The sequence below is a fragment of the Chenopodium album genome, chromosome 19 (assembly GCF_948465745.1).
Source record: "Chenopodium album chromosome 19, dcCheAlbu1.1, whole genome shotgun sequence".
Classification (NCBI taxonomy): Eukaryota; Viridiplantae; Streptophyta; class Magnoliopsida; order Caryophyllales; family Amaranthaceae; genus Chenopodium; species Chenopodium album.
Window position 1 is genome coordinate 39,799,176 of NC_137852.1, and position 72,089 is coordinate 39,871,264.

Below are 72,089 nucleotides of genomic sequence, written 5' to 3' on the forward strand. Positions count from 1 at the left end.
CCACTACACCCCTGCGGACTCCCCAGCCACGGAGCCCACCTATCTCTCCCTCCAGCCCAACTACTCCCATACACCAATTTGGGCCTCACTCTCCCATTGCAAATCCAAATCCCAATCAACCCAATGCTCACCCCCAGCCATCTGCTATTCCTACTCACTCTATGCGCACAAGAGCAATGCATGGCATCTTTAAACCTAAGGTTCCTTTTAATCTGTCCACTCAGGCTATCTCACCTATTCCTAAAAATCCAAAATTGGCCATGCTTGACCCGAATTGGAATGCCGCCATGACTGAGGAATTTAATGCTCTCAATGAACAACATACTTGGGACCTTGTTCCCCGGCCAAGTGGGGTCAATATCATTCGGTGCATGTGGTTGTTTAAACATAAATACAGGGATAATGGAGATTTGGAGAGGTACAAGGCTCGCCTTGTTGTCAATGGCAAGTCTCAACTGGTCGGGGTTGATTGTGATGAGACATTTAGCCCGGTTGTAAAACCGGCCACTATACGATCTGTTTTGAGCATTGCCTTGGGGAAAGATTGGCCCATTCACCAACTTGATGTTAAAAATGCGTTCCTTCATGGTACTCTCAAGGAAACTGTCTACATACATCAACCTCCGGGGTTTGTTGATCCTAAAGCTCCTACTCATGTTTGTCGGCTAAACAAGGCTTTATATGGTTTAAAACAGGCTCCGAGAGCATGGTACCAACGATTTGCTACTTATCTTTTGCACATTGGCTTTGTGTGTAGCAAAAGTGACAATTCTTTGTTCATCTTTCGTCGGGGTACTACTACGGCTTATCTACTTTTGTATGTAGACGACATTGTGCTCACCGCGTCGACCGAAGCTCTTAAGTCCGAGATTATTGGCCTCCTAAAATCCGAATTTGCAATGTCGGACCTTGGGAAGCTAAATTATTTTTTGGGCATTTCCGTGACTAGGACACCTACTGCCATGTTTTTAACTCAACAAAAATATGCTGAGGACATTATTTTAAGAGCTAATATGGGAAGTTGCAAGCCCGTCTCCACTCCAGTGGACTCCAAGTCTAAGTTGAGTGCTCTTGATGGCAAACCCATGGCTGATCCTTCCTTATATCGTAGCCTCGCAGGAGCTTTGCAATACCTCACATTTACACGGCCGGACATTGCATATGCCGTTCAACAAATTTGTTTGTTTATGCATGACCCTCGTGAGCCACACTACAATGCTCTCAAACGTATAATTCGGTACATCAAGGGTACCGCTGATCATGGCCTTCACTTATATCGGTCTCCACCTCGCAGCCTTATCTCTTACACGGACGCCGATTGGGGCGGCTGTCCGGATACACGGCGGTCGACTTCTGGGTATTGCGTTTTTCTCGGCGATAATCTTATATCTTGGTCAGCCAAACGGCAACCTACATTGTCCAAGTCAAGTGCCGAAGCAGAGTACCGTGCCGTCGCTAATGTGGTTGCGGAAACTTGTTGGCTTCGCAACCTACTTTTGGAGCTGCACAATCCTATTATGCGTGCCACTCTTGTCTACTGTGACAATGTCTCAGCGGTCTATTTGTCTAGTAACCCCGTACAACATCAAAGAACAAAACATATAGAAATGGACATCCATTTTGTTCGTGAGAAAGTTGCCACGGGTCAAGTCCGAGTTCTTCATGTTCCTTCATCATACCAATACGCTGACATTTTCACCAAGGGATTGCCACGGCAGCTCTTCTTGGACTTCAGAAACAGTCTAAGCGTTCGGCCACCTCCCGCTACGACTCCGGGGGTGTGTTAGTGAATATAATTGCTACTCCTTCTGTATTCTGCCATTCCCTTTGTATTCCATATTTATTGTAACTCTTGGTATACTTGAGAATAGGTTGTACATGATCACCTATATATTTTACCATAATGAGAATACAGAGAGAGAGGGGAATTATACAATCTTACACTCTACATAGGGTTACAAATCCTACTTGGAAGGAAACCATAAAAATTCTAATAATTGTCCATACATGGATGGATGGAAACCCGACCTCATCAAACTTGACCCGAGCACCCGAATTGACACCTCTAAGATCTACTATAATACTAATGAATACCACATGACTTCACATTAACAAAATAATAATAATAATAATAATAATAATAATAATGATAATGATAATGATAATGATAATGATAATGATAATGATAATAATAATGCTACATTCGTTTTTTCTAAAATCTACTCACTTTTACTTTATTCATTTTATGTTAACATGTTTTTCAAATTTCTACTATCATCTATTACTCTCTCTATTGTATTAAATAAATAAATCTTTTAATCTATTTTTTTCTACAATTAGCAAACGCATTCACATGCATGGTCCTAATTTTCAGTTTTCTTTGATTTATGTACGTGTAAATAATGAATACAGAGTAGAACGAACCCAAGAAAATAAAGGGTGTAAATAATACTTTGTACTCCATAAAAAAATAAAAAAAAATTACTCCCTTCATTTTTTATATGTGCTTCTCTTTCCTTTTTCGGCCTTAAGCTCTTTACTTAATAAGTGATCCATTACTAATTTTGAAAAATTTTAACAATATTTTACTCCCTCGGTCTTATTATTAAGCGATTGTTTTCCTAATTAGGTGTTCCAAAATTAAGTAAACATATATTAAATTGTAATTTCCTCATCATTATAATAAGTGATACATTTTTTGGTATTTTTTTTATAATATATACTCACATAGAATATTGTAATTCATGAGAAGTTAATTATTCCCTTACTAATTACTCCATATAGTGTGGCTAGCCACACATAAAAATCCCCCATATTTTTCAAGTGAGACATACACCAAATAAAGAATCACTTCTATTGTACTGCACACTCGTCGTCTCATATGAAAATTATGCAAGTTTCAATAGGAAAAGCATATTTTTTTTTTTTTTTATTGGAACATTGTGATTTTGAAATGAAAAAGAAGTTATGATATCTATAGAAACTACCTAATGAATTTTTCTACGGATTTTCCTCGTTTAAGGCTGATAAACTAAACTGAAGATGCATAAATCATGTGTGTGAGTCGAAAGTTACAGATTAAAGACCAATTTCCAAAAAATAATTTAGGGCCCGTTCACATTTACTTAATTTCACTTCAATTCAGCTCCAATCAGTTCAGTTCAATTCAGCTCCAATCAGTTCAATTCAGCTTCTAATTTCCTTCTCTCATAAAGTATTCATTTCAGCTTAGTTCAGTTCAGTTCAGCTCTAATCAGTTTAGGGCCTGTTCACATTTACTTAATTTCAGTTTAGTTCAGTTCAGTTCAGCTCCAATCAGTTCAATTCAGTTCAGTTCAGTTCAGTTCAGCTCTTAATTTCCCTCTCAGATAAAATATTCATTTCAGCTCAATTCAGTTCAATTCAGTTCAGTTCAGTTCAGTTCAGTTCAGTTCAGTTCAGCTCCAATCAGTTCAGTTCAGTTCAGCTCAGTTCAGTAAATATGAACAGGCCCTTAGTTCAGTTCATTCAATTCAATTCAGCTCAGTTCAGTAAATGTGAACAGACCCTTAGTTGGCTATGCCTTAGCATTTATAAGTTGGTGGTTCTTGGTAGGGGTGAGCAAAAACTCAGGGTACCCTGAATCGGAATTGAAACCTGTTTGGAACCGCAGGTTCCGGAACCTGTACAAGAGGTTCCGATTCCGGGTAGCAAATTGGAGAGCCTGTTGTAACAGGTTCCGGTTCAGGTTCTCAATTTGTTGGAACCGGAAACTGTAGGGTACCCCGTAGCTGATAAAAGTATCACTTAATTTCAAATTATAAACTAATTCTCAATCAAAATTTAAATAATAAATATTAAATTTGTAAGACAACTACTATTAGTTTGTCTTATTTGCAAGTTGTAAACATTATAAATTAGTAACCAACCAGTTTTTTTATTAAAAAATCCGCGAAAAAGTTAGTGATATGTTATAATAGAGGGAACTCTGAATCGAAATCGAAACCTCTAGGTTTCGGTTCCCATTTTGAGGAACCTGTTGCAACAGGTTCCGGTTCCTGGAATTTTTAAAGGGTACCCTGTTATGCTTACCCCCAGTTCTTGATTGCATCTAGTCCAAGAGATGTGTTAAGCTTAACTTCTTTTAAATTCTTATAGCTAAAATTTTTAAAAAATAAAATAATAAAATAAAAAAAATATTATTTCAAACAAATTAAGTTTGAATCATATTTAGTATTTAGTCCTCTAGACCTCTATATAAAAATGCTAAAGGTCACAATTAGTATTTAGTATGATATCCCCTTTATTTTCAATTGTTCTTTTACATATTTGCACCAAAAAGTAAGAAAATCGAGTTTCAAGAATGCAATAACATTTTTAAAGAAAACTTTTACCCCTAATAATGGAGTTAATTAGATGTGGTTCATATCCAATTAATCAGAGTTAAGCAGACTTTGAATTATCGAGCCAACTTCAATCCCTCAAAATAAATATTTATAGAAACCGATCTACTCTCGAATTATTATGTGTAAGGGACATTATATATAGAGGACGAACAATACAAGCAAGTGTAATATGCATTCATATATAGGAATCAAAGCGACTTTAGAAAGCATTTTAAGACGGGCATTTTCCCATCTTGAATGAACTGAAGGACGATGTTATGTCCGAGCTTGAGGCCGTTTGCAATTTGGAAAGCTTTCCATCCTTGACCAATGTATGATTGACCATTGCTTTTCTTGTACTTTAGCATCACTTTCCAAGCCTTTCCTTTCCCATCTATGAGCTTCATATAACATTGTCTATTTGATAGACCACTTGATTTTACGAAGCCCTTCGGAAGATACTACATTTAGAAACATTTGTATGTAAATGGTACAAAATCGATCAAAGTAGGAAGAACAATATGTAGTAGGGGGTGTATTTGTACGTAAATGTGGCTAAATGTTTCATTATTATTAAGTAATTACTGAATGATTTCCCTTAATATTGTTGAAATTGATATAAATTCCCATTATGCTTCGTTTTAAACAAATTCCCAAAGTAATGTCCACGTCGGATTGGTTTTCGGTTCAATTTAAAACCGCTAAGAGTATTAGTGGTTTTGCAATTTTTTTTAAATTAAGCCAAAGAGACCTGTTTTTATTGAAAGGGGGTCTCTTTGAACTTATCAGTATAATTGTCACTAAGAATTAACAAGGACGCGAAGAGACCTGTTTTATTGAAAGGCGATCTCTTTGAAATTATCTTCCTGAATTAACCAAGGATGCAAAGAGACCTGTTATTGTTAGAGGAGGGGTCTTTTTAAAAACCGCTAATGATAATAGCGGCTTTTAAACTACAACTGCTATTACCATTAGCAGTTTTAAGTTAAACCAAAACCAAAAAATTAAAGCCCAACATCGATCCTACGTGAACACTGCATAGAGAATTTATTTTTAAATCAATGTATTATGGGAGTTGATTTTTATTTCAACCATGTTATGGAAAATCGTTCGTAATTACTCGTATGTATGTATCATCCCAATATCCTCTAATGTGGGATTTTGAACATTATGTTTTAACAAGGTTGTCGTGTTGGTATTTTCAAAATCTTATTATGTTGGTACAATATGATACTAACGGTTCTATTTTGGGGCCAGTATTTACGAGCCAAGCATACCTCAAGAATTTAATAAGTTAAGAAGCTTACCAAGTGAGCTAACATGTATAATGTTTGCTATCGGGGTCGATGTTTACGATGCTCAATATATACGAAAGCGTAAATGGACTTACCGCTTGACCTCTTTTAATGACAGTAGGAGTGAGAGTGACATTGTAGGTTGGATATTTGGATTCAGCTGATGGTACATGTGCCATTGCAGCATCATCTTCTTCCATTGTGTTTCCTCTCTTTTTTGTCCCTAACACATTAATAATGTTGTTATAATTTACTGACAATAAATATGTACTGTACGTAATAATATTGTAATTCCACGATCCTCAATTTCCTCACCTCTTAATTACCGCAGTAATTTAATTTTACTCTGTATGAAAGTTTGAAAACAACAATAATGCCTAATTAAATGGTTTGATCTTCATGAACACCAATCAAGATTAAAACTTCTTTTAGTGAAGCATCTACAGATGATTCTATAATCGTATTAAGCATTATAATGACGACAATTTAATTACTTACGTACCTTCGTCTCAATTAACTTGCCTCAATCCCTCATATAAGTTGTTCCAATGTACTCAATTCATTTCTTTCTTAAGAAAATTTTCTTATCTACTTTTTTTCAAGTCGGGTCTCGGTGTCTCACACTCATTCATACATCGATGTGTAAATATGATGTGCAAATATTTGTTGACATTTTACCATTAAAAGTCAAATGCAACCGAAGGTAGTAAATCCCTTCATTAAGAACACCTATTTAAAAGTCAATTGGTATTACTTTTAATTACAATAGTAAAAATCAATTTCAATTAACACATAAATTGGAGTAAATTAGTTGTCAATTTTAGATTCAAAATATAGGTACTTTAAAATAGTTCTTCCTTGCTTGATGCTTCCAAAGTTAAATAAATAAAAAGCACATAAAAATCACCAAAGACTTCAATTTATCATGGGTTTGATTAATCAGAAATACCTTTTTTTTTTCTTTTTTTTTCTTTTTTTTTTTGAACGGGATTAATCAGAAATACTTTTATCTTAAAAATAACACAATAATAATTTGACATTATGACAAAATAAATATTTTTTTAAAAAAAAGGGGTAAATACCGTTACTAAATTGGCGCGAACAGGCAGTAGTAGGATCATACACTGTAACGTTGAAGATGAATTTAGAAATATGTGTAAATACCAAAAAATCACCAACACCCAACTCATTGTGCTCACAAAATTCCTTCCAACCATCCCCAAAACGACGGCCGCCTTCGAGTTTTACGGCCCAATGGTGGTCATCGTCCGTCACTAGCGCCATGCCCTCCGGTTGATGACCGTCTAGCTCCATCTCTATACGCTCCATAAATGATATTGGAATTGACTGCATGCAAACCAAAAGTGATGTAACGAACTTTTGAAGAATTTTGAGTAATAGATAAAATACATAAACAGTCGATAAATGTCAGCTAGCTTAGCTAGTACACAAGACGTGGGATAAAATAGAGGGAGGGACGACGTACAAAGGTGTTGAGGAAACCAGGGATGAGGGGCCGCATGAATTTAGCACCATTGGTAGAATTTGCTTGTTTTGAGATTTTTGTAGTGTTCATTTTAGCAGTTTAATTTCTTCTTTGTTCAAATTTGGGAGCTTTTTTTTATTTTATTTGGAGAAATAAATGTTTTTTTTGTATTGAAGAGGCATTATTGGTAACTGTTGATTGATTATAATACTCATTATTACTGTACATAAATGGGTATGTGTGGTCAAGGCAATGTTGAATTTTTGAAATTATTGGCATATGACAAGTCAACTTCTTCGATTTTACTTTAATTCACAATTCCTTCACCAAATTTTACCAATTTCAAAGAGAAAAATATGAATTGAAGTTAGGAGAGTGTTTTTAAAGAGAAAAAATCGGGAAAAAAATCAGTCAAAAGAGTCAAAATAAGCGTTAGGTGGGGCCCACAAATGGAAAATCCACCGAATTTTTAAAATGGGTGATAATTTGAGCATTATTTAATTTAAGAGGTGATAATTTAAAATAAAAAAATTAAACGGATGGTTAGTTCGAAAATAGTTACATTTTTTGTGGTAATTTAAAATTTTCCTTAGTTTTACTATAGAGTATAAAACTTGCACAGTTGTACTTGGGTGTACATTAAAAAAATAATAAAAATAAATAAAAATAAAAAAACTATACTCATTAGACGAAGGGAACTTTACCAAACAAACTTTACTTCTATTGATAATTTCTCATCACAAGCACAAACCTTCTACATATTTAGACATATATTATGATTTAGGCAACCCTCATATTGAGCTACAAGATTAATTATATACCCCTATGGGCCTATGGTGGAGTCAGACGTGGTTCAAATCCAAATTAATCAGAGTTTAGTAGGCTTTGAATTAACGAGCCAACTTCAATCCCTCAAAAAAATATTTATAGAAACCGATCTACTCTCAAATTATTATGTGTAAGCGTTGTTTTGACATTAACATTACAAGGAAGTGTAATATGCATTCATAGGAATTAAGGTGACTTTGGAAAGCATTTTAAGACAGGCATTTTCCCATCCTTAAGGAACTGAAGGACGATGTTATGTCCGCGCTTGAGGCCGTATGCAATTTGAAAAGCTTTCCATCCTTGACCAATGTATGATTGACCATTGCTTTTCTTGTAGTTTAGCATCACTTTCCAAGCCTTTCCTTTCCCATCTATGAGCTTCATGTAACATTGTCTATTTAATAGACCGCTTGATTTTACAAAGCCCTTCGGAAGATACTACATTTAGAAACACTTGTGTGTAAATGATGGTACAAAATCGATCAAAGTAGGAAGAACAATATGAAGTAGGGGGTGTATTTGTACGTAAATGAGGCTAAATGCTTCATTGTTATTAAGTAATTACTCGTATGTATGTATTATCTCAATAACCTCTAATGTGGGATTTTGAACGTTATGTTTTAACAAGGTTGTCTTGTTGGTATTTTAAAATCTTATGTTGGTACAATATGATACATAAGGTGTAAAGTATGTTACCTATGGATACATGTTATTGTCATTAGTGAGGACTTCCTCGTGTTTTAACTCCTTCTCTTAGCTCAATCAATGTGTCATCGGTCATCCTCACTCGAGCTACGTGGATAACTCCACACATTTAATTTGCTTCTGATATTATCCAATTTACACAATGGTGGTTACAACTTTTGGTGTCATTACAAAGTCGGAGCTAATGGGTTTTTTTTAATGGGTGAGGACTAAAGAGTACCCTAAACTTGACCTCATCCTTTCACGATTTTTTTTGGTCCAGTATCTACGAGCTATATACTTGGAAATATTTTTAAATACTCCCACTTGGTAGGAACTGAATCCTAGACAACCTCAAAATTTTAAGTTAAAAAACTTACCAAGTGAGCTAACATGTACATTGCTCGCTATATGGCCGATGTTTACGATGCTCAATATACGAATGATGTACGAAAGCGTAAATAGACTTACCGCTTGACCCATCTTAATGGTACTAGGACTGAGAGTGACATTGTAGGTCGGATATTTGGATTCAGCTGATGGTACATGTGCCGTTGCAGCATCATCTTCTTCCATTGGGTTTCCTCTCTTTTTTGTCCCTAACACATAAATAATGCTGTTAATAATTTACTACTCCCTCCGTCCCAAAAAAAACGATCCATTTGGCCAAAACTTTGTCCCAAAAAGAATGACCCATTTACATTAAGGGCCTGTTCTCATTGACTGAACTCAGCTGAACTGAACTGAAATGAATATTTTATAAGAGAAGGAAATTAGGAGCTGAACTGAATTGAGCTGAACTGAACTGAACTGAACTGAACTGAACTCAGCTGAACTGAACTGAACTGAACTGAAATGAATTTCAACGTAAGAGAACAGGCCCTAAATACCCACCAATTTGCTCCAACATTTGTGCAAATTTAGCTTCCCCATATAAAAATTTGATTTTCCATGTTATTTTATTACTTTCTCTCTCTATTTTTTTACAAACCCCATGTAAATTTATCTTTCCAATATACTTTTACTTCTTTTTACTTAACTTCCTTAATACCCGCGTAATCAACCCAAATGGGTCGTTCTTTTTGGAACGGAGGGAGTACTAGACAACATTTTTATGTAATTCCACAATCCTAAATTTCCTTACCTCTAAATTACCACCAATAATTTAAATTTACTCTGTATGAAAGATTGAAATTAACAACAAACAATGTCTTAAATTGTTTGATATTCATGAATACACTACTCCCTCCGTCTCTTTATTAGATGTTTATTTCTATCATTTATTACTCACATAATAAAAAGAAGTAGTTATTTAATTAAGCGACGAGGGGACTACTTGTATACATCTCTTCATACCTTACAAATTCTGTATAAAAGTCAAGGCTATATAAATGATTCTTTTCGTTGTATTAAACATTATAATTTTGACAATTTAGTTACTTATGTCGGTATCAATTTCTTTTATTGAATGTTTCAATTTACTCACTTTATTTCTTTCTTTAAAAAAGGGGTAGAAAATTATCTTTTCTCTTGAGTAACTCACTCTCGTTCACAAAATGACACATTCATAGGTAAAACCGTATAATATCTTGTGCAAATGTTTTAGTTACAGTAGTAAAAATCAATTATAAAGTTATAATTAACACATAAATTGAAGTATTTTTATTGTCAATATTAGAATCGAAATATAGATACTTTAAAGATGCTACTCCTTGATGATTTCCAAAATTAAATAAGTAAAATTTCTTAAGCACAAAAAAAGTTCACTAAAGACTTCAATTTCTCATTGATTTGATTAAATTAGAAAAACTTTAATTTAATAAATAACATAATATAAAAAAAAAAGAAAATACCGTTACTAAATTGGCGCGCACAGGCAGTAGTAGGATCATACACAGTAACGCTGAAGATCAATTTAGAAATATGTGTAAATACCAAAAAATCACCAACACTCAACTCATTCTGCTCACAAAATTCCCTCCAACCATCCCCGAAACGGCGGCCGCCTTCGAGTTTTACGGCCCAATGGTGGTTATTATCGTCCGTGACTAGGACCACGCCCTCCGGTTGATGACCGTCTAGCTCCATCTCTATACGCTCCATAAATGACACCGGAATTGACTGCATTGCATGCAAATCAAAAGTGTAAACAAGAAACGGTCAATAATGTCAACTAGCTTAGCTGGTAAAAAAGACGTGGGATTAAATCAAGGGAGGGACGACGTAACGTACAAAAGTGTTGAGGAAACCCGGGATGAGGGGCTGCATGAATTTAGCACCATTGTTAAAGTTTGATTCTTCTGGGATTTTTGTAGTGTGCATTTTAGCAGTTTTAATTTCTTCTTTGTTCAAATTTGGGTGCTATTTTTTGGAGAAATGAACGTTTCTTCTATTATTGTAGAGGTATTTTTGGTAACTGTTGATTGATTATTACTGTGCATAAATGGGTATGTGTGGTCAAAGCACTGTTGAATTTTTTACAGAAATGAACGTTTCTTCTATTATTGGTATGTGACAAGTCAAAAACTTCAAAATTTTTACCTCAAATAATTGTACCAGCAACTCATCATGGCATGAGGCCTGATAAGCTTTGGAGATCGATTCCATCGCCTTTTGACTCAAAAGATAAGGCAATGGAAGTGAAATTCATCAATATGGAATACTCCAACAGTCTCATAAGGTTTAGACAATTTAATACCAACGGACGTTATTAGCCATTGAATCCGTCACTAAGAGAGAGTTCAAGGAGGTTTCATCCCATCCATAAGGCAATAGAAATAGTAGTATAGCTTATTTCTTACGAAGTATCTTTTATCAATGTAAGACATTTACATGTGTTGTTTGATAAGGTTATCAACCTATGTCTTTACACTTTCCCTCACTTGTAAAGTCTCTTTTAAATCCAGTCACATGTGATGTTTCAAGGGGGACAGAGTGCATTTTCACATATATGTTTACTCTGTAATATAAAACTTGCATTTGAGCTTATAGAAGACACATTAGAAGAGGGGAACTTTACCAAACAAACTTTACTTCTATTGATAATTTCTCACACAAACACAAACCTTCTACATATTAAGACATATATTATGATTTAGGCAACCCTCATATTGAGCTACAAGATTAAATATATATAGTCACACCAATATGCATGCATGCATTCTCTAATTAACATATCACAATTTGATCCACTTCATTAGTATTCTTCCACACAAACCATTTAGCAGCCAATACATATATAACCAAATCCAAAGCACAAAACCCAGCCAAAACCCAGTAAAACTCATCAAGATGAGCGCGATTAAGATCATTAACCAACCATTCTTCCCCCCACTTCTTGCTCATCTCTTGTACAGCAACTATAATCGCGCTACTCATGAAAGCACCAACACCTATTGCACCATTAGTTAAGGCTGAACCCATGCTTCTCATGTCCTCTGGCATTTGATCATAGAATAGCTCTTGCATTCCAACATATGCAAACATATCACTTAGTCCCATCACTACAAATTGAGGGACTAACCATCCCACACTCATTGGGACTATAGCCTTTGGATCGCTGGTGAGTCCGTGCTTACTTGCTACACTAACCCGCATGTTTTCTACTAGGGCTGCTATCGCGATGGTCAAGATGGAAAGTCCCAAGCCAATGCCGATCCTATGGAGTGAGCTTATTCCTGGAAGAAACTTTTCTAGATAGTTATACATCCATTAAACATAATACAATAATCCATATAAATTATTTTTCCCGAATTGTACAAATACTAGTACGCGTGTAGAAATATGCTAACATTTGCGAATACTAGTACTTGTTCCCCTGCAAATAAAGAGCATAGTAGTGCAGCTTATAACGCGTTACTTGCCTTTATGTTACTAGAAACACCGCCTCGTGTAGTTATTTTCATTTTATTTTTCTAATTGTAGGACTAAAAATCATAAGATCTCCTTTAAGAACCAACAAACAAAAATGTACTTTTAGCTATTATTTGCACACATAATAAAAAAAATTATGAACAGAACAAGCTTTTTACAAACTTTAAAGTTTCTATCAAGCTTTTTATTTTCAAAAAAAGACAAGTTTGCTAACAGAATAGAACTACAGAAGCAATTTTGTCCAAACAAAAAGGTGTTTTATTCATAAGACACTACATAAAGTTGATTCCTCATAATTTATACTGTTATAGAAAAGTAACATAAACAATATTGAATTTATTGTATACATAGGTTATTCTCATATTTATCCGCATCTTATAACTTGAAATTTACCCAATTTTAATGTTCGTATTCTCTTATAATAATCGGAAGTAATCAATCCGTGACACATATTATTAAGGCATCTTTTAAAATTACTTGGTTACAAGAACAATTAAGATTTTTCTCAACTAGTCTTTACATAGCTAACAGTGGCGGAGCCAGGTTTTAAAGGCGAGTGTCATTATAACATCCATGGGGTGTAAATAAAGTTGATATTAATCGAAAAGTTTAAGGATTTAAAAGTCGTACCTGAGGGGATTTTAGTGATATTTCTCATAGAAGGAACGAAGAGTTTGTCATAGATTGGAACACAAATTAAGATAGTAATCCCGGGGATGACTTGCAGAGATGCAGGTGGGATTGAAACCTTAGAGCCAAGTGATCGTTGCATGGTGCTAGCTTGCTTGATGAAGAAGGTATGGACTTGTGCAACAATTATTGCGTATGCAAAGGTGCATACCCAAATTGGGATTAAACGAACTATGAGCTTCACTTCTTCCACTTGATTAACGGAGCATAGCCTCCATGGGTTTCTGGATTTCATCAATGAATCTCTCTCGTCGATGATCATTGCCTTGTCGAGGCATCTGCAAGAGTTCCATTGTTAAGGTACAATGCCAAACTCAGTATATGCGCCATGCAAGCCATGCATGTCTATTATACACCCGGATATACTCATTTTGTAATTCAATTGAATCAATTTTATTTTTTTGATTTAAAACGACTCTTATTAATTAGACCACAATCCACAATTTTTTTTTTATTATTATTATTTTAGTCTAGTATTTAACTTACGAGTTAGACACTTAGAAGTGATATAAAAGGGTAAGAATCCGATATCAAGTACATACATGCTATGCAATTTTTTGTAATTAGAATATACATACCCATAAATAATTAAATTAGACGTAGTATGTATAATAATGAGTGTGTAATATTGAATGCCACAAAGAAATACGGAGTACATTGATAACAACAAATCAACCATTCTCAATTACTTGTATAATTAGATAGTTGCTTGTATAATTAGACACTGGCTAGAACTAATACTCCACGCTTTATCACTTTGCTATTGCTACATATGTCACACTTAAACAACAAAAATATTGCTTTAGTTGGACAAGAGTATTGTGCCTAATTTGTGTGTAAAATTAAGCATTATAATTAGTACTATAGAAACTTCTTTGGCAAAAAAGAAATCAACTGTTATTAGCAAATTGAGAATTATACAAAGCTAGAAGTTTGATTGACGTAAGAAAAATGAGAAAAGTACTAGCTAAAATAGGGATGAATCATATCATGAACGGATTATACACATATGTTTACAGCTAGTAAGTGTATCTTTAGTCTAGTATTAGAGTATTTCTAAGTAGTTTTTATGGCGTTTTGAGAGATTGACACCTTCTCAAGCTAACTTAGGCAGATATAAAATGAGAAAAGTACTACAAGATAAATCGTGAATGAATGATACACCATTTGTTTATAACTAGTAATGGTGCTTTTTTAGTCTATATATAGTATTAGAGTATTTCTACGTAGTTTCTAAGACGTCTAATATGTTTTCAAAGCTAATTTAGGGAGATATTATTGAAACTAACTATTTAAAAGTCCAGTCTCATCTTATACAAGTACCATATTTAAAAGATTTCAATTCTCATAAAGTAATACAAGTCAAACTTATTGAGTGATCAGTTAAGTAAAGATAAGAGGACTTAGACTCGCCCCGGCCATATGCATGTACATACCAGTAATATATAATATCCAAGGGTTTACTTTGAAAAAAATAGGTTGACGTTAGCAAAATGTGAAAAGTATGGAAGAAAAAGCAAAAAACATGCAAGTCAAAACACAATAAAAACACAATCAAGTAGCAAAATGCAGGAAAACGAAGACATGTTCTCATCTGCCAATAAGTAGAGAGATGAGAAAGATGGTGGTGAACAAAGTTAAGTGAATTCAACTTCAAAATTACAGGGTTTGCCTTTACGTCTTGTCAATCACATGCATCTTATATTTGTTGCTCTATTTCATTTCCTCAGGTGTTTTCACATACATGCACTTTCTAAATTATTCCAGAAAATTCAATCATAATGGAGTATAGTTGTATACAGCAGGGGTGAGTCTGAATAGGGTGATCGATCGTACAGGGTCCCTAAGTGAAACTATAATAAAAAGGGCCTCGGTTTTTTAATTTAGTAACATATTTTTCCTCAAAAAAATGATTTTGGAGCCTAATTTAACAAATTTGCATCGGGGCCACTTTCAATGTTAACATTTATAGCCCCGCCTTTGGTTTAGAGTAACTTTTTTTAATTAATATGTTTTGATTTTTAACACTATTTACAAAATATACTTTAACTAGATTTTGTGATATATGTATATTTTCATAGTATAAACTTTTTATAGTTTTTAACTTTTTACTTATTGGTATCTAAAGATATAAATCATTAAACTTAAATTATAGCAAGCATGATACGATTTGAACAAATGTGTTAACAAAAAATAATAATAAAATATAAAATTATTATGATATCATGTCAAATATGGATCTGGTAGTTAGTATGGAAAACAGCATCATCTGCATTTCTACTTCCAATCCACATGCATCCTCTAGGGAAATAGGGAGTAAATATGGTGGATTTCACATTCATTAGTATATGGAAATTTTTAATATATTGTTCTCACAAATGAAGAAAAATAAAATATTTATATTTTTTTTTTTTAATATGATGTTAAGGAAAAGGATCCTGATCATACCTCAACCCTCCCAGTTTTATTGGTCTAATATTTGCAGGTTAGACACTTGATAGTGAGGGGAAAATAGTAAGGGATCCCCACCCTCAAAGTGTCTCTAGTTAATGGGGATTAAATTAAACCCCCAACTTCAAGGAAGGTACGTACAATCTTTCCTACTAGACCAAACTTAACTTGGTAAAAAAAAGCATTCTATATGGTTATATCCACTCTGATTAATACAAACAATTTTAATTATTAGTGACTTGTATGACTTCTTTAAACAACAATTCTTAGCTCTATTGATAGTTACATCTCGAGTCTAATTTAAGATATATACTTGTAAGTTGTAATGTTACACACTCGATAACCAATTTAGTACCCTTGGGGCCGGGGCTCACACATCATATCATATCATATCATATTCTCCGTACTTGGACAATTGAACAAAACAAGTTTACCCATTCAGATTGGCCAAAGGAAGAATCATGTTTTACTTAGCTAGTGGAATGATGCTTAGCTTGAAGCTCAAAACTTATGGCCAAGTTTTAGAAACTATAAAGGTGCATGCACTTATTCAAAATTAGTGGGTTTCTATATTTAGGTTTTGAGTGTAATGATATACATGCATATAACTGAAACAATGAACCGTACCAAACAACTAAGAGTAGTGTGGAATATGCATTAGTGGTAACCTTATCTTTACTGTTAAATGTTCCCTTCAATTAGAAAGGTATGTTTAGTAGAAGTATCAACCTTTACGAAAAAACAAAAAGGTTCAGAATTTTAGTAAGATGAATATTTTCAGGTGTTAAGCACTTGAGCATATATAGTAAGATGAGTAACAATGAAGTTTCTCAAAATAAAAAGTTCTATTGCCTAAAAACGATAGTATAGAAAACTGCTTTTTATACGTTTATACTCCATTTATCTCATTATAGTTAACTACATAATTTAACATAAATATCAAATGTGGTTTTCTAAAACTCAATTAAAAAAGAAGAAAAAGTATTTGTTATTCTTTAAAAAAAAAATTAAAAAACCATTTGGATGTTTATTAAGTTTTGTGGTAAGCTTTATGAGGGAGTAGTAGATCATTAGATCAAGGTTACAAGGCACTTATAATGGACAAGGAGAGAGTGAGGGATAGCTCAAGTGGTTAGAGCTTTCCTCCCGATTCCAGGAGATCCTGGGATCGATTCTCACCCCTGCCCTTGTGGCTCTAAAAAAAAAAAAAAAAAAAAAAAGGCCAAGGACTTTAATGGGCATGGCCCTTATTGGACAAGATCAATAAAGGGCTAAAATATTTGCCCAATTTTAATTATAAGAAAAGGGAATAGAAAACATAATAAAATAAATGTAACCTTCACTTCTTAACCCTAACTCGACCCTCCCAACTGGGTCTATGAGGAAGTACCCAAAACTACGATTGAATCTACATTTTTGTGCTTTGTACTTCTTTATATGTCAAGATATATATAGTGTTTTCTAGAAGGAAAATAAGGGTTTCATTTTTAAGTATCTTATTTATACTATAAAAAATTCACATTAGTCAATACCGTAGAAAAATTACATTCTACTCTATGTTACAACTGTTATAGATTTGGTGATTTTTTAACGGTACATAGAATCTTATTGAAAATAGCATCGTACGAATAACAAATGATGGTTCAAAATTAAATGGACTTGTTCATGATGTGTTGAAAGATTAGTGCAATTGTTAGGGGGAAAAGGTGATTTAATGTGTAAAATTGACAAAGTTATGGTTCAATTTTGCCCGGAAATGTCTTCTCATTAGGTTTGTCATTATCATATTAGATATGCTTTTTTTGTGATCAAAAAAAGTTTAATAGTACAAGCCATCACCAAATAATGGTCCAAATCTTGTGGAGCATAATCTTAAAGAAATTTTGTATTGATTTTACCCAACTTTGGTCTCTCTACCTTTATTATGATATGAAAGTGGCCCTATACTATTTGTTGCCTTAGTCTTAGGTTGATCCTCAATAAATGATGTTGGTCGGACTATTTGACCATTTTTGTGACCCATAAAAGAGGCTAGTAGCCTAGTAGTACAATGTACAACCCGGCAAAAACAAAAGCTAAGGATCTTAAGCTAGAATGCTAGAACAACTAACTATAAGACCCAATTTGTCATATATTTCACTAAATTGAATTCTTATTGGCCAAAGAATGAAATTTGTCTTCCAAAAAAGAAATACGGAGTACTTATTCTTAACCACAAAGGTGCAAAACACATTCTTGGCCTCTAATGTAGTCTAAACAGTCATATATACACTATATATATAGTAAATGATTTTTTTTAGATAGCGGACAATAAATGTTATATTCATGTTGTATTGAATTTGTCTCATTACTTTAATGGTTAGTAAAATTTTTGTTAAATGAATAAATTATTGAAAAAGCAAACTGATTGAAGAATATGGGACAATCTCAATGGGACAGAGAGAATATGTTTTAAGTTAAATAAAATAAATAAAATAAAAATAAAACTCTTGACTTTACAATGACCATTTGCAATAAGCCAATGACTTATAGAGTTATAGGTCAAAAGAACACATGATTTGTCTTCCTACCTAACATCTATCTTTCAAAAAACAATGGGTAGGTTTTTTTTTTTTTTTTTTTTTTTTGGTATTTGGTTTGATTCATGCCATATAGATTTGATTGTGAATCTATTGTCAATCAAGTAGTTAGGATAAACTAGATAATATTAGTCGCATTAACTTTTGGGTCACTACTTACTTTGAATCTAATCAAATATTTTCTTCATGTCAAAATCAAATCATGTAATTTAAGATAAATTTTGACATCTATCGAGTATTCAGAAATAGGTTGACTTTGTCGGGTATACTTTCACTTTATACTGTAATATTGGTAACTCTAAGAAATGGCAAATAAGAAAAGGCACACTATCAATTCACTAATCAATATCTCTAAAGATAAGTATTAAGAATTTGGGGGTAAAAAGCCAAAAAAAAAATATATATATATAATAATATCCATGCAACTGCTTAGTGGAGCTTAATATTATGAACTAATTGATGAGTATTTTGCATTGCGTTGTTAATTTTGACTAATTGATGATGACGGCCATCCCTCGAGTTACTTTTCTAATTTTTTAATGGGGTAAAAAAAATAAAGAGTATTATGGGCTGACTTTTAGTAGAAGTTGGGTCCCTTGAGAAACCAAAGCATGGAACTGAAAAAGTATCTTATTGGCTACGTATTTACGGATAGATTAACCTAACATTTGTCTGATTACTACATGTATTTGTGAATAAATTATGTGGGCCAAGTAAACAAAGCATACACCTTTGACAATATTAAAGACCTAACCTCCAAAAAAGAAGATATTTTCATTTTAATTAGTCAAAAAATCTTATGCATAAAACAATTGAAACAAAAAAATCGGTATAAATTAGTTTTAATTAGTAAAAATATGTAATTCGGATCGGAATTAAAGTAAAAATAATGTTTATTAATCACTAAAATTAAAGTATACTCGGCAAAAAAACAAGTAAAAATCATTAAATCTAGTGACAATAGCCATTTGTAAGAAATAATACATTGTTGCCTTGTTGGATTTATTGTAGAACAATTCCATAAAATTAATTTCTCTATATAATGTATTACACACTTACACTACTACTTCCTCGGTCTTAATTAAAATATCGACTACTAGAATACCGGATTTTTTTTTTCATTCGTAGATTTTAACATTTTTATTTCTTACCTCAATCTAGAAAAATCCAATAATCAATGTATGCTTTCATAAAAGAAAGAGGGCAAAGAGCATCCATTCCCCAATTCTACTAGACTAAAAATGAGACAAAAGGTAATGGGAAGAATGTTTTCCACAAAGAAACAAATGCAAAGCATAGAACAAAAACTTTGTATGTTTTTTGTCGTTACTCTCATTTACTATCCCTTCTTTGCTATATTTTGTCGTTATATGACTATTGTTAGATGCTAATTAATGAGATTGTTGTAAAGTTTAAAGTAAGTAGTAATGTGATGCACCAACAAGGAATATAATATAGACCATAATCTTTACCCGAATCATCCATATTATTTTAATTAATTATCTTATAATGACTTATGAGGTAATCTGTTTTCAAAAAAAAAAAAAAAAAAAAAAAAAAAAAAAAAAAAAAAAAAACTTATGAGGTAATCTTAATTTACTAATGACTTAGCTTGGTGTATTTTGAGTCAAGTTTGATTTTTGTTTTTATATGAATAAGATGAAAGAATTAGGAAAAAATCCGACCTGCAAAAGATGAGACTCGATCCAAGAACCCTAAAGTTGAAGGTACGGTGATAAACCGATACCCAATCCCTAGACTTAACTGGCCACTGGCCACTGGCCACTGCCCCTTTTCTTGGACTTGAATATTTTGTGATGATGCATGATACTTTATACTACGTAGATGAGTTTACTAAACATATAACAACCTTCAGTATGGAATCTACTTTATTTCATGTGATGTCCATTATTATACGGAAAATTTGCCATGAATAATATCACCTTTCACCGGTCTTCCAATAATAGAACCACCTTTGGATTATCTCAAAATAACACGACCTTTGACATACATCTTCTATAAATAGAACAAAAAACCGGTAACCTGTTTTATAGGTTACATTAGACACGTGTCGCGTTGTAATTTGTTATTTTTTTTAATAAAAAAACCTAACATTTAAATTTAAAAAAAAAACATCTTCCTGTTCAGCAGCCCCCCCACCTCCACTTCCCCTTCCCCCTTCCCCCTCCCCCGGCCTCCCCGTTCAAACCCTCCCCTGTCAGCCTACCATTCACCGAGAACAACCCCGGCCCCCTCCACAGCCTCACCCTCAAAACTGCCCTCCCTTCCACCCCCACACTCGAACAGCCACGTATCCCCACCCACGCCCTCGAAACCGCCTCAAAGCCACCGCTTCGCCCTTAAAACCACCTCAAAATCACCGATCTGCCCTTGAAAACGCCTCAAAACCACCGCTCTGCCCTTGAAATCGCCTCCAAAACCATTTCCCTCACTTGCTGGAAAATTGAGAGAGATCAAAAACTTTTCCCCCAACCGCCGGAAAAGAGAGAGAGATCAAAACCCTATCCCCTACCAACTGAAAAAGAAAGAGAAAGCTTGCGTGAAGGGGAGGGGGTGTCGAAATCTGGGTAGGGAAGGGAGGGGGTTCAGAATCGGGGACGGGGTAGGGAAGGGGGACCGAAATCGGGGACGGTGTAGGGAGACCGGAATCGAGGACGGGGAGGGGGGCCAAAAAACGCGAATGAGGACGAGACGGGGGAAGAGAGGGGCCCCACACTGGTGGTTTCCGATTAGGGGGCTTTTTAAAAAAAATGAAAATTGATAAAAAAAAAAATAGACTAATCACATTGTGACACGTGTCACAAGTAACCTATTAAACAGGTTACCAACAGGTCACGTTCTATTTATAGAAGATGTGTGTCAAAGGTCATGTTATTTTGAGATAATCTAAAGGTGGTTCCATTATTGGAAGACCGGTGAAAGGTGGTATTATTCTTGGCAAATTTTCCTTATTATACTATATGTGCAACAAAGAAGATCTCAATTCTTCTATTAGTACTATATTTGGTTTTTAGTGTACTCAGCAGTGTCAGCACTAGCCTTTGTGATTAGAAAGAGTCAACTTTTAATACAAGTTTTATTAATTTAGTAATCAAAGATATTAAGGATTAATTAAACATTTTATAAAAAGCAATGTTGCTTTCTAATTGAAACATAGTATGTAGTATTACATTGAGTCATCCAACTTTCAGTAGAATTGCTAGATATATAAATGATGATACAAAATATGACGATATCATGTTAAATATTATAATAAAAAGATGAGAATTGGAGGAAAAGAGCTCGAGAAAATCTTATTCCGTCAAGAGTTGTTATCAAGTGGATTTGCTAATAAAAACGTGCTTTTAAATCTACATCAAATCATCACACACAACAAAAAGAAATGAAAATAATTTCAATCAAAGTTTGCTTATTTTACTTAGTGGAATGACCAGCACTACTTAAAGTCTTAAACTAATAGTCTAATCCTAGACTTACCGACTAATTTCGTGATGAACTATACCAGACTGGCCGACTAATCCCAAATAAATGTCAAATTATATCCAAAATAATCTATAATTAATTAGGTAATTAATTATTTGTTGCATCAATTTCGTAATTAATTAATTGTCGAATTTGAATTACATGGTCCCAGCAGTTGACCTACATGTTACGTTAATACTTTATGATCCAAGTGAGCATTTTTTTTTCTAGCAACTAGTAGTAGTATGATAATGTTTCCCATTATTTTTATTTCTATTTTTATGTCCAAATTAAATACAAATTGCAAATTAATTACTCCGTAATACATGTGAAGTGAATAATAAGTGTTCTTTTACCTTAAATTTTATTATTGAGGAGAACAAGATAGGTAAAATCATGGCTAGAATTGCTTAGTAGTCATATTGAAAAGGGTTATGGGCCTACAGACGTATAAGCTATGATAATATTTACCGAATAAAAAGAGTTATAATTAAACATTAACTGGTATTTAATCAAGTAGAATAAAAATATAACGTAAAAGTTGTCATGAAAACATTACCTGAATTGGTTAGTACGAGCCAATTTACGAGCATCCAATCCACGACTAACATCATCATCGTAACACAACCCTCGCCCATTGCTAGTCTCAACCACGTGCCTCTTTCTAGCGGCGGCAACAATCACTTGCGCCACTTTTGTAAACGGACTCCCCACGGGCCGCTCCATCCGATAAGTTGAACATCCGGCAATAAAAACCGCTAAAGCCAACCCTACGGCGATAGTAGGAATGGAAAAACCGACGGTCCAACTAACGTTGTCCTCCACATAAACAATTACAACCACAGCAATTGTTGCACCAGTAACAATTCCAAGGTACCACCAGTTAAAAAAAGAGCTCTTGGCCTTTCTTTGTTCAGGGGTATTTTCGTTAAATTGATCAGCAGCAAAGGTTTGGACACATGGTTTATGACCACCTTCACCCAAAGCCGTTATGTAAAGAGCCGAGAAAAACAAGGGTGTACGAATGTTTAGTGGGATTTTAGTGGCTGTTGATGTTGTCAACATAATTAATCCCTGTTGATTAAAAATGGAACATAATAAATCAGCTAGTCCCATGAGAATTATGAGAGAATCATAAACTTTTAGACTTTCAAGTTGCAACATTACAATGACATGCATTTTTCGATTTTTGTTGTTGATTATACTTTTACCAGTGAATTTTTAGTATACGTAAGTAAACTAAGCTACGAGTACTTGTTAAATTCTGAAAGGTAAAGATTGATTTGAATAATCGAACTTTTGACTATCACTATAAATTTATAAATCAGTAATTTTTTGAATTAATTTAGCATATCATAGCTTTGAAAAGATCTCGGATTATTATGGAAAAACAATCTTAAGTTCTTGACCTCTTCAAAAGTTCCAGGGAATTAATCGAAGAAAGTCAATAGAGAATCTTTTTTTCCCCTAAATTGGAAATTTTCCTAACTAATTCGCGTTTCTTTTAGGGAGAGTAGAACATATTTACATATATAGTAACACACTAACACTTCTACTTTAGAAGTAATAATCGCATACTCTTTCATTACAAGCAATTAATTATTTTCATAAAGTTTCTATGTATAAATAAGCATGATTTTAATATTTAAATAAGCATGATTTTAACAAATCTTAAGTTTCTATGTATTGAATTTTGTTAAGGCACCAACTCAGCATCAGTTACATGACTTACACCACTAATAAAGGTAAGGTGTAAAATTATGTCATAAACATTTCAAATGTATATATGGACACAATCCGTAAAAAATACAATATGAGACACACACATCATACTTTTTATAAATTCCGTGATACCACATTGACACATTACCATCTGTACGTATACTCTTATAACTCCATAATATCACAATTGATGCATTTTAAATACATTTTATACGAAATTTATACTCATATTATTAGCTCTACCACTAAACTTATTAAATTTTATGTACGGACCAACTAGTGACGTCATCTTCATTAAATGACATGAGTATGACTTGATTTTCATCCCCCTCTAGTATCATGAGCATTTCATGATAGAGAGAGCAGTATGACCTGGATAGACTAGTTGAATGGCACTGACAGATAATCACGTACTAATTATTTTAAGTAACTTTTAGCACCCCAAAAACATAAAGTAAAAAATTAAAATAAAATTTCATTCATTACACACTTTTTTTTGGCATTATTCATTAAATTTCCTAAAGGGAAAGGGAAACAAATAAGGTGTTAACAAGTTCAAAACTTTTTCCCCAAGTGAGGTCCAAGGCAGTTATAGACAAAATTTGATCTCAAGCCATAAATGACTATCGTAATCTTTAATTTTTGTTTGTTTTGACGGAAATTTACGAAATATAAATTTTCAACGGAATACACTGTTGTAAAAACGGCTCTTCTCTGTCTGTTTCCTCACTAGAAAACCTATAGAGGAAGAAAAATAACGAGGGTGCGTGGAAGGGACAAGATCAATAGAAGGAGAGAAAAACGAGGTAAGTAGGGTGAAAAATGTGACATCCCTCCATTCAAAATTAACTTTCAGGAACCCTTTACAAACCAAAATAAAATGTTTCCGTCAAAACAAACAGAGCCTTGTTAAAAGCGAAAGTGGATACTATTCCATAAGTATAGGAAAAGGAATTGGAAAAGGGAAACTTACCATGAGAAAAACGGAGGAGGAAAGGAGAGTAGTCTTAAAGCGACCAAGATAAGAATCAGCAAAGAAAGCACCAATAAAGAGAGCAAGAGATGAAACACCATTCCATGAATTCACATTTTTAGCAGCAGTTGCAAGGGGTATTCCCATCTGTGTTGTTAAGTACATGATTAAATTCCCTGCTATTCCATAATACGCAAATCTTTCTGCCATTTCCACAACTTCATTTTTTTCATTTTTTTTTTTTTTTGTATATATATTAAAACCCCACCAAAAAAAAAAAGAAAAAAAAAACATTTAGTTAGTAAAAAAAAATGGGAATTTATTTTATTTCAATAAAATGTAAAAAAAATGAATAGAGATATCTTACAGATGATGAAGATGGCAGATTTCCATCCACCTTTAGAAGGATTAATGTTAGAATTATCCATGAGAATGAGGAAAGGGGTAAGAAGAGTACAAGATGAAGATGACTAGAATTTATTCTTTAAACTTGAAAGCTTGGAGTTTGGACACGTAAATATATATAGAAAAATACAAAATTAAAGGGGTTTTTTTTATTTTTTAATTTTTTTTGTATGTATATCAGGTTGTGTTGAGAGGGGAGAGGTGGTTGGGGACTTGGGGGTTTATTTGCTCTGTTTTTTTTTTTTTTTTTCTTGGTTTGTTCTGTTTTTGGTTGAGTACTAGATAGATATTTATAGTGGAATTTTTTTATTTTTGAGGAGAGGGGAAAATGGAAAATAAACGTTAAAGTTGTGGATGTTGATGGAAAGGTATCACCGCCAAAAAAATAAAAATGAAGAGAGTATGTTAGTGGGTGTTTACTAAATTACAAATTCTCCAAAAAGGATGTTGTACGTTAATTAAATTGACCATTTCACAATAAAATTAATGTACGTCCGCCTTACACAAGACTTATTGTTACTAAATAGGTTAATCTATAGGATCGGTAATATTTTACTCAGTTAATAATGAACCACATTGAATTTGTGACAACTTTGTAAAGAGTTTTTTTTTTTTTTTTTTTTTTTTTTTTTTTTTTTTTTTTTTTTTTCTCCACCCATTTTACCCTTAAGTTCTGAGTGGTTAGGTTCTAGTCCCTCCCAATTGTTATTGCGAGGGATTGAACACAAGTCCTCCCTACCAAGTGTAGTCTCAATCACCACTACATTAACATCCAATTGGTTAAGTAAAGAGTTAATAGCATGGCTTAATTATTATTCAAGAATAGGTACGGTAGAGAATTGATATTTATACAAACTTAAGATTTATAAAATAGGAAACAATCTTCCTAAAAAATATACGACCATAACCACAAATCCTATAGGTATATTCACTAATAATATTTTAACGTAAATAATCCTAATTATATTATTCACCTATTAATATCAATATAAAAAATATATCACACAAATATTTTTTGATATTGATAATATTTCAATTTCAAACACCCTCGTCCCTCCCACAAGACCACAATCACAATGCCAGTAACACGAAGAAATAACCAGCCATTATATGCGCCCCCGAGTCGTAAAGGTGGCCGGACTCAAACAATATGCGGTGACATCTTTTTTTTTTTTTATTAAGTAATGGTAATTTAACATATTCGAAAAAATGGATGCATGGTCACTTTTAAATAAGGTGTTTTAAGGGGTTTTTATTCACAATATTTCCTAATTATCACTAGTTTAGGGCCTAAGCGATGTCCGTGTTGATACATACTCTTCATTTGCTATTATCAATTGTCATTTATTACATTTTGTTTTGATAAAGAATCATGTAATGTTATATAGATTGGTGGATAAGTCGATTGTTGTTGAATTTATATTTTTTCTATGTCAAAATCTTTTTTTTTTATGAAACATCTATGTCAAAATCTTAAAATAACAATTTTTCTGATTCAGTACTCTTAAAATAGTTTTTTTTTAACCAAACTTCTCTCATTTTCTGATTTCTGGTTTGCATTTAGATAATGGGGTATTTGCTAGGGATAAATCATTCTATTAGATAATGGGGTATTAGTAAAATAATGTACTACGAGTCTACGTAGGTTAAAGAAATTTTCAATAAGATACTAGTAGCGCACTATTGCAAAACTTGATATTCATACACCAAACTACGAGTAGTTGATAAATTTGGGCCAATTATAGACCTGGTGCAAACTGGCTTACTTGGCCCAATAACATTGTCCAACTCTTAAAGGCTTACATGCAAATCCTTGTAGACTTATAGTAGTCCGCAATTTTTAAGATGCACCATGGTGCACCTAGAAATAGGTGCACCACGCCTACACTTTTGAACATTTAGTATAAAAATCTGAACAACTGCAAATTTTGAACATGTTGTAAAAACATCTTAACATCGCAAATTTTGAACATTTAGTTAAATATTTTGAACAATTGCAATAAATCACGCGTAGACTTTTGAACATTTAGTATAAAAATCTGAACAATTGCAAATTTTGAACATGTAGTAACAACATCTGAACATCGCAAATTTTGAACATTTAGTTAAAAAATTTGAACAATTACAATAAATCACGCCTAGACTTTTGAACATTTAGTAAAAAAAAATCTGAACAATCGTGAATTTTGAACATTTAGTAAAAAAATCTGAACATCGCAACTTTTGAACATTTAGAACAAAAATCTGAACAATCGCAATGCACCACGCCTATATTTTTGAACATTTAATTATAAAATATGAACAATAACAAAATTTGAACATTTAGTAAAAACATCTGAACAATCGCAAATTTTGAATTATTACGAGTCAAACAAATTATAAAAGAAGTTTGTCTGACCCGTAATAATTTAATAATTTTGTAATATAATTTGAACATTAACTATATACAAAATGAACATTTCTTTATAAAATATGAACATAAAAATTGCATGTTTATGTTCAGTTTTTGTGACGTGTTCATATTTTTTTACTAAATGTTCATTTTTTGTAAAATGTTCAATTTTTTTTATTAAATGTTCAAAAGTACAGACATGGTGCACCTATTTCTAGGTGCACCATGGTGCACATAATACTAATTGGTAGTAGTCCACATGATAAAGTCCCGGTTTACATGCTTTGTGCTTTGTCCAATATATATATTTATTTATTATTTTCTTTTTGACATAAATTTCTTTAGTAAATTGATCTCCATTTCTTAATTATTTTTGTTCAACCGCGTTTGAAAAATAGCGGATACCTTTTGAAAAATTTTATTTACTTTATTATAAACTAATTTTGGCCATTTATAGTAATAAAATTTATTAATTAATAATAATAATAGTCAATTAAAATAGAGTTTATTTGAAACTAAATGACTTATGTAACACTATATCATTTTTTATTTTGAATTATGAATTTATATAATATCTACACTTAAAATTTTTATGTGTTGCATATATGTAAAAAAAATTATTAAAAGAATTTAATTTTAAAAAATAATAATAAGTAGCATTTTGGTTGTTCGGAAATTTTTTTCACAAAATTCTGCCAAGTGTCCAATTCGGAGATTACTTTAGTATATGTATAGATAGATACTATGCATGTATTTTTACTATATTTTAATATTTCAACCGCTATTTTTGCCCAACACTACTAGTAACTCCGTTTTTATTTAGTTGACACGTTTTGACTTTAACACTATTCACACACCTCCCATTGACCATGTTTTGTGCTTTATACGTATTGAAAAATATAGTCATGTGGGATCTTGTTAGATTCATCACGTTATATACTTTCAAAATATCAACTTTTCATAATTTTTGTTTATCGATAATTAAAGATATTAATGATTGAATAAGGGCATTGGGAAACGTGACTAAAGAAACGTGTCAACTAAAAAGAAACGGAGGAAGTATTATTTACCGCTACCTTGACAACTAACCTCTACCCACTACTAATTGACAGCTACTCTCGCTACTAGACCGCTAAAAGCCACCCGCTATAGCTTGCTAAACAATACCTTCCTATAGTCCATGATAATAATGTGGAACAATTGCATAAGTTTTTTTGTGATTGCTTTGTTGCTATTATTAGAGTCCCGATTTACATGTTTTATTAGAGTCTCATAGGTTTGGGTGGTGACAGCAGCAACGGAGGAAGAGAAGCGATGGGATTGGATTGAACCTAATGTCTTAAACTTTAATTGATTCCCCAAATTCCTAAAAACACATGTATTCATGGATTCACTTTTGTTCAACAATAGAGAGAACTTTAGCCTTATAATTATTATCTAAACTAGGGGAGCCTACGCACGCGTTGCGTGCGATATATTTGATGTTTATGGTCGAGTTGTAATAGACTAATAGCTTGTCATGACACCAAAAATTTGCCGGCTAGGCTTTTGAATGCATAAACTAAGAAATAAATTGTTGACAATTATATCCTTGCGTCGGTACGGAAATGTAAACTTGAAAATATATATGCACTATTCACTTTTTAGTTGTAAGCTTTTTATGGTGCAATATGGCTTTTGTTGTGAATTATAATATACATCATTCGTCACTTTTAGTTGCAACGCTTGAAAATATATATATATTTTTCATTTTTTTTATAATTGATCTTTATTTTTTTTGCCTTTTTTGTTGGGCATAATATTCATGTGGGATTTTATTAGGTTCATCTCGATCTTTGTATATGTTTTAAATATTTAATCTTTAGAGTTTTTTACATGTCTATAATCTGAGATACAAAACATTGAAGTTATGTATTGACAAGCGTGAAAGTTAAAATGTTACAACTAAATGCTAACGGAGAAAGTTTCAAAGAAAATGTCTAATTAGGAGATGAGGTAATTAAATTCGGTGGGTTTGTGTGTGTATTTTTTTTCTTATTTCTTTTTAATGAAAATACTAACAAAGTGGTTTATATCCAACCTATTCCCCCACCCCTTGAAGAGGACTATTATCAGGTTAAATAAGTTTGCCTTCTAACATTAGATAGAAGAAAAATAACTTTAAGCGTTGGAAGAAGGATGACTAAAGAAGCTAAGAGAAATAAATAAGGGAAGCATAATAGTTAACATGAAATAAATGGGTATATGGGTAAATAAACATTTTTAGGGATAAAAAAGTCATCACACTATTTATAAGAGTTCTTTTGTACTTTTTATAAGGTAGGGATATAGATATAACAAAATGCTTATTCATTCAAATGCTGACAATGCAAGGATTATCTAATGCTGTAAAACTTAATTGCTCCTCTAGACTACTTTAGCTTAATCAAAACTGTTCCCAAATATTTTGGCACAATGCTATGATTTATGATGATTTATTTTAAAAATCAACCCTATTAACAATAAAAATTTCCAGTCTTCTATATCTATTTCAATAATTGTTCTCGAAGATCGATCTTAATCCTTGACCTCATTTTTAAAGCATGTCAAACTTGGGGGATGTTCCAAGTCACAAATCATGGAATTTCAAAGCAATCACTCGATCAAGTCGAGTTTCAAGCCAAAAGTGTATTTGACAAATAAAGGGAAGAGAGAAGAGAGAATAGAATGGTTTTTGTATTGTTTGATTATTATTCATCAATAGGTTGAGTATTTATACAAAACCTAACCTCATAAGATAGGAAACAATATTCCTAGAAGATATATCATATATCCTAATGATATATTCTCAAAATAATATCTTAACATAAATATTTATCCTAAATATATTATTCTCTTAAATGATATATACGGTAAATATATCACACATATATTTTCCGATATCTCTAACACCCTCCCGCAATCGTAACGGCAGTAACACGAACGTTGCGATTGGAAATTCTTCACTTTGTTGAAGCCGAGATGCACACTCTTGTGATGTCGCCTTCAATTTTTGTCTCGTCTTTTCAACGATGAGAACGTTCATCTTTTCGAATTCATCAGTCATCAATCAACCAGGAACGTCATTCTTTCCGAACCTGCAAATATAACAATTTTTGGTTTTTCCAGAGCAAAACCGAGCTCCAATCAAATATTGGTTTGTCAGAGTAAACCGCACTCAAATTTCTTATTGGCCTTTCAGAGTAAACCACACTCAAATTTCTTATTGGTCTTTCAGAGTAAACCACACTCAAATCCAAAGAAGCAAAATTATGCTCGAATCAACTCACAAACCTCGTCTCACGGCACAAGGAGAACCAAATATATCTTGTCTCACGACACAAGAGAGCCTTTTTTTTTCATCTTTGTGAGTCAAAGACACACCAACAACTTTATTTTGATCTCAATGCTTAGAAAAGCCACGCATGATGTAATGTATACATCAAGTCATCAACTCAAACTCTGCACCAACACTAACTTGCACAGCGGAATAAACTAAAAAAAAATTTGGTAATTTTTGCTAAAGGATCATCCCACCGGTGGGTTTAATTTCTAACCCACCGGTAGGGGGGAAATTTTTTATGAACGGTCCCAAGATTTAACCTGCTCTTGATACCATGACAAATTAATAGAGAAGAGTGAAGAGAGAATAGAATGGTTTTTGTATTGCTTGATTATTATTCATCAATAGGTTGAGTATTAATACAAAACCTAACCTCATAAGATAGGAAACAATATTCCTAAAAGATATATCATATATCCTAATGATATATTCTCAAAATAATATCTTAACATAAATATCCTAAATATATTATTCTCTTAAATGATAACAGTATTCAATTTGAGCTCCCTTTGAGCAAAAGATGAAAGTTTTACGATTCTTCGGTGAATCTAGCGGCTATGGCTACTCCATTCTTTAGCAAACAAATGTGAAATGAAGGGTTCACTATCATGGGAAACTCCTTAGCTTGCATCATGCTAAGAAATCTTGGCCTAATGATTTCCAAGATTTTTGGTAAGCCTATATTATTTATTTATTTTTATAGCATTTTTATTTTTTAACATGCATTCAAGTTATGTTTCTTGAATCTCATTCATACGGTATGCACCTAAACAAGATCTCATGCATGTAGAAATAAAGGATCACATAATAATATTTTAGAATTAACCTTTGATGCGTGAATTCCCAAGCTTTCTTCTACTTTCTTTTGGAGATTAGAGTCCCAATTGTTTCTCCTATATGACTAGTAGGGCTGTACACAGTTTGGTCCGGACCGTAACCAAACCAGACCAAACCGCATTTTAGCAGTTTGGTTTGGTTTACGGTCTAAAAAATTACGGTTTGGTTTCGATTTTTTTTTATAAATATGGTTATGGTTTGGTTTGATTTGCAAAAATTATAAACCAAACCAAACCGTAAACCAATAAACCGTATTTTAATATTAATACAATTTTTAAATTTAAAAATTTTAATTATTATAAATTAAAAAAAGGAAAAATTGATAAAAAAAATAATCCCAACTTTGAGGCATTTACTTTTAATAATCTCAACTTTGGATTATTATTGAATAATCCCAACATATGGGGTATTCACTTTTATTGGTCCCAAGTGACCGGTAACCCGTTAAACAGGTAATTTATATAATTTTTTGTTTAAAAAAATGTGGCACCACTTAATTGGCTAAAAAAAGAAAAAAGAAAAATAAAAATAAAAATAGAAAAAGAAAAACCATGACGCCACCACTCCCCAACCCCGCTCTGGCAGCCCCTTCCCCAACCCCCACACTCCGGCAACCTCTCTCCCCACGCCCAGCCTGCCAAAAAACCCCCTCCCCACCCCTCCCAACCGCCGAAACAGCCCCCCTTCCCCTAATAAATTGCCCCGATTCCCACCACCCACCCACAAAACCTATCCCATAAAACCACCTATCCCCTTCCCTTTACCCCAAAAACCACCTTTCTCCCTTCCTTAGCCCCGAACAACGTTTATTGGAGTTGGGGAAAGGGAAATGGGTGGTTTTGGGGTGGGGGAAAGGGAAGGGGAGGGGATGGTTAATCAGGAGGGGTTTTGGGGGTGGGGGTAGGAATCAGGGGCGGTTCAGGAGAAGGGGGGTTGTTTCGGTGGTTTGAAGGGTTGGGGAGGGGGGTTTCCGGCGGGTTGGGCGTGGGAAAGACGGCTGCTGGATTGTGGGCGGTGGGGAGGGGGCTGCCGGAGTGTAGGCGGTGGGAAGGGGGCAGGCGAATTGTAGGCGGTGAGGGCTATTTGGTTTTTCATTTTAATTTTTTTATTTTCAATTTTTATTTTTTATTTTTTTGACCAATTATGTTGCGACACGTGTCTCAGAACATGTTATAACAGGTTGGTTTACCGGTTGGGACCAATAAAAGCGAATACCCCCTAAAGTTGGGATTATTAAAAGTAAATGCCTCAAAATTGGGATTATTTTAACCAATTTTTCCTTAAAAAAATAAATAAAAATACATGAAAAATAAATAAAACTATATGTTCAACACTACTCTTTTATTAATTACTATAATAATGTAATACTTCATATGAATATTTATTTTTGACAAATGTATTATGAATTTATGATTGTTATGTATTATTTTATTATGTATTAGCACTTGATTAGTGGATTGTTATTTTTATTGTAAATCTGTAGTACAAGGGCTAATTATTTAAACTTTATTATAAATTAATGAAGTATTATTTGACATTTTTTAGAAAAAATGTAATCTCTTCATAAACCGCAAACCAAACCGCACCAAACCGTAATTGTTTCAATACTGATATGGTTTGGTTTGGTTTGAAAAATTGACCAAACCGTATCTTGCAGTTTGGTTTGGTTTGAACTCAAACCGCACCAAACCAAACCATGTTCACCTCTAATGACTAGTCCACAAGTGTAGATTGAACATCCAACAATGCTAGTTGGACGGTGGAGATCAATCTCCTCTCACATAGAGAACTTCTAATCGATTGTACAGAGAGAAAGGAAAAATAACACGTTGTTTCTTTGTGAAATATGAACGTCTGTTTCATTTTTCCCCAAACCCTTAGTTATATATCCAATTGTATTACTATTATCTAAGTTGTATCCCCTTTTACTCCTTATGGCCGACCATTCACTTAGCCCAACTTTTGGACTCAATTTACTTGTTCAATCTAACATCATAACGTGTGAACTCATAGCAAGACATAATGACAACTCGACTGAACTTATTATTTCCATAATGATCCGTATTATATTTAGTAATTGAACAAGAGTCGAGGACACAATTTCTTCTAGCACCCCTAGCATATAGTGCCTAAAACATCTATATCTATACTTAGTATTTAAAAACACAAACCAAAATTGACACATGTCATCATTCTTTCTCACCTTTCTTTATTCATTCTCCCTCCTTATGTTTTCAAAGAAATTCTCTCTTCATCTCCCCCTTTATTTCTCAATAACTTTTATATTTTGTAATTTTTATTTTAATTCAATAACAAATTAAATTTCCTAAACCTTCTCCTCTTCTCATTATTCCATCTATCAATTCAATTTATTCACATTCATAATTCATTTCTTTAATTTGACCCCTTATCTTCCCCCTCTTCTTATATATATATACAAATTTTCAATAAAGATTTTTTCACACTCATTAAGTTTCAAAAACTAAAAAATTAGAGAAACATTTCTCAAAATTCTATGTGAAATTTCTACAACAATGAGGATGATGATTGAAAAGGGAAATATTGAGGTGGCAAGAATACTATGGAAATTCCATGGGATGACATTGTTTGCGTGTCATGGGGCTTTAATTTTGAAGATATTAAGTGCAATATAAGAGACATATATTGGTAAAGACTAAAGAAGAATATCATGTCTTCACATTTGATGTAAAAATTGTAAAATTATAATAAGTGTTTGGTATTTACAAAGTAGTTTTTTATACAAATTGTTGATTAATATATCATGCGATAGAGATATGATTTTACTATTCTAAGCCATTTTTTCTACAACTATTAGTCTATTACCACTAATTCATAAAATATTATAATATGTCAAAAAATGATAAAATAATTCATTCAAATAATTTGTAAAGGGTTTTTTTTTTTTTTTTTTTTTTTTTTTTTGGTGACAAGATAATTTGTAAAGTTTCAAATAAATTTATAACTTAAGCATAACCCGTGCGTAGAACGGGTCCAAAAGCTAGTTCTTAATATAGCTTAAAGAACCAATTCCCCCCAAATGCAACTTAAAGGGTCAACCTCATAGGGGATAAAAGGAAACTAAATGTTAAAGTTGAGGATGTTGATTGGAAAGGCATCATTAGTTTTTTTTTTTTTTTTTTTTTTTTTTTTTTTTTTTTTTTTTTTGATTCAAGGGAGGAACAAATCCAAACAGAGAAGAAAACAACAAAAACAAAAAGCAATAAAAACTCAAACTACTACCTACGGAGGGACAAAGCGTGGAAACGCCACACCTCCCGTATCCTCCTCTAAAATACGACCTAACTCCACCAGAATATCACTAAAATTTTCAACTTGAGAATCTTGAGTATCATTAGTGGGTGTTTACCTGATAGGTTAATCTTAGAAATCAGTAATATTTTACGCAGTTAATAATGAACCCCATTGTATTTGTGACAAATTAAATAAAGAGTTAATAACATGTCTTAACCATTATCCAATAACTAGTATAAGTCCCGTTTACAAATTGTATTATGAATTACAACATTTAGTTATTACTATAATAATTAATTTTAAAAATAAATTACATTACGTACTGAACATAATATAATAACTTCATTGTATGCAATACATTATAACAATAAAATCAAGGTCAATGCTAGTGCGATACACTTTTAATCCCACGCTTTGATAGGCACATGGGTAATTTACTTGGGGTTCGTTTGGCATCGCTCTGGTTTTTTATTTGTTGGTTTTTTTTTCAAAATCATATAATATATGTCATATAATGATTCAAAAATTAGTCAAACTTATTAAAATCATGATAATTTTGAAAAATTGACAACAGAAAAGTGGAAACACCTTTTTTTGTATCCTGTTTTTGGTTTAAAAAAAACAGAAAACTGAAAACAAAAAAACAATGCCAAACAAGCCCTTGATTATTTGTTTCATTTTTAGTGAATGGTATGGTGGAGAGTTTAATTTGTGTTTGTTTTATTAGTACTATTGTTAAGATTATAGTCAATGGGTATTTTTATCTAATATTCCTACAATATTAAACAAAAAATACATATTTTGTATAAATATACAATTTGATTAATTATTTAGAATTGCATATTTGTATGGAAAATTTGTCAAAAATAAGCCAACCTTTGCGGCTTTGCCCGGTTAGCATAAAATAAGCCAACCTTTTAATTAACTCAGAATAAGTCAAGCTTTACTACACGACTAATTTTATTAAGTCACTTGACTTTATTACCTATAACAACAGGTTAAACGCTGACGTGGATGTAACCTTTGTAGGTTTTCTTATTTTTTTTTTATTTTTTTAATTTTGTTTATTGTATTTATCTCTTTCCCCTTTCCCTCCCCTGTATTGATTTGCGATTCAATCCAAAAAAAATTCCCTCCCCTGCTCATTACTTTTTTGCGATTCATCCCTTCCCCTGATCTTTATTGTTCTTCGAATACATCTAAGAAAAATCCCAAAAATTACAACCCTTCTCTTCTCACATCCTTGTATTGTAATCTAATCTCAATATTAGGAAAATGCGGCAACATGTTTAAAACTTCCACAACGCCAAAATCATACAGATATTGTATCCAATACTGCCATCTATCTCCCCTACCATTAACCAAAAAAATGCATATAATTATGTCTGTAATTAAGGACAACAATCATCATAGTTTTTCAACCCAATTCAAAACATAATAAAATGCATAAATCATAATACGAAGTGCTAATTTCATGTTTGCAATTCAGCCAAATTACAATCCCAAAATCAAATACAAAGTGCTAATATCCATAGAAAATTAGAGCAAATAGCAATTTTGTACTACAGCCAATTTCGAAACAAAGGTCTAATCTTCCCACTACATCACCATAATCATAATTTTTTATTTTTTTTTAAAAAAAGAAATGGCCTAGGGTTTAATATTCAAACCGATAATTGTACAATGGAGATGAGCTCCTGCAGTAGTAGCCAATTGGGGAAATGCAATGTCCTTTTTGTCTTCAAAAAGCGTCTTTTTTTCCTTCTTCGTTTGAGGTACTATTGTGGTTGAAGCTCAGTAATGGCGGGTGACAGAGTGAAAGGGAGGGTCTTAATCAATGTTTGACAGGGAAAGAGAGTAAATTGTAAAAATACCTCCTTTCTTTTTTTAAGCCGGTTACCAGTCAAGTGACTTAATAACATTACTCATATGGTAAAGTTTGACTTATTCTGAGTTAATTAAAAGGTTGACTTATTTTAAGCTAACCGGGCAAAGGATGGCTTATTTTTGACAAATTTTCCTATTTGTATTATATTTACAAAATGAGGGGCAATGTTAATAAAAGTATAGATTCTTACAATTCATTTATTTAACTTTTCACCAGAAATTGTTGAGGAGTTTATTCTTGAAAATAATTAAAATACATAGTACAACATATGCATATAATTAGACAAAAAAAAATAATTTAAAGTCTTAAAAAATATTACTAATGGTACGAAAGATATGAAAAAAATATATTGGTAGAACATATATGAAAGAAATTTGATGTCAAATATAGAAGTTAAAAATATTTGCCAAAAAAAACATATTTAAGTGGGAAAGTTTTTAATTAGAAGATGACATGTGTATATATACAAAACCTAAGATTATTGTATACAAGCAATAAATTCTAAAAGATATGGGATCATAACCATAAATCCTAAAGATAGTGAATAATATCTTAACGTAAATAATCCTAAATATATTATTCTCCTCATAATATCAATATGGAAAATATATCACACACATATTTTTCGATATTGTTTATATCTCATACTTCGTATCTAACACCCTCCCGCAATTGGAACAAAAATAACACGAAGAAAAATCCAGCATGTGCCTTTAGATCGAACAAGTGGCCAGACTCATACAATGGTTGGTGACATACAACTTTTATTTTTTTATTTAAAGTTGTGGTAATATAACATATTTGGGAAAAAAATGAATGGTTAGTTACTTCTAATAAAGTGTTATTATATACTCCGTATATACATAATAATAATACTAAAACGGATACCAAGAATGACACGAATGTATGAGTCATTTCCCTTATTATATACTAGGGTATCCAACGCGCGCGATGCGCGCGAAGGGGCTAGCTCTTGCGGAGAAGTTGTATTGGCGTGTATTTACACCTTTGGTTAGGGTGGTAGACCTAGTAATTTTAATACTGACTATTTGATTTATGTGCATATGTGGTGAATTTGTAGAATTATAAGAAAGCCACCAAAATCTTTTAAGACAATTATTTTTTAAATCCTCAAAAGTTTGATAGTGTTATATCAAAATTATTATTATTATTATATAATATTTTATTGTTTTCCATCCCTTAATATATTAAGCGGCCATTGTTAGTTTAGAACTCTTAATTGTTGTGCAGGTTTCAATAGTACTTAGTATAATATTTCTATCGTGTTTTTCTTCAAATGAATTTTTTTGTGAGCTTTGGTCATGTGGAGTAATAATATGTAAACAAGTTCTTTAATGTTCTACGACGACCATCTAATATCTATATCAATACTAAAGCAATAGCCAATTAGTTATATTTTTCATCTTAAATTCTCTTCATAATTAATACCATTTTTTTCTACCACCGATTTCCCTTGATTTTAGGATATTTAGTTCTTTATACCTCTTGATAACATACGTCTGCTCAAATATCACCAAACTATTTAATATATGAATCCCGTTCAAATTTTATGATAGATGTTGTTTATATGTAGACTTAAAAAGCTAATAAACCACATAGTGAGGGATAACTCAAGTGGTTAGAGCTCCCCTCCCGGTCCAAGTGATCTTTGGATCGATTCTCATCATTCGCCCTTGTGGCTCTCTAAACACCAAAACAAAGCTAATAAACCTCAACAATAGTTGCAATTAAAAAACGACAAGATTTTTTTTTTTTTTTGGGGGGGGGGGGGATAATAAGTTAGTAGGATATTATTCCAAATCAAAGTTCGCAAGAGTCAAGAGACTTTGCAGAAATAAGAAGAGCAACTATGAAAAAGTAAAAATAAACAGTCACTTGGTAATAAACCGTTTCATTGTACATACAAATTTTTTCTTTTTAAATAATAATAATAATAATAATAATAATAATATTATCATATAAGTGTAAAGCATTAGAATTTTTTTATTTTAAAAAAAAATCATTACAAATTATTTGTTAACAAAAACAAAATTAATTGATGATATGTTTAATGATAAAAAAAAAACATTAAATATATTAATGATAGTAAACATATTATTGAGGGTATTAAAGTAAATACACATTTTGTACATAACTTTGTACATAGTTTTGAGGGTATAATTGGTAGTACACTATTCCTAAGAGAATGTTTCTACTTTTTATAAGGTAGGGATATATAATGAATGGTTAGTTACTTATAATACACGTGTCATTTCCCTTTTTTTTTATAAAAAAAAGTCAATGTCATTAAGTACCTAATACAAAGTATAACTGTATAAGGGCTTAAACTGATTGACTGAAATGAGCTGAACTAAACTGAACTGAATATTTTATAAGAGAATGAAATTAAGAACTGAACTGAACAAAATAGAACTGAACTTATTGAAACTGAACCCGAAAATAATCTGAAGAGAACAAGCCCAAAGTTTATACACCAAATCATACTCCCTCCATCCTCTTTTGGTTGTCACTTTTGCCATTTTAGGTACCCCTAAATGTTTGTCACATTTCATATTTTCAAAATTATTAAGATAAAAGAAGAAATTTATACCTTTATTTTTTTTTGTCCTTATTTAGGGCATGTTCTCATTGACTGAACTCAGCTAAACTGAACTGAACTGAACTCAGCTGAACTGAGCTGAACTGAACTGAACTCAGCTGAACTGAAGTGAACTCAGCTGAACTGAACTGAACTGAATTGAACTGAACTGAACTTAGCTGAACTGAACTGAACTGAACTGAAATGAATATTTTATAAGAGAAGGAAATTGGGAGCTGAACTGAACTGAATTGAGCTGAACTGAACTGAACTGAACTGAACTCAGCTGAACTGAACTGAATTGAACTGAATTTCAACGTAAGAGAACAGGCCCTTAATCCGCTTCCTAATTTATACCTTAACATTAATTCAATAACTATATATTAAAAGACACACCAGCAATGACACGTGTCATCTCCTGGTGTGTCCTTAGTGTTTTTTTTTTATTTTTTATTTTTTTTTATTATTATAAAATTGTATTAAAGAAACAAATCTTATACAAAAATAACTCCATAATCTTATACAATATACAATATTATTACTTAAAATAAAAAAGATTTAGCATATCTTTAACTCAAATATTTATGTAGTTATATCATAAACAAATTTTATTAACATTATTTTGATCATTTTCTACATTATTTATATCTAATATATCATTCGTAACCCTTTATATTGATCAAAATTTGTCACCTTTATTTTTTAGATTTTTTTCTTCATAAAAAACTAATCATAATGATAGTTAATAACTATTGAAAATTATCGTGCATGGCACGAGAACTAACCTAGTTTGCCATTAAAATTGTGCCAACTTTTGACTAATTTATTGTTTTACACTCTTGAATCTCTCAATTTCTTTTTCCCATGTAGTTTAATTAATTTTTAATGGGAAATGTCTCTTTCCCATGCACTTTAGTACTTTATTAGTTGTGAATTTTACTTTGCCATATGCTTTCATTAGTTCACATTCTTCACCTTAATTCCCGTGATTTTCCTTCAAAAGTGACAAATAAAAGGGGAAGGAGGGAGTATAATATAATTGTGATTATTTTGATTCATATACTTTCCATTTCTATGATTAATGTTTTCCATTCAATTTAATTTAATTAGACTACATATATAATGTAATTTTAAATAAATATAGAGTTTTCAAATCTTTATATAACCCTAAAGTAAAATAATTTTAATTGTGATTTTAAAAATACACTTCGATCTAAATATTAAAAAATATTTTCCAATGAATTTTTAGTACTAAATTTATAATAATTATAATAATAGTAATAAAAATAAAATTTATTATTAAAATTGTTATTCTTATTAAAGATTTTGGTGAATACGACAGATAAAACATACACTTCGTATTAGATTGTAGCTGTTGAAGTGGAAGGTATGACAAAATTTTTTTAGCTTTTTTCTCTGCGGGAGATAGGAAATGATTACATATTTATGTGGAGTAGTATTCATTTATTTTTCAATTAATAAAATGAAATTAAAAAAAAAAATACAAATAATTTAAAATACTGTTCAAATAACTTTTCTTTATTTTTGTATCGGCCATTGTAAGGGCTTGTTCACATTTACTGAATTGAGCTGAACTGAACTGAACTGAACTGATTGGAGCTGAACTAAACTGAACTGAATTGAACTAAGCTGAAATGAAAATTTTATAGGAGCTGAACTGAAGTTAACTAAACTAATTGGAGTTGAACTGAACTGAAATTAAGTAAATGTGAATAGGCCCTAAATGAGCCTTTTATTAATAATTTAATTATCTTTATTTTATTCATATAGGATTAATAATTTGATTGAATGATTGATAAATAAACTGTGCATCACACGGGCAGTATAGTAGTATAATACTAAAACAGACACCAAGAATGACAAGTGTCACTTCCTAGTGTTGTTTTTTGTTCCAACAAAGGTGGACTTGTATTTTCCATTGTCTAGCTACCTACAATCTACAATATGCATTTGCATCCTATGAGCCTTTTCTTTTAACATACTTTTTCAAAATTTTGGAACTATATAACAAGCTTATCATTAAGAAAAAAGGATAAAAGGTATAACAAGTCGACCAAAAATTTATTTATTAAATAGTAAAATTACAAAAAAATTGGAGTAACAACATTTTATACTACTCCGTACCTTTAATTCGTATATTATGCAACTTTGGAATTTTTATATTTTACATAAAAAAAAGAACCAAAGGTAGCATTAAATATGGACTTCATTATTATTGATATAATTACGAAAATGATACCATAAGTCCATAACACAACTCTCTACAAGTCCACAACTTTGGTAAATGGCAAAATTCAGGCGGGATACCTTAAACACTGCGCCAAATTTCAGAATTTGAGCCAAACTTTTCAAAAAATTAATTTTTTCCTTTTCACCCTTTTTTGGCTTTTTATCAAAGTGGCATAAACCCCTTTCTCAAATTCCAAAAATACCCCTAACCATCCCACAAAACCACCCAATAAATTTAAAACATACAAAACCCATTTTGGTAATTTCACAAGTCAAAAAAATATTAGTACACCACTCAGCAACACACAGCGAATGAATATGTGGACCCCACAGTCCACACAAATAGTTTGTACAGTACTGATTGAGGAGAGAGAAAATGAGTATAAGGGTAAAATAGTCATTTCATAATACCCATTTTTTTTTATTTTAATTATTTTTATTTACCTCAACGACTCACTCTATTTGGTTTCACTGCATGTACAACCAAAAGCTTAAACCCCCATTTCTCTCTCCTCCTTCGTCTTCACTCTCTCTCCTCCGAAATTCGCTTCGGAAATTCGTCAATTTGGGGGTTTTTTGGGGGTAATTTTAGGGTTTTACACTCTCATTTCGCTAAATTAATTTGTTTTTGGACTCGGATAATCAGCACTTTGTTCTGATTTTGGTAAGTCTTTTATTTCATTTTTCATAATTTTTGATTTTTGGTGTTTGATTTTTTCACTCATTTTAGTGTTACATTTTGGGTTTTTCTTGTGGAATTTCTCAGTAGTGTGGGATCATCTCCGTTTGTTTGGGTTTTGCTGAAATTTATGGTTTTGATTGTGATTTTGCATGTGTATTTATATTCAATTTTTTGTGTATTTTGTTGGGAAATTTCTACAAACAATGTTGTCATGATTTTGCTTTTCTGGGTTGAAAAATTTCGTATTTTTATGTGATTTTGGAAGAAAATGTTCCATTTTTGTTTTGGTTTTTTCTGGAAAAGTTGATTAAATTGCTTTAATGGCGAAGTTAATGAGCCACTGCACTGTGGTTGGAAATTTATAAATGGGATTTTTTTTCTTTTTTCTGTGAGTCTTGTGTGTGCCCTCTTGGTAAAAAATTGGCAATTTGGTAGTATGGAGGAATAGTAGTTTTACATGGAGATAAATGTGGGTTGCCCTAGTTATTTGTTCCTTGTGATTTATCTTTTTAGCGTTTGGTGTTGAGTAAAATAATGGTTAATATGGCCGATTTCATTAATCGATTTGTGGCGAAGTGGAGCCGGAGCTAAGAGAATTTATTTGTTGATAGTCTAATTATTGGTTTTGTTTCCTAAGATGGGAGATTTTGTTTTCTTGGGATATCTGTTGACTGGCTGAAATAATCATGGCTGTAGAATCATCTTCTCTTGTACGGACTAGTATTTTGGGATTTGGATGAGGTGATACTGTGTACGTCGGCCCGGCTTGGAGTATTAGACAAGACCATTTCATGAAATTTTGTATGATCTTAGTCTGAAATGAAGTCCTCTAATGGCATATGCTCATACCCATGTCGAGTAATCTGCATGGCCACATGAGGGCAATGAAGAGTCACGAGTAACTTAGGTTACACCAATGTGTCTTGTTTTTGGATTAATCCATTCTCTGTGTTGAGGAGGTTCTTCATACACCAATTGTTAGTAATTGTTAGTTCAATTAGAAGTGTGTAATTTTGTCCAATGAACATGGTTTTTGGATCAAGGACACCCTGTTCTTTTTGATTTTTATTTTATTTTATTTTTTTTATTGTTTTGTGAGAACTGGATAAGGCTCACATAGTTTAGGAATACCTTGTTTTCAAAGATGCTGTTAATCTGATTATGATATAATCACTTGTGCTCACTCATTATTGTATATGTCGATGTTCTTCCACAGGAGTGCTTTCTCTTGTATGCCACCATAAGTTGAATCAAATTTCTTGTTTTTTCAAAAATGGAGGAAAGTGAGGCTTCAACTGTTCCTGATGGGGAGTTGATTGGAATTAAGTTCGGCCTTGCAAGCGATCATGAAATTGTGAGTAGGCAGCTCAATTTTCTGTCACATGCTTTATGATGATATTACAATGCTGCTAGTTAGTTTGGTCGGTGTTTTTCGTTATATATATATATATATATATATATATATATATATATATATATATATATATATATATATATATATATATATATAGGGTTTTAGAAAGTACTATTGTTGCCATGTATTAGCTTCTTAGGTTCATTTAGGTTGTGATTTCTAAAATAGAACCATGTATTAGCTTCTTAGGTTCATTTAGGTTGTGATTTCTAAAATAGAAATCTTTTTTTTGTTTCCTGCTGAAATCAAGCCTCTACAAAAGCAAAGGTACACCCTAGTGCGGTAGTGCCGAAAAATAATAGGTGGGAGTCCTTTCTTTTGAAGCGTAAAGAGTGTAATATAGTTTGGTTAATTGGCATGGAAGTGTACATATATCTTCACATTATATGATTTGCATATGGTGGTTGTGCAAGAGATAGACAACTACAGTTTCTTGTTTTTCTGGTTATAATCTGCCACACATCCAAAATTTTGTTTTTTCTTGTGTACTAATGGACTAATGGTACAAGTATATATCTGTCTTCTATGAAATAAAGAATTAAAGATACTTGTAGGTTGAAATTAAATTAAGCTTAATTTGAAGGTAAAGACTAAGAGGTGCTTGATATTGCAAAAATTCCACTAACTGACTAATCGTATGCTTTTCTCTCCCTTCCCACCCCTGTTGAATATTTTAGAGAGTAGTACTCCCTTTGTCCTCCAATAAAATCTTTTTGTTAGCTTTGGACACACATAATAAGGGAATTAGAAGGGTGAGTAGATGTTTTGGTGGATATGGTGTCTAAGAATAAATAAGTGATTAAAAGATAGTGGGTAAAAGGACCTACATGACATTGAGTTTGGAGTTTAGAGTTTGAGAAAGAAGTTAGTGAATGGCTCAACATCGCATGGATAAATGGGTTAAATTTTTATACTTCCGCCGTTTTTTTATAATTGCAACACTTCCCTAAAATGGAAATGTCCCAATAGTTACAAAACACCATTATAGGAAGGTTCTATGGTGAAAATTTTACTATTACCTTAATTCCTTTAAATAAAGCACATGACCCACTTGATTATACTCTTAGCAACCTATTAACCCATTATAAATGTATGATATCATGTGAGGTCCACTTTTCTTAACTAGTGTGATAAAGTGTGTTGCAACTATAAAGAAACGGAGGAAGTATTAAGTAACAATAAGATTATTTGTGGACATCCTCACACCCCATAAGGAAAATATAATTTGTGATGTAGGGATTATGGTTTTCACTTCAAGCAAGAAAGAAAAATAATGCTACTAATATAGTATGGAGAGTGGCACTTTACAACTTTTTTTGTGTGTGTTCTTTCTCACTTGTTTGTCCCAATAAATTTATGTTGAATTGTTGTTATATTATGACGTGTGCAGTGCTCCAATTCCTCCCTCCCTCATCATCATGTCCTCTTTCAGCTATCCTGTTTGATGGTGGCTGTTGCATATCCCATGTTTCTCTGATTATGACTTGGCTAATAATTTCAGTTCATATATTCTTCTATGCTTCTAAATATTTACGAGTTAGTTATATTATATTCTTTAAGAGGGTCTCAGATGCCTTGGAGTTTTTAAAAATGCTAATTGCAGCTAAATCTCCGGAAGATGGTATTTAATTTCTTTGAAGGATGACACATTGTTGCCCAAATCTATATTTAGTTGATCTATTATATGTTATGCATAATGAGGTTTTTCCCCCCCTTCATCTTGCAGCGAACATCTTCCATCAGCGATTGTCCAATTAGTCATGCTAGTCAGTTGGCAAATCCTTTTCTTGGCTTACCTTTGGAAATGGGTAAATGCGAGTCTTGTGGTACTGCAGAACCCGGAAAGTGTGAAGGTAAAACATATCCTCTTTTGTTAAAAATAAAAATTTGATGGAAGTAGCAGAAAAATTGTTTATTCAATGTATCTTATCTTGTATAACTGAATAGTGGTTGCTTGAAGGCATGCTGCTGTGAATTACCTTCCCCAGCTATCAATATTTAGTGCGACTGATATGCTCTCCTATATAGAAGAGTTTTTTGTTGTTTTGTTTTGTTTTGTTTTGTTTTTTTTTTGTTTTTGTTTTTGTTTTTGTTTGTTTGTTTGTTTGTTTTTTTTTTTTGTAAGGGAAATGAGTTAGTAGGCTTATTATTGCAAATCAAGCTCCGCTCAAGTCATGGGGGAAAGAGTTCATACATACTAGTTCGGAACTATCATTGGTATCCCATCTTGCTACTACATGGGTTACCGAATTGCCTACTCGTTTAACATGAGAAATAACAAAAATATCAAAATCAGTAGCCAACATACTAATTATAATATATACCTTATAAAGCTAAATCATAGCAACTTGATGAAAGGCACCTGTAGCATAAAAAATACTTTTCTGTTTTATAACAGCATTGAAGTCTTAAAGATCCTCTTTGTATTTATCATGTTATTAATTTACTAGTGTAATTATGGCCAAGCTTTTGTAACCTATAACGTCCTTCCCACTTTAGCCTTGAATTGAAATACTCCCTATATTTTTTTAAGTGCATCACTTATTGTTTTGGACATCTTCTATTATTTTTATTATTTTTTAGAAAATTAATTTTCTCTGCTCATATCCTTTAGTTTTTACCCAACTACTTCCTCTAATTTTTTATTTCTCCAACAAAGCCCACTTACAAATCTATGTACCGGTGAGTAATGGGTTACTAAACTAATGCCTATTAAGGATTCATCATTTCAGTCATCAAGATTTGTCTTAGAAGTTAGAATGTTTACTTCTTCACTAAATTACTATATTCTACTTTTACCTCATTGTTCACCTTGCCCTCTTTTATACTATACTTGATTTTTCTTTGTAATTAAAACAAAAACAAAGGGAGATGAGCAAAATGTGGTGGCTGATTTCCCTTCTTTTAAATCAGTTTAGCTACATCAGTATCTTATCTGGTTTGGTTTTTCATTGTCTTCACATCTCAATGATATAAGGTGGTTACTTATTATCAATACTTTATTTTTCAGGTCACTTCGGCTATATTGAGTTGCCAATACCTATCTACCACCCATCTCATGTCAGCGAATTAAAACGTCTGTTGAGCTTAGTGTGCCTCAAGTGTTTAAAGATGAAGTCAAATAAGGTATGAAGTTTTTTTTTTTTGAAGAAAAGGCATGAAGTTGAAATAATTGAAGTAAATGTTTTGTAGATCAGTGTTGTTGCAAAAGTACTTTTATTCTGATATATAATGCTGGACACTGCCGGGGTAATGCTTATAATATCATTAATGTCATCACTCATCACTGTCTTTTTGTTAAATAGATTTTATTACACTGTCTTACTTTCATACCATTACCCCTGTTAGGATTTTCTTACTCTTTTTAGTTAATAGTAATTTGAATAAGTTAAAGCATCTGTAGATGGAGTGGGCTTGTGGGCTGCTATTTCTTCATTAAATGCTTTCTTTCACTTTTATGTTGATCTGACATCATTTTCAGTCCTTTACATAATATCATGGTTTCATTTGATAGATATCATTTCTTGATGCTGCAATACTTCACATTATAGATAGGCCTAGATTCCTAAATAAGTGTTAAGGTTATGCACATGTAAGGTGATATAGGTACTAGTTGGTGGCAATACTTCCCTGCAACATTTTAATAGTGCTTACTATTCACATACTCAACTTAAATTGATTTTTGTGATTTATACTTGATGAAAAATATAGCTGTCTGGGATCTTGTTAGATTCAATTCAATATCTGCTTTATTAGAATCTATTACTTCCTCCGTTTTAGATTCTTTGCAACTTGCGGACTCCTAGGCAATTTTAGAGTGAGAGAGAGAGAGAATAAATAGATCGATGTGATTAAGAGTGAGATAGAAAGAGTTTGTTAACTACTCCCTCTGTCCCTTTATTTTTGCCCCATTGCCATTTTTTGAGTCAAACCTTGAAAACTTTGACCATAAATTACCGTTAATATATAAATAGTAATATAGTCATGAGAGGTCTTGTTAGATTCGTCTCATTATATATTTTATTAATATCACGTTTTTATAATTTTTATGTGTATGAAAATAAAGATATAAACATTTTAGGATGTGTATTGGAGACCGTGCAGAGTCAAATGGAGCAATAAAATAGGGACGTAGGGAGTAATAAGGAAAGTGGTGCAACTAATTTGAAACTTCCGTTTTAGGAAAGTAATGCAACTAAAAATAACAGAGGAAGTATAATCATTTCTAATGTATAACTAAAGATATATATGATTAAAGTTATGCATCTGCAAATGGGAAAATAAGAAACGTTGCTAGTAAAAAAACAAATTAATTAGCTGTTTGGTTACACATAGAAAGTTGCAATTACTATGAATTGGCAATTTCTTTGGAGCTATTCTTTCTGTGATGTACTGATGTGTGTATAATAGTTTGGGTGATCTTAAGAAGGGCTTTTGCATTCTTGGGGGAAGGTCTACTTTCCTAAGGGAGCTAGGTAAGCAGCGTCTGCCATTATGTGCGAATTGTAACAAAAGTTCCTATGCCAATTCCAACCAAACAGTTCATCGAATTTCTTCGTGGAATTTATACTTCACATTTATTTTGAGGTCAATTGAACAACCAATTATTAAGGAATTGTAATGTCAGACATGGTTAACTATATTTTCCATAGTAAATTAAGATTCGGCTTCTGTGTATGTACGTAATAGTCCATAATCGGTTTCTGCCTTTGTTCAATTTCATGAAACTGTGATATTGTATTGTTGTGTTTTTTGCTATGTAAATTTTAGTTTTTTTGCGTCTTCAAAAAAAAAAAATTTAGTTTTTTGCTGCCATTTTTCAAAATGATTTTAGTTTTCATTGTGAACATTTTTGCTTGTTCCAATAATAAACTGCTACATATTAAACTTTGGCTTAAGCTCTTGCATTGCATTTTATATGTTTCATTGTATGAATATGCTCAATCCTCTTTGATCTTTATCATGTTTGCTTGTTGTATATCTTTCCAGTTCCCAGTGAAGAACAATGGTGTTGCGGAGAAATTATTGTCAGCATGTTGTGATGTAAGTATTCACATTCTGTATGTATTTCTTGGCTTTTAAAAATTGTGTGACAAATTTTCAACTTATGCTCTATATGTTATCTTTAAAATCTGAAATATAAACAAATTAGATGATAACTTTTTGAAGCTAGTGCTGGATTGCTGGTACCCCTTCCCCCCGGTGTTAGGATCAATGTCAATATTGAACATATTTAGTTGGGGTAACTTTGAACAGAGTGCATTTATGTACTGTACATTCTAATGTAGAATTAAAATAGAATACTATAAAATTTACAATTCGCCTTTAATTAATGAAGCTTTAAGGTCAGCTCGAAAACAATTAGTGTTGGTGTTGTGAAAGGGACCCTTTTTTTTTTGTTATCAGTGACCATTGTTTTGAGGTACATGCGTATATCCTTTTTTTTGTTATCAATGGCTTTCTTAGTTAAGACTTGAGATGGTCAGTTGTGGGAGTCATGACTTCTGAAGGGAAGTGATTAAGTTCATAGTTACTGCTGCAGTGGCGAATTTATGTTGAAGGAGGGGGGGGGGGGGGTCCTTTGCTGGCAGTGTTATTTATTTGTCCAACTTTGCTATCCCCTTATTCTACATTATTTACACATTTTTTTTCTACTTACCACCTTATTATACTATATTCACACCTTATTTTTCACCATACATTCGACTTTTATACAACCATCTACCTTTTTATACATACAGTTTCTTGCCTAATCCATCTTCTCACACCCACTAAACTCTCCTAGAAACAAAAGTCTGCAATACGAAATCAGAGGGGTAAATGCTTTGGCTATGTTTCACATGAATTTTGTAGCGAGACATGTTTTACTACTAATTTACATAACAATTGTAAGTTAGAAACTTTTAAGTCTTGTATAAACTTTTGCTTTTATGAATGCTTATAGATCATTAAATTACTTTACTTTCTCTGTTATTACAAAATAAATGCAGATATTAACTAGTGCTTGAAACTATTGAGCTTAAAATGATTTGTTCATTATTTGTTTAATTACATATCACGGTCCAATTTTTGAAAAAAATAGGCACCATAGGAAAAAAGTCTCAAGTGAACAAATTTTCCTAACTTCAATTCTAGTATATAGGAAAAAGTCTTAAGTGGATTAATTTTCTTGACTACAATTCTAGTTGTAAGTTCATTTTTATTTAAAAATTGACCCTGCTGTATGCTATATCTGGACATGCCATTTTACTGCTGCAATGCAATTGGAGTTTTGAACAATGTGTCTTAAGCCCCTCCTCCCCCCCCCCCCCCCCCCCCCCCACTCGCTGTAAGCTTTGTTTATTTGGACTCTTCAGAATGCTGTGTGGAGAATACTCTGTATTTACCATGTGTTTTTGTTTGTTTTTTTTTGTAAGTTTTATACTAGTATATGCTGTTTTTTGTTTGTATTAACCTCATTGTGGTTCGAATTTTTCTTAGGAAGCATGCAGTGTATCGATTAAAGATATCAAGAACAGTGATGGTGCTTTTTTCCTAGAGCTGAGAGTACCAACCAGATCAAAAGTGCAAGATGGTTGGAACTTTCTTGAAAGATATGGTTACAGATATGGGGATGGTTGTGCTAGGACGCTGCTTCCTTCTGAGGTTTGATTCCCATAATTTTTTGCTGTCTTTGGAACTTTCTCAAATGATTTGGGTTACAGATGTCACTGTGCAGGGCTGATTATTATGCAAGTCGAGCTCGAGTATCACTAAGCTCGACTCGAACTCGTTAGGCTCGACTCGAGCTCGAAAACTCGTGAGCTGTTCTCAAGCTCATGAACTCTTCTTGTTAGTTCAATAGTCAAGCTCGAACTCGCGCTCGATTTAAGCTCTAATGAAACTCGATTTAAGCTCAACTCGTGCTCAATTTGAGCTCGTCTTAAGCTCGATTGGGGTTCAACTTGTACTCAATAGCAGGTCCCAATATGAGGCCCATACTAAATATCTAGTACAATATTTGGTTACTTTATAACATTTTTCACCCATCTTCTTTTCCAAAACTTCAATGTGGGAATGTGGGTTTGTAGAAAATCTAATGCCATAAGTGTTCTTTTATATATCTCTCATTCTACTCTACCTCATTATAATTTTTCAATGTGGTACAAGTTGTGTGACATCATATATTATTTTATAGCTTTGTAAAATTATAGTATTATAGACATATACATACCATCAACATTCTAATATGCATAATATTTTATTACCAACAACCTTTACATTTTATTACTTATACAATCTAAATTGGCTTTATTTTCTTACAGAATTGTATATTTGATTGAAGTAATATTATGTACCTCCTCCGTTTTTATTTAGTTGCAACACACCCCTTTGGCACGCATTTTAAGGAATATTAGACTAGGTAAACGGATAAATTAATTAACAAAATTTACCACCGATGGGAAGAAAGAGATAAGTTGCTAATGTTTAAATTTTATAGCTTAATGCATTCGTTTACCTAGTTTAATCCCCTCCTTGAAAAGCGTGATAAAAGGTGTGTTGTAAGTATAAAAAAATAGATTAAGTATTTAATTAGTTTGATATTCTTGTATATGATATTGTGATTACAAAAAAAAATATAACGTTATTAATTTTATCTTAATGCATTATCCTTTAAAGCTAAAAGACTTAATTAAGACATTAAGAGAATAATTTTAAAAAATTGTTTGAAGTATAAAAATATTTTTTAAAACAAATGTTAATCATATCGAGCTTCTCAAGAGCTTTTGAGTCGAGTATTGGCTTGCTCGACTCGACTTGTTAGAGTTCCGGCTCGAGCTCGAGTCGAGCTTATTCGAATTGAGTGTTGACCGAGTAGCTCGCGAGTTGTAAGCAGCCCTTGCTGTTTGCTTTGTTATTTACTTTCAATGACATCAAAAGTTTCCTGTGTTAAGTGTTGATGTCCTCGAAGTTTATGTTCTTTTTCGGTTCATATGTATGTTGGTTCCAGTATTGCGACAATCTGATCATAATTGATGCTTGATTGACTGAGTTTCAGTAATTTGTTAGTACCCATCAAAATTTTGTTTTATTACGGAGTATGTTTTATGTTATTCTTTCTTATGTCCAACACTCTTTCCATCTTTAAATTTGTCTAATAAAAAAATAATCTAAAATAGAGTTTAAAATTATCTTATGTATATCTTGATTATCTAAGTGTGCCCCCCTTCCCCGAACCTATCCATTGCTTTGCATCCTGGAGTTTGGTCATATTTTCTCATCCATCTACTCATAACTAATCAGGTTCTAGCGATGTTGAAAAAATTACCTGAAGATACAAGAAGAAAGCTTGCAAAGAAAGGATACATCCCGCAAGAGGGGTACATTTTGCGCTATGTACCTGTTCCTCCTAACTGCTTATCTGTTCCAGATGTATCAGATGGAGTCAGTGTTATGTCATCGGTGAGTTGTACTATGTTTGTATGTTTGACATTTGAACACTTAACCTGTTATAATTGTCGCCTTGTGATGTTTTAGGATCTTTGCTCAGCGATGTTGAAGAAAGTTCTCAGGCAAATCGAGGTTATTCGGAGCTCTCGATCCGGTGAACCCAATTTCGAGTCGCATGAAGTTGAAGCCAATGATTTGCAAGTTGCTGTTTCACAGTATCTCCAAGTCAGAGGCACTGGAAAGGTATAACTTGTAATGCCCGTAGTTTTACTTAGATGCAAAAATGCAATTGAATGAGCTTATTATAATTGGGAGCATACAGATTTACTTATTAACAGCCATTAATTTATTTGCCAGGCTGCTCGTGATGGTGACAACCGGTACGGGGTAAGCAAAGAAGGCAACAACACTTCAAAAGCTTGGGTCGACAAAATGAAAACCTTGTTCATAAGTAAAGGGTCTGGTTTCTCTTCAAGGTCTGTCATCACTGGTGATGCTTACAGGGCTGTAAATGAAGTTGGTGTGCCCTGTGAGATTGCCCAAAAAATGACATTTGAAGAGAGAGTGAACGTGCATAATATACAGTACCTTCAAAATCTGGTAGATAACAATTTGTGTCTCACCTTTAGGGATGGGTTGTCAACATATTCGTTGAGGGAGGGTTCTAAGGGGCATACGTTCCTAAGACTTGGACAAGTTGTTCATAGGAGGATTATGGATGGGGATATAGTTTTCATTAATCGGCCTCCTACTACTCATAAGCATTCTCTTCAAGCATTGCGTGTGTACATTCATGAAGATCATGTGGTCAAAATAAACCCTCTTATGTGTGGTCCTCTGGCTGCAGATTTTGATGGGGACTGTGTTCACTTATTTTATCCCCAATCGCTTTCTGCTAGGGCTGAAGTTTTGGAGCTGTTCTCTGTTGAGAAACAGTTGCTGAGTTCACATAATGGAAATCTGAACTTGCAGCTATCTACTGATTCTCTGTTGTCTTTAAAGACTATGTTTAAGGTTCATTTTCTTGACAGAGCATCGGCTAACCAATTGGCTATGTATGCCTCTAATCTTTTGCCATCTCCTGCACTGTGGAAAGCATGTCCTTCAGTTTCGAAAAAAGAGAAAGCATATTCTTCTGGTCCTCTCTGGACTGCTCAGCAAGTTTTGCAGACAGCTTTACCAACCCACTTTGAATGTCATGGCGATAGATTGTTGATACATGACAGTGAAGTGTTAAAGTTAGACTTCAATCGGGATATTGTGGCATCAGTCATTAGTGACGTTCTCACGTCATTGTTCTTTAACAAAAGCCCGAAAGATGCTTTGAACTTTTTTGACTCTGTGCAACCCCTTTTGATGGAAAATTTGTTTTCTGAGGGTTTTAGTGTGGGGCTGCATGATTTTTTTTTCCCCAAATCCGAGTTGCAAAATATTCAAAGGAATTTACAAGATCTTTCACCCCTGTTAATGCAGCTAAGATCATCCTTCAATGAGCTAGTGCAGCTGCAATTTGAAAATCATATTCGGGAGCTCAAATCCCCAGTTGGAAATTTTATTCTTATATCTTCAGCACTTGGAAATCTGATTGATTCTAGGAGTGACTCTGCAATTGATAAAATTGTTCAGCAAATCGGGTTTTTGGGACTGCAGCTTTCTGATAGGAGGAAGTTTTATTCTAGTGGACTGGTGGAGGAAGTAGCGAGTCTCTTTCAACAAAAGTATCCATATGCAACTTCGCATCCTTCAGAGGAGTTTGGGTTTGTAACGAGTTGTTTCTTCCATGGCCTGGATCCTTATGAAGAGATAGTTCACTCTATTGCTACCAGGGAGGTAATTGTCCGATCATCAAAAGGACTGGCTGAGCCTGGAACACTGTTTAAGAATTTGATGGCAGTTCTTAGAGATGTTGTCATTTGCTATGATGGTACTGTTAGAAATATCAGCAGTAATTCTGTCATTCAATTTGAATATGGGATTGGAGGGATGGCATCTCAGAGTTTGTTTCCTGCTGGAGAGCCTGTTGGAGTTTTGGCAGCAACGGCCATGTCAAATCCTGCTTACAAGGCTGTTCTGGACTCTTCTCCCAATAGTAATTCTTCTTGGGATATGATGAAGGTATTCTTTCATTTTCTGTTTAGTTATTACTAACAAGATAATGTTGACTTTAGATTGTTAATCAAGCTTATGGTGTATATTTACTTGATGAATTTCTATTTTAATTCTTATTCCTTGTTTGTTAGCTGCTGATTCATCTTACTTGTACCAGGAAATATTGTTTTGCCGTGCAAATTTCAGGAATGATAATAATGATCGGCGGGTTATATTATATTTGAATGATTGTTGTTGTGGTAGGAAGTATTGTCAAGAAAATGCATCATGCCTGGTAAAAAATCGTTTGAAAAAGGTTAGCCTCAGAGATGCTGCAATTGAGCTATCAATTGAGTAAGTTTCTTTTACCACCTTTTTTGGGTATACGAATTCTATATAGTGGTGGTGTTATACCTTGTTGAGAAATTTATGTTGCCATTTCTCTTCAGTACTTTTTCCCTTGGTCCATAATTAATTTTCTTAACTAATTATGTTTGATTCAAATTTTCAATCATTAATGTAAGATGTACTTACAAAATTAAAATGTCGATTTATTGTGTGATCCAAGTCTTTCTAGTCTATTAAAATGAATGATGTTATGTTGTTGAATGTTTGTTCTTTACAGTCGCAATATGTGCTTTACATTCCATACTTATTTTATCTGTTTTTATGCTGCTTGAATGCTTATGGGATAACTCCATTCAGGTACAAGCGGCCAAAGCTTGAACCTGAAAGTTGTGAAATGGACACAGGACTTGTTGGTCATATTCATCTCAATGCGGTTTGTAGACTTTTTGCCCTCTTATTCCTTATTGACTTTGTAAACATTAGTTTTTCTTGTGGAAAGGTTTCAATTATGTGACAAGTTTTATGTTGTGTAGGGCTTGCTCAAGTCATCGGGCATTGGTATGCGTGACATTTTACAAAAATGTGAAGAACAAGTAAACATGTTACGTAAGAAGAAGAAATATGGTTATCATTTTAAGAGGATACTTTTGTCTGTAAGGTAGGTTCATGCCATGTTTCATGTTGTTTTTTTTGCAGTGTAGTATCTGATTGTTCTGACGGTGATAATTTGATGATAGTTATTCATACAAAATTTTGTGGATAAAATAATGCGTAATAATTTCGATTCATAATAACTGTGTCAATGATTCCCTACTTATGCTATGTTATGACTGCAAATGCTTCTGATTGCTCTGATTTCTGAATGTCTCTTTCTTCTCTGATGCAGTGAATGTTGCTTCTTCAACCATTCTGATAGCAAATGGACTGACATGCCATGTTTGAAATTCTATTGGCAAGACATGCCTGACTCTGATTTGGAAAGAACAAAACATATCATGGCTGATATGATCTGCCCAGTTCTATTGGACACAATTATTAAAGGTACTTTTTTTACTTTATTTGGGGAAATTTTCAGGACTTGCTTAATAAATTCTATTTGTACTGAGTTGCTTTCTTGTGGTATGAATGTTTCGTCCCCATGTTTAACTTATGTACTGCAGTGGATGTCATTTCTGTTTCAAATAATGGTTGCTTAAGTATGCTGTAATAGCAATGCTTTTGTCGCTCAATTGTGTGGAGTTTAATCTGTATCTTAGAAACTGTGTTTTTTAGCGATAAGTTGTGCTGTATAAGATGTGTGTATCTGTGTAGGTGATGCTAGTAACTTAATTGGTCAAGAACAGGACTGTAAGCTTCTAGAAGAATGATATTTTGGGAATAAGGAGATATATTCTTGTTTTAACACTTAACTGGTTTCATGCATCTTCTAAATTTCAGCTGCAATTTTATGGAATATTTTCCACTTTTACTAGTTATGATTCCCTCTGTTATGTAAAGCTGGTATCACTTTGTAGAAACGAAATATGGATTGATTACTTGTCTGCAATAGGTACTCACTTGTCCAACACTTGTGTATGGATTACCCATGCAGTTTTGAGTTTTGACCTTCATTTTAAGATGGTTATAGTGGATATTACTAGCTTTACGAGTTAGACTGATTAAGGGAGTGAAATCATTTAGAAGAGTGAAAATTTTGTTTTTACTGTAAAAGTCACCTGGCACCGAATTTGTGATAAAAGGATGTAGGTTTTAAGCGTAGGATAACAGTCATAATTTGACTGAGTGTAAGTATGCAATTGAGGTTATAATGTAACATAACACTGATTGTGTTAGTATAATGATACCTGCTTTAATTGGTTCCTTTGTTTTGGGTGAAATTAAGGAGTTGAAAGATGTGGAATCATTAGTCTTCTTTCTTTTCTTTGCAAGGATTTTAACCTTGGTTCAGGATGAGTCGAAAGAGAGGGTTTTGATGGTATGGAGCTCCTTTTTGCATTATTATGGAAGACTTGTCCTATTCTGATTGTCCTTTTCTGATGTACTTTCTTATCAATAATTCTAGTGAAATTTTCCCATCTAAGAGAATCAGAACAATGTTACATGGAAATCTGAATTAGGATACTGCTTCTGCACTGAGTGGGGGCTGCTATACGTGTTCTCTCTGTTAAATTTTCTCCAGGAGATAGGATAAATTTAGTAAATCTTGAAATTTGTTTTGTTTTTGTTTTGCAGGTGATCCACGAATTTCCACTGTCAATATTACCTGGATTAGTCCAGGCACTACAACTTGGGTACAGAGTCCTTGTAGCAGTACAAAGGGTGAATTAGCTGTGGAGGTGGCTCTGGAGAAGACAGCTGTCAGGCAAAGTGGTGATGCGTGGAGGATTGTACTGGATTGTTGTCTACCTGTATTTCATCTAATTGATACAAGGCGCTCTATTCCATACGCAATAAAGCAAATCCAGGATCTATTTGGAATATCCTGTGCCTTTGATCAGGCAGTGCAGGTACATTTCAACTGATTATCCATCACTACTTGCTTGTATTGCTTTATTTCCATCCTCTAAACATTTTTTGTATATTGGTATGATATAGACTGCATCTTGCTCCAGGTTCTTTTGTAATATAGGTACCCATTTGATTTGATTTAAAATTGTGTCTTGATACATTGAAGCTTAGTGTGTCAGTAACTACCAACATCTTTTAGGTTCGTATAAGGGCCTTGTGACTTGACATGCTTCTTTGAAGCAAAAGGGAAACTGAGCGCTGCCCCGTATTACTAGTGTCTCCTGCTTCAAAGATCCCTTGAGATTAGAATTCAGCTTTTTATGTCATGATTTTTGGCTTTGAGATTTTTTGTGCCGTGGTTGTTTTGGTTTTGGCTGGATTTCTTATTAGATATGCGCCTTTTGCTCTTTAGTGTATCATCTTGTTGGAAGCAGGTACTGTTTTTTTATCCCCTTGGTCGACAAGTTTTCAGTCTGTTTTGTATCACCTGGCATTGTTGTGTCATCGTCATGCTTGGTAATTTTGACTCTGTATGTGTGTGGATTCAGCATGTGTATTAGTTATCATTGGCTATAAAATTTTATTTATAATTATTCCTTGTTGACAATGTTCTGAGTTGATGTAGTTATTATTAATTTTCATTATTAGGATAAACTTACCAAATTTGATCTTATTTTGTGCATTTAGACTATATAATTCTTCTTTTCTTTGCCATTATTATGTTTTAGGTGAACCTCTTCTGTATGGGTTCACACCAATGTGAACTCTATCAATCTATGCATCGGCACAACTTTAGGTCATTAGATGTTGCTGCATGGTTTTACTCTTAATTGTCAAAATGATCTGAGACTGGTGTTCAATTTCCTGAGGCGGCGACTCTACTTATTATCTAAAAGCTTCTGATTTTGCACAAATTTACTTGAAGATATATATATCTGATTGTGGAGATACCTAAGTCTCTCACTCTCTCTCTCTTTCCCCCTTGGGTTTTCTATTTCCATGCATAACATTTGCGGGTATTTACGAGTAGTAGACTCTCTCTCTCTCTCTCTCTCTCTCTGCCTGATCTGTGAATTCAGTATTTGTGTTTGTCTATGTGTTTCTATGTCATTAGAGACCTTCAAAATATTGGTGTTAGAGGGCTTGGTTCCTCTGCCGTAGAAACTAGACATATCTCATGTAACAGTACATCAAATGTTGTATGATGTGTGACAAACTTATGATAGTTTGATAGATATAGGCTGTCATCCAAAAGTAGAGTATGCAATAGTGCTTTATTGTTACTTTGTTGGATTCGTATCACTTTATATTGTCATAACATCATATCATTATAATTTTTTTAATAAATTTAGTAGTAATTTAAGATATTAGTTATTGAATCAATGCATTTTCAAGCGGTGAATTGGGAAGTATTGCAATTTAGAAAAGAACCGAGGAAGCATTACTGTTTTCTTTAAAAATCAAAAGTTGTTTGACCAACTTGCTAAATTGTTGTTTTCTGGTAATTGCAGCGCCTTTCAACATCTGTAACTATGGTCACAAAAGGTGTTCTCAAAGAGCATCTGCTTCTGTTGGCCAGTAGTATGACGTGTGCAGGGAATTTGGTTGGCTTCAATACGAATGGAATAAAGACTTTACGCCGAACACTGAATGTTCAAATTCCTTTCACTGAGGCAACTCTATATGTAAGAAGTTTCACTTTATTTAATTTTATTTTTAGTTCTTGATATTCCTCAAGTTCATCATATAAGGCGATTGCTGTTTATGGCTGAGGCAGAAAAGGATCCTTTGAATCAGAATATTTAAAAGTTTAGGAGTATTTGATTAAGTTTTTTAAACATTGCATCAAATGCTGATGCGAGGAAGTGAGAATTATCTAGAAAATTTGTGTTTAATGCTGATTTTTTTTCCCTTGAATGAAGTTGAAAACTACACTATGTGGCCTATATAATTTTTTTTGGTGTTTAGAGAGCCACAAGGGCAGGAGATGATAATCGATCTCAGGATCACCTGGGACCGGGAGGGGAGCTCTAACCATTTGAGCTATCCCTCACTCTCAATGTGGCCTATATAATGAATGAGAGTAACTAGTATCTATTATCAGTGATCTTTTAATGATGTTTAATATATTGCATCGTGTACTTTTTTTTCCTGCTTGGCCAGACACCGCGCAAGTGTTTTGAAAGAGCTTCTGAGAAGTGTCATGTAGATACTCTGGCAAGCATTGTAGGATCATGCTCGTGGGGTAAGCGTGTTGCTATAGGTACTGGTGCCAAGTTCGATCTCCTCTGGGACACAAAAGAGGTATTGCGTCCTGTTTAAAATTCACGTGTGTTTGAAAATCCATATTCACCATTTCTTGGTTCATTCAATTGATTTGCTGATCACTATTCAAATCCCACAGATTGAATTGGCTGACAAACCAACTGATGTTTACAACTTCCTTCATCTGACGAGTAGCGCAAATGAGGAAGAGGTTGATAGTGGGGGCTTGGGTGAAGATATTGACACCTTTGACAAGGATGTATACATGGAACCAGCTCTATCCCCTGAACAGGAAAACAAGGCTGTCTTTGAAGATGCTATTGAAATGGGTTTAGATTCTGAAATTCCTGGAGCAGGTGGATCAAGTTGGGATGCAATACCTTCATCTGGTACAGGATGGAATGCAAACAAAACTGATACTGGTGCTGGCTCGGCAGAAGGCAGTGGTTGGTCTTCCTGGGGATCAAAGAAAAGTCAGTCACAGCCAGAAGATGCATCCAAGTCTGATGGTTGGTCTTCATGGGGGTCGAAGAAAAATCAGCCACAGCCAGAAGATTTATCAAAGACTGGTGAATTGGATGCATTAAAAACTTGGGGTGGGTCTAATCATGGGGAGCCTTCACCTACTTGGGGCCAACCAGTCAAAGAGCCTAATGACACAAGCATCAAGAATGATCTTAAGGAAGTTTCTGGTTCTGGCTCAGCAGAAGGTGGTGGTTGGGCAAATTGGGGGTCAAAGAAAGATCTGTCCAAGCAAGAAGATTCACCAAGAACTGGTGGTTGGGAATCTTCAAAGTCTTGGGCTGGGTCTAAACCAAAACAACCTTCATCTGCATGGGGTGCAGTCAAAGAGGCTGATGAAAATGCAGGTTGGAAGCAAAGTGATTCCAGAAAAGATCTTGCTTCCGGCTCTGGAGAAGGTGGTGGTTGGTCAGCTTGGGGACCAAAGAAGGATCTTCCGCAGCCTGAAAGTTCATCCAAGGAAAATGGTTGGGATGCATCAAAATCTTGGAGTAATTCCGATTCGAAAGAACCCTGTAAAGCCTGGGGTGAACCAGCAAAAGAAACTGATAGTGCAGGCTGGAAGAAAAATGATCCTCAGGGAGATTCTGGAAACTTGGGAGAAACAAGTGGCTGGAATGATAAACTGCTAAAGGCAAACAAATCAAGTTCAGAACAGTATCAGCCTTCAAGTTCTAAAGGCTGGGATTCTACTGGAGGAAAGGATACTGGGTTCGAAAAAAGTAATGACTGGGCTGGTAAGGGTGAGAAGAAAGGGGATTCAAATGGCCTGGATTCTCGAGTAGGGAAAGACAATGAACAGCCTTGGGATATTGCTAGTAATGTTGATGTCAAGAAGTCTACATGGGGACAAACTGTTGGCAATTCTTGGAAGAAGAGTGATCAAGGAAGTTCAGGCGGATGGACTAATGATAATGCAAAGGAACAAGATCGTGCGAGACAAGGAAAACCTTGGGGTAAAAGTAATAAAGGGTCTGGTAGCTGGAGCTCTGGTCAGGGTAACCAGCACCCTGTTTCCCAAGGGGTATCTGAGAAAGTAGAGAACAAGGCAGCGACTTGGGGACAGCCTAAAGATTCATCCTGGAAACAGAACGACAAAAATGATGGTGGATGGGGTTCTTCCAATATCAATCAGCAGGGAGCAGGTAGAAGCTGGGATTCCAAAAGGAAAGGAAGCAATGTTCAGTCTTGGGGACAGCAAGTTGACCCAACCAGTAATGATAGCAAAGAGGTAAAGAATTTTCCTCACTTGTTCAACAGACCACTTGAAATTTGAATTGTTTTTATATCTTTCAGAGTTGAACCTAAATTATATATTTTTTTTCCATTGATTTTATTTTGTATACTGGATGTCTATGTGATCAAAGCTTTTTTGCTAACATAATTGTTGGTGTAAATCCTATATGGCTGATATATCATGTACTCATTTGACAGTACTACCTTTTTTTGTGACACTTTGACCTTTTGTATTATTCACATATCAACTTTAACTGAATTTTAATTGTTTAATGTTGTATAATATATTGTTGGATTAGTCTCAAATTATATTTTCATAATATTAACTCTAATTTTTACTTAATACACTACGAAAGGTATTAACGGTCAAACTTATGCCTCGGCATCCGTGAAAAGTGCTATTTTGTCACTTAATTATACTAGGGGGAGTATGATTTAGGAGAGTTTACGCAAATAAATTTGTGTTTTAATATTTCTTATTATGAAGAAAGAAATCTGATAAAGTTGATCAACAGGATAAGAACATAGGAAGTAGTGCTGATGGATGGAGTTCTGGCAAGGTTAATGGTAATACCAGTCCTGGTGGTTGGGGCGCTGTTGAAGCCAACAGTGATGGTGTTACCAGCTCATGGGGGTCTCAAAAGGAAGGCAGGCCTCAGGCATCTGCTTGGGGACAGTCGGACAATGGCAGTGAAGCTGCAGGTAGCTGGATGTCAGAGAAAGAAATTGCTGATAAGGCCTCTGCAGAAGATGGTCTGAGTAACTGGGATTGTAAAAAAGGAGAGGGAAAGTCTCAATCTTCATGGGGACAGCCAAGTGATTCAACCCTAAAGAAGTCTGCACTAAGTGCTGATGAATGGGGTTCTGATAAGTCAAAGCAGCCTGGGAATTCATCTGGTTGGGGTTCTCAAGAGACTAACTTTGGAAAGGACAGTGAGAAACAGGACTCTTGGGGGAAACCAAATTCTTCAACTTGGAAGAAAGATTCTGGTGAAAAGCCTCATGGTTCTGATGATTCACAATCACCTTGGGGACAGCCTGGAGGGTCTGGATGGAATAAAAAACGGCCTGAAGGTGGTCGTGGCTGGGGCTCCTCAAACACTGGTGAGTGGAAAAGCAGGAAGAATCAAAATCATAACCCTAACCAGAATCGACCCCCAAGGGGACCAAATGATGATTCTGCTAGTGTGGCACTAACTGCTACTAGAAAAAGAATGGACTTATTTCCAGCTGAAGAGCAAGATGTCCTATCTGAAGTTGAATTGGTTATGCAGTCGATTCGAAGAATCATGCATCAGTCTGGGTAAATCTACAACTTTTCTCTACTGTATTTGATTGATTGATGCATTTCTTAGTTTAATTTGCGAGGATGATAATTGTCCTCTGTTTGTTATTAGCTGACAAGTTTTGACATAGGCTCTATATATTACCTTGTTCTTTAAGTGATTTATTGAAAAAAGTGATGTGGTCTTGTTAGATTCATCTCACCTAAGAGTATTGATAATTTGAAATTTAATTTCTTTTTTTTTTTTTTTTTTTTTTTTTTTTTGAATGGTAATTTCTTTTGTTTGTTGTGACTCACTTTCTGAATATTTTTTTTTGTCTGTTGATAAGTGAATATATTGATAGTCAAAATCCTGTGTTGGCAAATGTGTCAACTAAAATGAAACAAAGTATTGGAAGGTCAAACCCTGATGGTGACAAGTGGACTATTGATGATAAATTCTGGTTTTATCAGTTGATAAATACTTAGGAATAGGTGTGCAGGACTTGGTTTGTTTCTTCTGGCTGTTTGTATGATTTATGCAAGTATTTGGAATTATGTAATTGGGGGAGGGGGGGGGGGGGGGGGGGCGCGGGCGGATGGGGGGATCTTTGTGTTGGGCTGTTTGAGAATTACACAAATGGGAAATTTTTTTTACATCATTCTGATTGCAATGGTGTTCCAATTAATAATTTGTAGGTGTAATGACGGAGAACCACTCCCTCCTGATGATCAAAAGTATGTTATTGACAATGTGCTGAACTACCATCCTGATAAAGCGGCTAAAATTGGGGCTGGAGTTGATTTTATTACGGTATGCTATATGTAGCTCTTGCTATTGAAATCCTTTTTTATTGTTTTATGAAGTCTAAATAATTTCTAAAAAAAATTTCATGTTGCAGGTTAAAAAGCATAGCAACTTCCAAGAAAGCCGTTGCTTTTATGTCGTCTCAACCGATGGGCAGAATGTGGACTTCTCATACATCAAGTGCTTGGAGACTTATGTTAAGGGAAAGTACCCTTCAGTTGCCGAGTCCTTCACGTCCAAGTATTTCAGAAGGCCGCCTCGTCCTGGAGGTAATCCCTCACCTGCAAGTCCCTCGCCTGCTAGCCCTTTGCCTGCAAGCCCCCCACCTCCAAGTCCTTTACCATCAAGCTCCTGAGTCTCCTTTAAGTGTTGGTTGTTTTGATGGGTAATATTCTTGCTTTATTTTGTGTACATAACTAGATATTAGTAGCTGTTTCAGCCAAGATTTTAGCTTTGAATGCTCTCCTCACATTACTGCTCCCTCTTGGAAATGCACTCCAAGTCACTCATTGAGTAATGGGGCTGTTTCTGGAAACTTTATGCCTAGTTAATTTTGTACAGAATTAGAAGTTATTTCAGCTAGGAGTAAAGTGTACATGACTGTAAAGTTTTGGCGTTTAGGAATGAGTTTTCACTCTCACTTCTCAATTGCCTCCTCTCTTTCTAGATAGTTTTCTGTATCAACTGCCATATTTTGTTGCCTTTCAGTCTTGTTGAAATGGAACACACTCTGCTGATGCCATAATGCAACTACTACTGATTGATAGGTCAATATCGTGTTTGTCCACAATCCTTGATATGTCTGCAAGTTATTGTGTCAGGACTGCTATTTTAGGATGTAGAGGGTTAAACCTCATGCTCGTAGCGTGCAATTGTTTTGAAATTCATCAGACTGCTACTGTGCTACAGGTGTACAAATGTGCAATAACCTTATATCTAGAAACAGGTGTGCAAATGTGCAATAACCTTATATCTAGAAGAGCACTATTCTCATCCTTGTACAGCCTTTGGCCTTGCCTTAACCATGACTGATTATCAACTTTTGTGAAATTTCTTTAGAAGTTAAACCTTTGCCAATATAAAAAACAAATGCCAAGAAGTTAAAATTTTTGTTGCTATGCCAGCAGTTTTCTTTCAAATAGGCTCAAAGCTTTAGCCGAAAAAGCATTTGAAACTAAGAACGACTCAATCACATCAAAACTAACTAGTTACTGTAAACCCTACATGGCTACGCGTAAAGAAGCTTTAATGAAGCGGATTTAAAATCAAAAATCCATTCAAAGTCATTGACGTAAAATATAGGCATACTAGTTGTTAACCTATGAATTGGGAGAGTTTCTTCTCTATAACTTAGCCTTGGTGGGAAATGGAATTTTTTAAGAACTTACTACTTACCTACATGACTAGCACTTTCGGAAAGCAAAAGTACAATTTGAGAATGAAAGATTTTTGTGATAAAACTTGTGGCGAATTCATCCCGTCCATATCTTTAATAAAATTCTATTGCTAGACTTACGACAACATTTTCTTGACTGGACTTATTATCACTTTATGTGTTAATATATCAAGATTTGAACCTGAAATATCTCACTTAAATGAGAATGATTTACCATTCACACTTAGAGGTGTGTAAGAAAACACACCACACTCGATCAACTCGGATCGATAGATTCAAATTCAATCTTGATCTTTGAAAATATGGATTTCGGATATTTAGTTAGCTTTTGGTAAATATCGAATATTTCGGTCTGTATGGAAAATCTGGTTTGCATATAATTTATTTTAATGATCAGTTTTTAGCTTTTAGCCTTCCTAAAATCGAAAAATCTAGATGATTATCCCAAAAAGTTGCCTCCTCTCCCATCTCTCCATCTCATCTATCTGACACTCCAACCGGCGACCATCATTGTTCCTTCTTGCATCACTTTCCATTTCATCTTGCAGTCCAACCCGACCTGACTCCGAATCCGACTTTAAATTTAAGTTTGACCCAATTATCAATAGCAACCCATATATAATCAACTTGAAAGACCTATAAATTCATGAATTGAAAAATAAAAATATATAAGTACATAGAAAAGTCGTAGTCGGATCAGATAAGTCGGATTCGGATTATTATTTCTTGGATTCGGTTTAGATTTTTTTTTTATTTGGATCAGATCGGACTAGGGGAGGATTTGAATTGGATTGTCATCCCTACCCATAACTCTTAATCTCTCGCAGCGGGTCACTAGCGAGGCGTCGATTGACGGCCAATTTGATTTAATTTTTTTTCTTTCATAATTAGATATGTTGAATTAAATTTAAATCAAATTCGATGAAATGGACTGAATACTTCAATTAATTTATATATTAATATGTAATTAGTATCTGATTTTTGTAAGTGTACTACACTTTTTTTTAAAAAAAAAATTGCAAAAATAAAAAATCCAGGTCTAAACACAGACCAAACCTAAATCAGGTTTGGATTGGAATTGGACCAACTGATTTAGGGTGCAGTCTCTGGTATGCAGAATACAGTGATTCTGGCTCTGATTTCGGTCTGGTCCTGTGTTTGGATTGGTGAACAACTAACTCTATTCACACTATATTATTTTATAAATAGTTCAATCACTTTATTATACTTCGTAATATTTTGTTTAAAAAAATTATTTGTAATATTAAAAACCAACCAAACTCTAAACCATAACAAATTAGTATTTCATCATTAGTTTGCATTACATTTACAAAAAATGATTAGACCTGCATCAAACATAAAGATGTAACTAAATTGGTTATAATTATTTTATTTCTCATCTAATCATAATCTCTCTCCATAGAATTTTTGTTGAATAAATGATTGGCATTGTTGTAATTATTGTATCTATTATGATAACATATCAAAAGTTTAAGCTAAAAATTATGTCAAATTGACAACTTTAGTTTTACTAAGGCAACCAACGCGTGCGTTGCGCTCGAGATAGCTAGCCCTTGCGGCTTAATTTTTCTTGGCTTCTGTTTGAATTTCACATTGAGTTAATTACACATGATATAACAATGCTCAAAAGCTAACGAATAAATAAAAAATGAACTCGTACAAAATGCTTCTAAAAATTTAGCTTTGCTAGCTCCAATACTCCACTTGTAGCCTCTTTGTCCACCCTTGATGATTCCCTTGAATCCCTTCTTGCTTTCTTCTCCTTTCCACCATAGTTAGTTTGGTTTCCGTTCTTCTTAGTACATCTATTTTGGCACAATCATAGATTAATTTCGTTAGTCACAATGTCCTTTAAACACAATTATGGGTAAGTCGTTAATTTCGACCTTCACAAAATTAATAAAAAAACGCCCACATAAAGCAACAACCTTTCGTTATCTAGAGATTAATATGTCATGTAATCAAACCATAACCCCCATTAGATATAAAAAAAAAAAATTTTAACCCTTATTATTCCATTCTCCAATAAATTTCTAATTAATTGATGGGTCTTTCAAATTCACCCTTCTAATAGAGTCACCAAGCTGAGATAGAATTGCTAGGAGGATTGTGAGATAGAACAAGAAAAGACAAATATCCAAATTCATCAATTTTCTTATTATCATTCACTATTCAACTTTCAGGCAATTAATCTAATTTTCGTGTACCCACATTCGATTAACACTCCATATCAGTATTTGAAATTAATTGCAAATGGAAACTTGTTGATAATAATCAATTCAATCTTCACATCACATAAAAAAAAATATGGCCAATTGGAACCTTATTTAACTTATCATCAAATAAACAAATGGTATAAGCAAAGACAACAAAATAATTGGACGAAATCATAAATTCAAAGACAGCGAAACCTCTATTACATAGAATGAAAAACGGTATGAAGTAATATGAAGTATATACGAAACACATGTAATTGCAATATATTATTTAATACTACTTTCATTTCAATATGAGTATAACAAAAAAGAAGAACAAAATCAAAGGATAGAAGACAAAAAACAACGGAATCAAACTAATCAATCTCCCATAAAATGGACGAACATCGACCGCGAAAAGGTCCTTCCTTGCCATTTCTTCTCTTTTTTCACTATTATTTCTTGGTATTGTCAGCTTTTCTTGGCAACAATTTGATTTTAATTGTTCTTGAATCGCCATTTGATTTTAATTGTTCTTATCTAGTTTTGCATTGGGATTGTGGAATTAAGTACTTCAATGGAGATATTGAAAAGAGATGGAGAAAAAATGAATAGTAAAATATTCAAGACTAATCAGTATTTCAAGGAAGGTGAAGAGAGAAAGGAGAAAAAAAGCTCAAAACTCATAAATTGTTGAGGAAATGTAGAAAGTGTAAGGAAAATTACAAAATTATATATGAGGGTAAGAAGGTAAACAAACATTTTAAGGGGTATAATGGTCTGTGCACTATTCATAAGAGCAATCTCCTACTTTTTATAAGGTAGGGATATCATTGCAATTTCGAAGATTACTTAGGGGGTGTTTGGTTCAAGCATATTAGGTATAAGGTATGGGTTTGGAATGACCAAAACCCATATCTTGTGTTTGTTTCTTGAAATTTCATTTTTCAAACGCATATCTCAAACCCCCATGGTATGGGTTTTTGAAATCCAAGGGGGAGGTGGGTATGGCTCATACCTATACCTTTAGGTTTAAAATTAAAAGGAAAACTATCATTCCTAGATAAAAACCAAACACATGAAATCATGTATCAAGTTCCAACCCTATACCACCTTGGTTTCATTCCTCATTCCAAACCCATACCATTATTTGAACCAAACGCCCCCTTAATGGTTTTATGAAAAAGCTTCTACTTCCTTTTCTTTAGCTTTGATAGAAGATATTGTTCTTTATAAGGTATTCCTCCTCTAATTCTAATTACATGTACTAATTCAAGCTTTGTAAATCTCTAACTTTAACCGTTAATTATATTTTGACACAAACCGAGCAAAGCATTTTATTAATCAATCAAATGTTTCAAATCATCCATTACAAAATTAGAGATGCCCAAGGGGACCTCTTCCATCCAAACTCTAAGATCATCAAAGGAGAAACTTAATTTTGCTAGCTGGTGAGCAACCCGGTTACCCCGCCCTCTTCACGAAAGAAAACGAACATACTTGACATCTAAGAGCAAGGTGTAGAATATCATTGACCACAAGGCCAAATATCATTACCATATTTAACCGTTAATTATAACTTTTGATTAAATTTGATTTTTTTAGACTAATTAATAATAATGATTTATTTATATTATCTAGCGGTAAAAAATTATAAGCCGAACATATAGTATGTAAATATTACAGAAGTCGATATGTTGTAACTTGTAAGTACTTATTATTTATTAAGACTTGTGAGGGTTGAGTTGAGAAAACTTTTTTTTTTTTTTTAATTTTTATAAATTGAGTTTTCTAACCTTCCTTCATATATTTTTAATTCCCAAACATATTACACATGCATATTGTTTTACATAAATTCAAATAAAACTCATGAATATTGTGCGGGTCAAATGATTGTACTTAAAATTAACAAATGGAGTAGATTTCATCTACATACTACCTCCGTTTCTTATTTTGTGCATTTTTTTTTTGCTGAATACGGTTATTACAAGTTATGTGCAACAATTAGAAAGTCTCTTTGTAGTAAATTTTTTGAGTAAATTAATCAACAAACCCTTGCCTCAATCCAATTAACACATTAATTCATATATTATTACTTATTAACCTAACTAATTAATTATTCATTCCTTAATAAAAACTCTTAGCTACATTGTCTCTCCTCTTCCACAACCACAACCACATCCACCAGTCTCGCCACCCACACTACCATGTTTTCTCTCTCCTCTCTCACAAGCCACCCTCACCACCACTTTTCTCTAATTTTTGTTCCTATATACACCCGGGTTTACCATGATACCTCCCAGTAAAAATAAGAATACCAGAAAGAAGATCTCGAGTCGAACTCAATCAAGCTGAGCCTATATTGAACTTTGGTCGAGCCGAGTATTGAACAGTTCACGAGCCTACTTGACTCGTTAATATCCCTGAGTTTGGACAAAATAATTTGGAAAAAATGATAAAAATAATCCCAACTTTCCCCGGTTCGCTCTAAATAATCCCAACTTTGTATTATTTTTAAATAATCCGAAACTTAGGGGTCATTCGCTCAAAAGGGACCCAATCCAACTTGTTATAACAGGTTTACGGTGACACGTGTCACCACATGAATGGTTGAAAAAAAAAACTTAAATAATTTAACAAAAATCCAGCCCCACACCCAACCACCATCCCCACTACCAGCCTTGAGCTTCTCGGAATCCCCCACCTCCGTCGCCGCCCAAAAACCTCCCGCGCCGGCGCTGCCCTCATGTATCCCTTAAATTAATTGCCTAAATCCGATCGACCCTAAAACCACTTTTATCATAACTCGAATTCTTAAAAACGCCCAATCCCACCGCAAAATCCTCCAAACGGCCATCCCCGACCCTCGCAACCTTAACAATTAGGCATCTGAGGGTCGGAGAGGGTCGATTAGGGGTTTGTGCGGTGGGGTTGCGGTTATTTTAGGTGTTTCGGGTTTGAGAGAGGAGGCTTTCGGGTTGGGGTCTTGGTGGTTTAGGAGGTTGGGGGAGTGGCAGCGTGACAGGGTAAAGTCGTATCCCCTAATCAAAAGTAATACCTAAGTCCTCTAACTAAAGTAGATAGGGAAGTAGGGTCGAATCCACAGGGAAACTGGTCTTTCTACTCCTAATTAATTAATATAATCTAAATTATTAAGGTAACCAATTTGTTGTGTTTAATATGAAATTATACTATGAAGATTAAGTTTAGGGAGAAAATTAATAATAAGAAGGTCTAGGGTCACAGGTTCACCAATAATTAATATTCCGAGATAAAACATAACAATCAATAATTAACATTGCACAATAACATGATTAACAGGCTCTCGCAATTTATTAACCAACATAGATCTAACAGGCTCTCGCAATTTACTAGATCTAAGTTCCTATTGAAAATAGCCTTTAATATTAAATTAACATCTGCTCGATTCATCAATTCAATATTGCTAAACATTCACAATCAAATTACATCTGCTCGATTCATAATCCAATTGCAAAGAATTAAAACAATTCAATAAGAAATTATCATGCAATATCAATAATCAACAATAATAAATTATCCCTTCATATTAATTATGGATCCCCATAAACCCTAAAAAGAGAACTACTCAGACATAATTAAATCTAAACTAAACAAATCAAATAAACTAAACATAAATAAAATTGATAAGCAATTAAATAAAAACAATTAAAGTAAACATATGAAAAAAAACAAGAAAATGAAATCAATAAAACCATAAAAGAACTTAAAAGAACAGTAATGTAATTTAGCTAATAGAAGTCAACTAATACGGTTACGAAATTGACGAAAAGCAAATAGAACTACGTAGTAATAATCCTAACTCCTAAGCAATAAGGAATATATAAAAAAAAGCTGCCTAATAACAATTCTAAAAGCAAAACAAAAATATCAAAAGCTAAACTAACAATCTGACATGCCCCCTAAAAAGCTACCCAACTAGAGTATTTATAGCGGTCAATTCACATAACCGACTATAGTACACCTTGCAGCACACTCTCCCGATCGGGCATTGGGCCACCCGATCGGGCCCGCTTCTTCCACGCCCAAGTTGACATCAGTATATTATTAAATTGTAACTTTGGGCTTCATTCAACTTGGCCCAATTCCCTCTCCTCATAACTTGGTCCATGCTATAATTTCTTCATAGCGTACTCACTTAATCGAGCCCTTAATCACCGAATTGGCCTTGGGCATCAAATATGCGGTCATAAGATACGATCAAACTGGGGTGTCTTTGTAGTGGTTTAATAAGCTCCGGAATTATCATAAATCTGCAAATTCCTACAAAATAATACCAACTCTACAAAACCACTAGAAAACGTATATTAGTAATAAAAATAGCTCCGTAGAGCTCAAATAAGCACAAATATGACCGTGGGACGGGGAATAAAAAATATATATAAAATAGACTCATCACAGCGCCAGAGTCGGCGTGGGGGAGGGGGGTTCTGGTCGAGGCAGCGGTTAGGGGCGGGGGATCGAAGTACTTGGGTGGTGGGAGGAGGTACATGCCTGGAAATTACATTGGTGGTGAATAGGGTTGTTTTTGGGTTTTTTTTTTAAGTTTATTAATTTTTTTTTAAATTTTTTTTCGACTAATCATGAGATGACATGTGTATCTTAAACCAAAAAAAAAACAAACCTGGTTACCGGTCACATGGGACTATTTTTGAGCGGATAACTCCCAAAGTTCGGATTAATTAAAAAAATCCAAAATTGGGATTTTTTTGAGCGAACCGGCGAAACTTGGAATTATTTTTATCAATTTTTCCAAATAATTTAATACTTCGTACAACTCAAATTTAAAAAAAATAGATCCGACCTAATTCCACCCCACCAAACTCGAATTGACACCTTTTGATGGACCATACAACTATGCGAAATGGTTACATTTCCCATAATTGATTACTTTGACTGATCTGATGTTCACTACTAATTGCCAATCCTATTAATAATCCTAGATTCCAAGTAAAACGCCAAATTCCTGTTCATCAGTATGATAAACTTGAAACGTTCATCATGAGGGCAGAAAAGGAAATACAGATGAGAGGCTAATACTACCTGGCAGATTTGTTGGAAGCAACGTGTATTTAGCTCGGTACGTGGATATCAGAACTTCACACGTATGAAGTTACTGTTTTAACAGTGTTTTAGTAACGGACGTTGCCGACTGTGTAATATACTATTATTGTACTCCTTTATACTTTGTTTTTTTTTTATAAAAAAAAGGGGGTTCTGATATTTTCTGTTAGTGCCGAGTATTCTCTTGAAGAAGTAACTCGTCTACAGAGCGTGCCGGGGAAGGAACTTCGAGAACGCCGGGTTGAACCCTGACTCGAGAACACAATACGCATTCAGTGATTAGCCCACACCTACAGGTATTCTTTTCAATGAATTGGGTAATGCAGAATTGATAAATTGTGTAAAAATTAATTTTCAAAACCCTAAAGTAAAAGTA

At 33.5% G+C, this 72,089-nt stretch overlaps 3 protein-coding genes across 5 annotated transcripts; 1 reads left to right on the forward strand and 2 right to left on the reverse strand.

The window, feature by feature from the left end:
* Window positions 1-4,573: 4,573 nt before the first annotated feature.
* LOC145594360 (B3 domain-containing protein REM9-like) lies at window positions 4,574-7,281 on the reverse strand. Its single transcript, XM_081650688.1, has 4 exons — window positions 7,146-7,281; window positions 6,742-7,006; window positions 5,755-5,882; window positions 4,574-4,825 (listed from the first exon to the last, which is right to left on the reverse strand). Exons 1-4 carry the CDS (start codon window positions 7,233-7,235, stop codon window positions 4,574-4,576), a joined length of 735 nt encoding a protein of 244 aa, XP_081506814.1. The 5' UTR covers window positions 7,236-7,281.
* Window positions 7,282-11,668: 4,387 nt separating this feature from the next.
* LOC145595542 (protein NRT1/ PTR FAMILY 5.4-like) lies at window positions 11,669-25,077 on the reverse strand. Of its 2 annotated transcripts, XM_081651957.1 has the most exons (5): window positions 24,796-25,077; window positions 24,429-24,646; window positions 22,293-22,807; window positions 13,161-13,498; window positions 11,669-12,334 (listed from the first exon to the last, which is right to left on the reverse strand). In XM_081651957.1, exons 1-5 carry the CDS (start codon window positions 24,854-24,856, stop codon window positions 11,826-11,828), a joined length of 1,641 nt encoding a protein of 546 aa, XP_081508083.1. In that variant the 5' UTR covers window positions 24,857-25,077; the 3' UTR covers window positions 11,669-11,825. The 2 variants fall into 2 exon arrangements, with proteins under 2 accessions (XP_081508083.1, XP_081508082.1); XM_081651956.1 differs by having other exon boundaries at window positions 24,429-24,812.
* An 18,260-nt stretch (window positions 25,078-43,337) lies between these two features.
* On the forward strand, window positions 43,338-63,788 carry LOC145593665 (DNA-directed RNA polymerase V subunit 1-like). Of its 2 annotated transcripts, XM_081649963.1 has the most exons (19): window positions 43,338-43,469; window positions 45,256-45,382; window positions 46,540-46,655; window positions 48,519-48,572; window positions 50,010-50,174; window positions 51,813-51,971; window positions 52,047-52,202; window positions 52,317-54,074; window positions 54,226-54,401; window positions 54,753-54,828; window positions 54,929-55,053; window positions 55,282-55,436; window positions 56,628-56,902; window positions 58,415-58,588; window positions 59,067-59,207; window positions 59,308-60,921; window positions 61,442-62,229; window positions 62,890-63,004; window positions 63,093-63,788. In XM_081649963.1, exons 1-19 carry the CDS (start codon window positions 43,389-43,391, stop codon window positions 63,351-63,353), a joined length of 6,516 nt encoding a protein of 2,171 aa, XP_081506089.1. In that variant the 5' UTR covers window positions 43,338-43,388; the 3' UTR covers window positions 63,354-63,788. The 2 variants fall into 2 exon arrangements, with proteins under 2 accessions (XP_081506089.1, XP_081506090.1); XM_081649964.1 differs by lacking the exons at window positions 43,338-43,469; window positions 45,256-45,382; window positions 46,540-46,655 and adding an exon at window positions 47,942-48,004.
* The last annotated feature ends 8,301 nt before the right edge of the window (window positions 63,789-72,089 follow it).

What these genes read in the sequence shown, in the direction of transcription:
- LOC145594360 (XM_081650688.1), bottom strand. Translation starts at nt 7,235, where the DNA reads ATGAACACTACAAAAATCTCAAAACAAGCAAATTCTACCAATGGTGCT. An exon ending in CTGGTTTCCTCAACACCTTT is followed by an intron (nt 7,007 to 7,145) that starts GTACGTCGTCCC and finishes GTTTGCATGCAG; the next exon opens with TCAATTCCAATATCATTTAT. An exon ending in TCATTAAAAGAGGTCAAGCG is followed by an intron (nt 4,826 to 5,754) that starts GTAAGTCCATTT and finishes TTCTAAATGTAG; the next exon opens with TATCTTCCGAAGGGCTTCGT.
- LOC145595542 (XM_081651956.1), bottom strand. Translation starts at nt 24,722, where the DNA reads ATGTTTTTTTTTTCTTTTTTTTTTTGGTGGGGTTTTAATATATATACA. An exon ending in GCTCGTACTAACCAATTCAG is followed by an intron (nt 13,499 to 22,292) that starts GTAATGTTTTCA and finishes GAACTCTTGCAG; the next exon opens with ATGCCTCGACAAGGCAATGA. An exon ending in TATCACTAAAATCCCCTCAG is followed by an intron (nt 12,335 to 13,160) that starts GTACGACTTTTA and finishes AGTTTCTTCCAG; the next exon opens with GAATAAGCTCACTCCATAGG.
- LOC145593665 (XM_081649963.1), top strand. Translation starts at nt 43,389, where the DNA reads ATGGAGGAAAGTGAGGCTTCAACTGTTCCTGATGGGGAGTTGATTGGA. An exon ending in CTTCTTGGGATATGATGAAG is followed by an intron (nt 54,075 to 54,225) that starts GTATTCTTTCAT and finishes TACTTGTACCAG; the next exon opens with GAAATATTGTTTTGCCGTGC. An exon ending in TCACTGAGGCAACTCTATAT is followed by an intron (nt 58,589 to 59,066) that starts GTAAGAAGTTTC and finishes CTGCTTGGCCAG; the next exon opens with ACACCGCGCAAGTGTTTTGA.